Source organism: Embiotoca jacksoni, unplaced genomic scaffold, assembly GCF_022577435.1.
Source record: "Embiotoca jacksoni isolate LCO1_2020_lvr unplaced genomic scaffold, fEmbJac1.0.p SCAF_10, whole genome shotgun sequence".
NCBI classification, from domain to species: Eukaryota; Metazoa; Chordata; class Actinopteri; family Embiotocidae; genus Embiotoca; species Embiotoca jacksoni.
This window is the reverse complement of record NW_027185230.1, coordinates 5,856,220-5,917,167: the sequence shown is the minus strand read 5'-3', so window position 1 is coordinate 5,917,167 and position 60,948 is coordinate 5,856,220. Positions and strand designations below refer to the sequence as shown.

General features: G+C 41.7%; 3 protein-coding genes across 4 annotated transcripts in view; 2 read left to right on the top strand and 1 right to left on the bottom strand.

The window, feature by feature from the left end:
- Window positions 1-288: 288 nt before the first annotated feature.
- On the top strand, window positions 289-12,784 carry LOC138206128 (anthrax toxin receptor 2-like). 2 transcript variants are annotated; one of them, XM_069162651.1, is made up of 17 exons: window positions 289-578; window positions 1,025-1,096; window positions 2,197-2,268; window positions 2,388-2,469; window positions 2,731-2,835; window positions 3,978-4,046; window positions 5,227-5,307; window positions 5,597-5,657; window positions 6,447-6,542; window positions 7,311-7,380; window positions 8,624-8,702; window positions 9,082-9,177; window positions 9,285-9,338; window positions 10,024-10,119; window positions 11,068-11,241; window positions 11,476-11,556; window positions 12,627-12,784. In XM_069162651.1, the coding sequence occupies exons 3-17, from the start codon at window positions 2,204-2,206 to the stop codon at window positions 12,663-12,665; spliced, it is 1,248 nt and encodes a 415-aa protein (XP_069018752.1). In that variant the 5' UTR covers window positions 289-578; window positions 1,025-1,096; window positions 2,197-2,203; the 3' UTR covers window positions 12,666-12,784. The 2 variants fall into 2 exon arrangements, with proteins under 2 accessions (XP_069018752.1, XP_069018744.1); XM_069162643.1 differs by having other exon boundaries at window positions 289-652.
- A 110-nt stretch (window positions 12,785-12,894) lies between these two features.
- Window positions 12,895-28,570, bottom strand: LOC138206122 (ras-GEF domain-containing family member 1B-B-like). The gene is made up of 14 exons (XM_069162630.1): window positions 28,345-28,570; window positions 20,274-20,801; window positions 20,035-20,157; window positions 19,540-19,677; window positions 19,201-19,416; window positions 18,614-18,688; window positions 16,880-16,972; window positions 16,497-16,599; window positions 15,681-15,760; window positions 15,482-15,577; window positions 15,299-15,394; window positions 14,857-14,980; window positions 14,655-14,727; window positions 12,895-14,569 (listed from the first exon to the last, which is right to left on the bottom strand). Exons 2-14 carry the CDS (start codon window positions 20,793-20,795, stop codon window positions 14,536-14,538), a joined length of 1,773 nt encoding a protein of 590 aa, XP_069018731.1. The 5' UTR covers window positions 20,796-20,801; window positions 28,345-28,570; the 3' UTR covers window positions 12,895-14,535.
- An 18,015-nt stretch (window positions 28,571-46,585) lies between these two features.
- The window catches only part of LOC138204312 (chondroitin sulfate proteoglycan 4-like), a 17,216-nt gene continuing 2,853 nt past the window's right edge, over window positions 46,586-60,948 (top strand). The window contains exons 1-19 of the mRNA XM_069159465.1: window positions 46,586-46,649; window positions 49,443-49,606; window positions 50,311-51,411; window positions 51,556-51,966; window positions 52,056-52,177; window positions 53,696-53,804; window positions 54,060-55,388; window positions 55,865-55,957; window positions 56,375-56,872; window positions 57,134-57,268; window positions 57,489-57,674; window positions 57,814-57,996; window positions 58,109-58,285; window positions 58,883-59,081; window positions 59,167-59,298; window positions 59,740-59,915; window positions 60,069-60,264; window positions 60,361-60,532; window positions 60,892-60,948. The exon at window positions 60,892-60,948 is cut by the window's right edge and continues 337 nt beyond it. Of these exons, the coding sequence (XP_069015566.1) occupies window positions 46,586-46,649; window positions 49,443-49,606; window positions 50,311-51,411; window positions 51,556-51,966; window positions 52,056-52,177; window positions 53,696-53,804; window positions 54,060-55,388; window positions 55,865-55,957; window positions 56,375-56,872; window positions 57,134-57,268; window positions 57,489-57,674; window positions 57,814-57,996; window positions 58,109-58,285; window positions 58,883-59,081; window positions 59,167-59,298; window positions 59,740-59,915; window positions 60,069-60,264; window positions 60,361-60,532; window positions 60,892-60,948 (5,504 nt within the window). The remainder of the gene's footprint in view (window positions 46,650-49,442; window positions 49,607-50,310; window positions 51,412-51,555; window positions 51,967-52,055; window positions 52,178-53,695; window positions 53,805-54,059; window positions 55,389-55,864; window positions 55,958-56,374; window positions 56,873-57,133; window positions 57,269-57,488; window positions 57,675-57,813; window positions 57,997-58,108; window positions 58,286-58,882; window positions 59,082-59,166; window positions 59,299-59,739; window positions 59,916-60,068; window positions 60,265-60,360; window positions 60,533-60,891) is intronic.

The window sequence follows — 60,948 nt, the reverse complement described above, 5'->3', positions numbered from 1 at the left end:
TCCATATGAAGTGACCTTAAAAAAAGACTTAAAGATCACTCTAATCCCATCCAGTGTGAATCCAACAAATTGGTGTATGAATAAAAAAAACATTAATATCATTACACTCGTATACACTTGAGAATTTAAAAACGCGTAAAACAACATGGTGGGTTTTTTTTTTTTCTTTTTCTTCTTCTTCTTTTAATTCTGTGTTTATTAATTTGCGATGAGGAGCGATGTAGTTGTTTAATTTGAAGAATCCGAGGAGAGGAAGTTGAATTGTGTTTCTCCTGCCGGTGGTGTGACCGTGGTGTCGGCAGCTGTGTGCCCTGCCCCGTTTATTTCATTACCAGCCTGCTGTTTTAATCTGAACATCCCACATGGACTGCATTTATTCTCCCACAGCTATTCAACATGTGAACAGCAGCGCCGTTGAAGCTGTGAAGATGAAGGACTCTCCATAACCGCACTGGCTGACTTCATGCTTTTACATTTTTATTTTTTTTACATAAACAAACTCCCAGCTGATATGCAACGCATGGACTATGGATCGGATATGGATATGTTTAAAAATCCTGCTGCTTCTAAGTGTTTGTGTGAGTTCATCGCTGCATGATGCCGACGACGCGTCTTGCGATGGGGCGTTTGATATTTATTTTGTTTTAGACAGGTGAGTTATGAGGGCGGGATGCGTCTGTTTATCCCTGCAATAATTAATGAATGTAATTCTTGTTACCTCAGAGCAGAGACGCTCTCCGACTCAGTCCTGTCCATGTATGGCTGTGTTTAGTTATCTTCGGCTGGACTGCAGTTTATTTTAATCTCTTTTGTCCTCATGTGTTTCGGGTGGACACTTGGGAGAAAATGCACTGTTGTTGCCCAGACCTTTGTTCGCAGTATATCATGTTGTTATTGTACAGAAATAAATCATTAACAGGCCTTCCAATAACACCAGACTTAACTTATCTGTTCTCTGTTTACCTTGTTTCTGTCCAGCATGCAGAAACAACAAACTGACCAACACCTCTTCTGTTTTCTGTAGGTCAGGCAGCGTGTGGGGACACTGGGGTGAGATCTATGAATTTGTGGAGCAGCTCACCAGCAGGTTTGTCAGGTAAGTAAAGTGTGAAGTAATCCCTGGCTTCTCACTGCTGCACTCTGCCCTCCTCCTTTACTCCTGCTAAAGTATCTTTATATAGCACATTTAAAAAGAGTTTAAAAGTTCTCTGCATATACACAGCAGAAATTAAATGGGAGAAAACAGACTATTTACACAGCAGAGAGTCCCTATAGTTCTTTAAATACAGTGCAAACAGTAGTTGTATGTAGAAAGTAGGGCATGTCTATTTTGGGGCAGCAGACATCATACAAGCCCACCAACTGCGCCAAAACCCCTCTGGGTAATAGTGTGGAGTGTGTGTGTGTGTGTGTGTGTGTGTGTGTGTGTGTGTGTGTGTGTGTGTGTGTGTGCGCGTGTGTGATAACTTTAGATTTAATAGTGTGGTACTAAATGTGAGAGCCAAATGTGCAGCCAGAAGTTGAAGGTGGTGCTGACCACAGCAGACAGTCCCCTTTCATCGTACATGAAGGCAGCAGCACCAACAACTAAACTAAACTAAATTCAACTGTCAAGATATATAATGACATTAAATGCTGCTGGATGTCTTGCAGTTTGAATGTTTGGTAATTGTGATGACTTGGTATTTTAATGAAACTTGGTATCTGCTTTGTCATGTTATGTAGTGATATCACTTTCGTGAAGTCAAATGTTTCACGTTATACATCATGTAACTTTGTGTTTGCTCACAGTGTTTTTAAGTTGTTTGTTCTCTATGCTTTTTCTCCTGCCATGTAATATAATGTAATGTAATGTAATGTGATATTCATTCTTGTTTTATTTCAGTGCATGTATGTCAGGACAATTCAAACTGCGGCTCGTGGGCCGGATACAGTCCATTTGAAAGTTTTTATGGGCCTCAAGGAGGATACAGTTTTACTGTTTTCACATTTAATCTGCTTGATAGTTTCATAAACAGACTCAAACTGTTTTACTATGTTCATCTTGTATTTTGTGTCTGATTAGTTCCACTTATTAATACATGTATTAACATTAAGAGTTATTTGCATAATCATTTTTGACCCTAAAAGAAACAAAACCTTGTCTCTTGTGTAAATTATGCACATTCGTATATTTTCTGTTTGTGTGTGTGTCAGTCCCAGGATGAGAGTTTCCTACGTCGTCTTTTCAGCTCAAGCAGAAGTAATACTTCCACTAACTGGAGACAGGTACACATTTCCTTTCGTCCTCCCTCTTTCTCCTCCAAACTAAGAATCAGTAACACAAAAATCAATCTATTTCTATTGAAATGCTGCTTGTTTGTGTTTCTGGCCTGTTTGCTGCACAGGTCTAAGATCGATGAGGGTCTGAAGAAGCTCAGCCAAATCACACCTGCTGGTGAAACATACATGCACGAAGGCTTGAAAGAAGTAGGTGCACTCATCTAATATTGCAATTGTGTTTTCCTTGTTATTTTCAAGCAAAGGTGTGAGTTGTAAGGGAAAATTTAACACTGAAGTTTTCAAATCTCCCCTATAACCAACGTGGGCGGTTTGCCTTTTGCTCCATTCTGCAGTACGCTGACATAATAGAATTAGTAAAGTACATGGACAGATGAGGGTTTGGCGTTGTTTTGACTTTTGCTGTGAACACGTCCTCGTTCTGAATTTGTGTCAAATTTCACTCATCAGGTTTCAGAGCAAATGAAGGCACAAACTTCACCGTCATCCAGTATCATCATCGTTCTGACTGACGGCAAGCTGGGTGTCTACCCCTATGAGCTGAGTGTAAAGGAGGTAACACACACACACAACTGAAGATAAGTCTAATGGTAGATGAAGTGGACGAGGAGCAGGATGAAGTTTGAGTGTGAGACCGTGTTAAAAGATTATTTGACCAAAAGAATACCACAAGACTCTTCGCATGCAGCCATTAGTTTCAGTTCAAGTACAAAAACTAGAATTGCTAACCAGTCGCAGTTTACTGTTCAGACTCATGTACAGTAATACATGTGATTAATATTTTGAGTCCTTATAGGTGCCCACATGTTTGGCCAATAAAGCTGATTGACAGTAAACAACGCTTGAAATAAAGTGGATGTTTCACACGCATCTTCAAAATCCATACAATTCTTTCAATCTCCAGAGTTTCAAGGTGGACACCTGAGATTAGTGTCACCAATTCAGTATCCAACCAAATGTAAAATATAGTCACAATCTGCCCTTCTGTTCCTCAGTTATGGCGTTAAATAATGGCTAGAACAATATGATGTCACAGTGAAGTTGACCTTTGACCTTTTGGACATGAAATATAATCGTCATCATTTGATCCTATTAGACATTTGTGCTTGTCATAGTTGTATGGATTCTTGAGTTATGACTGCAAACACGTTTCATGAGTTCTAGGTGACCTTTGACCTTTGACCACTAAAAACGAATTAGTTCAACCTGGAGTCTAGGTTTGGGCTAGATTTTTAGAAATTCCTTAAGATATTCCTGAGATATCATGTTCAGACGCATGGGAAAGGTTTGAGGTCACAGTGATCTTGATCTTGATCTTTGACCTTTAACCTTTATGCTTGGGACCAAGTGAACACTTGTGGCAAGTTTGAAGAAAGTCTCTCAAGGCGTTTGTCTTTTTGTTAGCGAATCACTGCAGTGACCACATCAGCAGTTTCAAGGGTCTGATGGTTGTTTCTGTACCGTGTTGCATGAACTGAGCCAGCGACTGCTGCTTTAATTGTTGTAAATCTTATTGCATGTCTCTGGAAATTGTATGCTGCAATATGAAATATACAGTATTTGATGTAAATGAGCCGTGACCATCAGAAACACACTCATTTGACCTTGAATCAGTTACACCTCTTCTGATTACATTAACATGGATTTACTTGAAGTGAGTCGAATCACGTCTTCACTCTTTGTGTTGTGATTCCCAGGCTGATGCAGCCAGAGGGTTTGGAGCCAGGGTTTACTGTGTCGGGGTCATGGACTTCGACCACAAACAGGTAGGATGACTTCATTCTGTGCCCTGTCTCCCGTATCATTCTTTTCTTTGCCTCTGACCGCGGCGCAGCTCTGAGAGAGGGACAGCCCACTCTCTCTCCCTGTTATTGATACCGCTGCTTGTTTAAACACCAGGTTTTATTTGTCTTTCTGTGCGCGTAAGGTACGTGTCAGTGTGCGTTTGGCTGTGATCGCAACTTCAACAGGCTGTTGTTTCTGGCCCTGGATTTATTAACGCACCATGACCTTGCTCAACTGAAACCTCATGGGGACTGAACAGCAAGCAGCTGGCAGGGTTAATTTGTAGTTTAAGGTTCATGTTGCATTTGGTTTATATAAAAACAGAGAATACATTTTATAGGACAACATATTTAAAGCTGTGATTGTCTTGGAGAGACTTCTTCCCGTGCATGTGTGAGGCTGTTGTGTTCTTAATGAAGACACTCAACACAGCACAAAGAACGATAAAACCTCACGTGTACTTAAAGTTGTTTGTCATGTAGCATCATAATAAACCGCGAAGTCCTCTGCTGACTGTGTGAACTGTAAGAAATAAAAAGGAAAAAAATAAAAACATCCCATAAAATACCAAAATAATTGATAGGCATCGATGTGCTGTGATGTGTGATCGTTTCGTCAGTCAACATTATTTCTAATAAGATTTACAGTGCAAAGACAAAAAACTGTAATTACATGTTGATCGTCACAACACTGCAATATTTAATTTAAAGTTGTAGAAGCCCAGCCCTGAATCTGTAGTTGGTTTTCTGCTGCGGCTTTAATCACTTTGTCATCTGTATAATAAGTACAAATAAACATATCTGAGTATAAGTTATGGACTGGCGAGCTTTCTGTAGTCAGTGGGTGTCAGCGAGCTTCTGCCGAGTAACTGACCGACATCGCCCTGTGCTCTAAGGAGGAAGTCTCTAATGAAATAATGCCAGAGAAACTTCCTGCTCTGCTATCATTAAACCAGGAGATGAAAGCATTAGTTAGATGCCCAAAGTTTTAATCTCCTGGAAACAAGACTTTCCCTCCCTGAATGCTCCTGAAGCACCAAACAACATCACACGCTTAAAGACCTCCTGGAGAGGCAGCCAGACATGAAAACAGACATTAAAAAGTCCTATGGTTAAAAGAACAATAACAAACTATGTTTCAAGATAACTATTTTGTTTACAGCTTGCTGAAATAGCAGATGGAACGGAGCAAGTCTTTCCAGTTTTGTCCGGGTTTCACGCTCTCAAAGACACCGTCAACTCGGTGAGGTCACGCTGTGTACGATGATATGCAGACCCAATCACGTGCACTGTATGAATGAGTAATATCTTCTAGCTTTAAAGGGGGGGGGGTTCTTGTCCACAACCAAAAGTAATGTTTACATTAATTATTTTTGAATCATGTGTTTATTATGTGTATAATCCTTGTGTGTGTACTTTTACCAAAGTAATTTTTGTAAAGATATTTGAAATCATACTTGAAAACAAAGACAGGATAAAGGCAGGATTATCATGTGAGCTGCATCCTGTTTATTCTTATCTCTGTATCACAGATCCTGAAGAAATCGTGCACTGAAGCGTTCACAATAGAGCCGTCGAGCGTTTGTGTAAACGGTAAGTTCATTGGGACGAGTGTAACGTTTTAATTTATAATATCAAAAAATGTGAGTGTAAAAAAATTTTTTTTTATTTTTTTTTTTACTCATGCCTGGTCATTCTGTCCAGAGATTAGGTCCCCTTTGGGTTAGACTACCTAAACAACTATTAAATAGATTATCATGTCATTTTGTACAGACATTTATGGTCTCCCGAGAATGAATCCTTATTACTTTGGTCATTCCTGAGTTGCGTCATCACCATGTATTTAACATTAGCTTTGTTGGAAGCTACGGGATGGATTGCAGTGGAATTTTGCTCCGGACATTCATGTCCCCCTCAGGATAATTTGTAATGACGATGATCATCTTCTGACTTTGTATCTGGCACCAACATCAGGCCAAAACCGTCCAATGTTGGTGCTAATTAACTAATGTTGGCATGCTGAACTTAAATGGTGACGATGTTGAACATCATACCTGATTTGTTGTCATTTGGTGATTAAAAAAAAAAAAAAAAAAAAATCGACTTTGCAAAAGTACACACACAAAAATACACATATTGTGTCTTGATCTTTTTTTTTTTCTTTTTTTTTTTTTATGTAAACATTACTTTTGTTTGTTTACAAGAAAATTCCACCTTTAAAGCTACAAGATATTACTCATTCATACAGTACAAGTGATTGTGTTTGCATATCATCATACACAGCGTGACCTCACCGAGTTGAGGCTGTATTGGCTCACAGAGCCACTTTAATTAACTCATTATGTTTTCTGTTTTCTGATTATTGGCTCTGATGTTTCCCAGAGTCTTTCAGCGTGGTCCTGAGGGGTGCCGGATTTAGCGGATCTAAGAGGACAGACAACATACTCTGTTCCCTCACTGTCAATCAAGTGACACACAGTCAGTACATGACACGCTCAACACACTCACGACTTACACAGATGTACTTCAGGGCTCTGCTGATATACAGTTGACGTTTGGGTGCTGGCGGTTCATATATTGCAATGCCAGAGCAATGAAGCGACATTGTAGGTTCCCTTCACACTGATGCTAAATCACACAACCGCATGTTACTGTAATGTACTCTGGGAGGAAATCATCTGTGACACCAGACCTCTGTGCTGTTATGGAAAGTCAGAGTCATGACGTTGAGACGAAAACAGTGGCTGCTTTTTGTTGACGTCAGCCGGAGAACAGAGGAGATATTATATGACACTGCGCAGAGGGAGGGAGGAGATGGTCGGCCTCACTAGTCTATTAACAGATCAATGGGGAGGCGGGGAGGGGGAGGAAGGGGGGGTGCACTAGTGTCACTGTGAGGACACGAGGAGAAAACACACGACTGTATCAGAGCTTCCGCTGATTTTTTGGGGGGATTTTTTTCCATTCTTTCTTTTGCTCAGTTACTTTGATGTTTACAATATTTTGTAGTAAACAAAGTGCACACAGAAAACACAAGATGACGGCAGGAAGGTCCATAACATTTCTTCTTTGCTAGTTTACAGTGTATAATTAGATTATAGATCATTCCTCGGCCAGTCCAAGTGTATGTGAATGTTTTACATTCCTCTTATCTATTCACTAGTGAATTATATGGACTTTTTTTTTTTTTTTTTTCCTTCATAGTTAGTAGCATCTCTCACAGTCTTTATCTCTGTTTCCTCTCAGATCAGAAGCCAACAGTAGTCAAAGACGGCTATCTGCTGTGTCCAGCTCCTGTTCTGGACGAGGTCGGACAGTAAGTCAACTCACACACCAGCTCATACGCAAAATGTCTGTGTGAAACTGTAAATCGCGAAGCCCCCTCACATTATTTATTAAATTTTTTTATAGTCATATTACAGCATTCTTGTCATTGTTATTTAAAGACAATGATGTGTAGTTGGAGTTACCCGTAAAACAAGCAGCAGCCAAAAGAATGTCTTAATCTGTTGCTGAGAAACCACACTCGGGTTTGAGCACTGAAAATAGTGAAAGCAGCGATCATTGTGAGCGGTCACATGGTCTGTTTTCCTTTTTTCTTTGCTACACAGTAAAAATAATCTGCAGTTTGTTGAATACACTTGTAGATGTTAGAGTCAGGGACATGGCTGTGTTTGTATTTACCTTAAAAAGTCCAGTTATTCTTCATGTAATCTTCTGACATCATGACCTCTGCATTTCTATGACTACAACAGCTTGAACCAGGCTTTTGATTTTAGAAGTTATTGAAGTACAGTGGTGAGTAATGGTGTCACATCAGGAAAAGTCTGATAACTGAAATGTGTCTGTGTGTGTTACGCAGAGAGAAACAAGCACAATGTTTACAATAAAAACAGTTTCAAGGTGTTGGATGAACTGAAGCCACAATATCTCTGTGGTATTTAAAGAGTGAGCCACAGCTGATTTGACTTCACCCACTTCAAACAGCACCCTGTCTCTGTCTCTGTCTGTCCCCCAGTCACCTCTCACTGTCTGAACCACTCTGTCACCCCCACGGGCCTTCACATTAAACAATCTCAGCTGAGTTCAGCCTGAGCAGTTGGTTTTAAGTGCACACTAACATGGCAAATCAGGAAATCTGGTCAAAGTGTGATAAGAACATGCATGGCAGTGACTTCCTTTATTAGCAATTCACTGTTCTTGATGTTTGAAGGTCAACAAGGAAACCGACAAGGTCTTGAATTCTTAACCTTAAAATTAAAATACAGTGAACAAGTCTAGGACAGTTGCTCCTATTTAGGTTGTTTGACTTCATTAAGAGGCCGAACAAGCAATGAATTTTTAGTTACGTTTTCTGCCCTGTCAGGAATTTAATCTTTTGACATTTAAATACATGCACATACTTGCTTTACATGATGTTTGATACTACCACACATCCCCTCACCACAATCTTGTCTGCTTTCAACCACACTGAAGGCTCAGTAAATGCAGGTCTGGACATTGTACAGAGACTACATCTCCTTCGAATGCTGTTCAGTCATTGTGTTTGCTAATTACAGATCAATCCAAGTGCTGATTAGCCTGAACAATGGACAGTCCTACATATCCAGTCCCATCACCATACATGCAACAACATGTGTGAGTATCGGTCCAATCAATAAAAGCATCGAGTTGTAGGTTTGAAGGAGACTGGTGCATATCGGTTTATTTGCATATGTATAGTATACAGTATATTCATGGTGGTATAAGCAATTGCAAATAATTACAATAGTGTTACAATACAAGAAAACCTGCAGTTAGACTTTTTTTTTTAAAGTCATCTTAAGATACAAAATCGTATTTGTGTAACAAAATAGCAAACCTAATAAGACGCACGTGGCAGCAGTAGCTGTGATGGATTACAGTGGATCAGGATATATGAGCACATCTCCATTGAATGATGGTGCATTATGCTGATTGGTGTGTGCACATGTGTGTGTGTGTGTGTGTGTGTGTGTGTGTGTGTGTGTGTGCGCAGTCAGATGGGACCTGGGTGCTCTGGTTGCTCTTGGCTCTGTTGCTGTTATTGGGCCTGGCTTTACTCTGGTGGTTCTGGCCTCTCTGCTGCACTGTGGTGAGTTTACAGTCCATGTATGTGTATTCTTGTTCTCATTAATCTGCTTCTCTTTCTTATTATTGCTGTGTATGATTTTTTATTTTTCCGTGGGTTGTTTCTCACAGGTCATCAGAGACCCGCCCCCCTCTCGGCCCCCTCCTCCTCCACCTCCTGTCATTGTGAGTTTATTTCCCCCCCCATCTGTTCAAAAGGAGGAATTTAGGCCTCTGAAGGGACATTTTGAAACCTGCAATTTATATTTCACCACACGCTGCCATCTTGGCAGAGATGTGATGGTGAGAAAAATCCTAAATCCGAGTGGCTAAATACAGAGAGAGCGTAGGCGGAGCTGCGGACGACAGAAGCCTTTTGGTGATAGATTGTGTTTTGTGAGCTCAAGTCAGACAAAGTCCTGAATTTCTTCCATGTAAGAAGTCATGTATTTGTGAGTCCACCGTGTCTGTCGGGCACCTGCCAATCACGCAAACACACACCTCTATATAAGCCCTATTCTGTATTTGATAAGACACGCAATGACATTTTTCTTTTAAATAATGCAAATCATTTAAATGACATTTGTAGAGGTTGAGAATTTATATAATCAGCATCTAGTGACCATTAATGGTACTACATTTCTTGAGCATTTACCTGACATGGCATATGACATGGCTGTTTAGTGAAGACTCACAGTATTAAATATTCAGCTCAGGTAGGACTGAAAGATGTAAACTAAAATGTACATTGTCATTTAAGTCTCAAAAACAACAACATATAATTTTATGTTTTAAAATGTTAATAGAATACAATCTTAAAAGTACAAACATAGGATTTTAACAATTAAGTAATTAACTTCTATTATTTAAGGAGGAAGAGGAGGATCCTTTACCCAAACACAGGTGGCCGATGGTGGACGCTTCATACTACGGAGGCAGAGGTCCTGGAGGAATCAAACGCATGGAGGTGAATCAAACGTGTCAATTTTAGTAGTTTTCTGAAGGACGTCACAGTTTACAGGGAAAAGAACCCAAAAGCACAACAATGACACAAAAATGAGAACAAAAGAAATGTATTAATAAACAAAGAAAACAAAGCAAGTCCTGCAGCCTTCCCTTCATACAGCTTGGCGTCATAAAGCCCTTCTATCGGGATCTTTTTTAGGATGAGTCAGGAAAAAAAAAAAAATCTGAAATAAATGTTTTTCACTTTATTGTTGGTGCAACTAACTACACAGAAACCTTTTGGCAGATCGTTATTATCTAAAGTTCGGAAGTCTGGAGAAAAGTCTTAACTTTCACTGTTGCCGTCAATGATGTACGGAGGAATGTTTTCCCCCCAGAAAGGAGCATGGTGACGACAGCCTACTTACTGTATGACACAATGATCTAAATCAAATCAGTCACTATATGACGTTGAGTGGCTGACAAAAAAAAAATCCAGCAATGAGTGAGTTGAAGGGAGGAGTATAGATACTTGCTGAGGTAATGGGCAAGTAAATGCAGCTGGGGTTAACTGGGGAACAGGGAGCAGGAGAGGTGGGTATGACCGACATGGAGAAAAACTGACTGGGGACCTCTGGTGGGTAAAGTGAGAAACACAGGTAGTGGTAACGGGAATGACAAGGAGAGAGAAAGACACGCGCGCACACACACACACACACACACACACACACACACACACACACACACACACACACACACACACACACACACACACACAGGTGGGTCAGGGGAGTGACAACAGAAACTCCCCCTAAGACAGTGACAGCCAATTTCAACTTTTAATGACTGCGCTAGACTGATCTCGATGAAAAGACATTGTTAAAGTTGACATAAATTTAGTCTGTGTTGGTGCCTCGAATCATTCGGCACAGCCAGACGGGTCTGTGATGTGAGTGGTTTGTTCCGGTAGGTGCGATGGGGGCAGAAGGGATCCACAGAGGAGGGGTCGCGGCTAGAGAAAGCCAAAAATGCTGTGGTCACCATGCCGGACGAGGTGGAGGAGCCCATCATTCCTCGGCCCCCGCCAAGACCTCCTCCAGTCTACAACCCCCTGTCACAGTCCAAATGGTACACTCCCATCAAGGTGGGCTGAAGACCTCATTAATCCTCACTGTCAATGTTGAAGGAACTTTGCACGAGTGGCTTTGTGAGCAACTTTGAATATTAGTAGTGGGAGATTTTAGCTGCTCAAATGCCTGAGTATCTATCTAACACTGCTGTCCATTCACACAAACTTATAAATATGCAATTTGCCTGTTTTTATGTTGTTGTTTTTTTTATCACGTTTTTGACTGACTTGACTTGACTTTCCCTTCAGGGGCGTATTGACGCGCTGCTGGCTTTACTGCGAAGACAGTACGACAGAGTGGCTATAAAGAGGCCAACACATCAGGACAAGGCAAGAAACCGATGCAGCATTTCACCTCTAAAACAAATAAACTCCAAGTTTGATGCTGAAAAAACACATCTGCTTATCAATTCAAAATATTTTTTTATTATGAGCGAGAGTCTCATTACATCCAGCTGGACTGTCACCAAAGTGGGCTTGTATTTTCTGTGCGCCATAAATTGTCGCCAGTCAATTTGATTAGAGAAGCGATCCACCCTCTTGGCTCCACAGTGATTTGATTAGATAATAACACACAATAATACAGTGCCAGTTTTCCTGGTCTTATTATCTGCCCAGCAGATAAATAACAGCCTGCTGCATCATCGGCTCCGTTGTTATAAATAACAGTCGAAATGTCAACGCCTGCACAGTGTCATCACACGCAGCTCAAACAGGCTACAGGCTCTCTCGTGTTTTAGGATTGTTTTCAATCTGTTACCAGGCTTATTGATTGTTAAACTTTAAGTTTTTGACTTCAATGTAAAGTGTTTTGTCGAGTGAGGGATGTTGCATTTTCCCCACTGCTGACAACCGTTTATAAACTATTATTAAAGGCCTAAAAAGTTTAAGGACTGATGCTTTTGACAGCTTTTCAAAATACCAAAGTGGCCTGATGGATGTGCAACAGTTTCCTGCGTCACATGTAGGAGATGCTACGTTTAGCTCGTTTTGAAGGTGTTGTTGTTTCTGCAGCAGTGGTTAAAGAAGTATTCAGATGGCTTTACTGATGTAAAAGTACTAATATAGCAATGTAAAAGTACTCCATTAAAAAAAAAAAAATAACAAGTCCTCAAGTAAAAATACACAAGGATTATCAGTAATATGTAGTTAAAGCATCAAAGTAAAAGTACTGGTTTTAGTACTGGTCCCTCTGATGATTATATTATACATGACATAGCTACTTTGAACTCCTTTATAGCCTGTTTTATACACAGGGACACGCATCAAGTCTAATTTGCAAGTTTTTTTTTCAATCTCTCCATTTAAAGTCATAAACTTTATCTTCGTGCTATAAACTCTATTTTTGGTTGATGTTTTACTGCTGACTGTGATTGTTCTCTTTTGTTGTTTGTCTTCAGGGCTGCTGCATTAACTTCACCAGAGTTCAGAGTCACTGATGTTCAAACACGAGGATCAACTTTCTCTTTATTCCAGTTTTTTGACAAACTGATGTGTTCACCCAGAGACTAATGTTGGAAAATGTATGTGTATTGTAAATAAACTTCTTATATATATATATATATTATCACATTATATACATTATCATATATGGTGTTGATGCTGCATTCAGAAGTCTATGACCCGTTTCATGACTTGTGTTTGTGCCTCAGTTAAAAATAAACCAGATACATTTTATTCAGTTTATTTGAAAGAAAAAAAAATATATATTTCTCTTTTCACAAAGACCTTCAGTACAAGTACCCTGACTGGCGACACAAATGATACACAAGAAAATATTTTAAAAAGCATATATGACAAAACACTTATAAAAGGAAACGGAAACGGGAGCGTCTTCAGAAACATAAAAATGTAGCATCACTTTCACTCGTAGCTGGATTTTAAAGGATCACATCACGCTCACGTCATCACAGGTGAGATGAAGAGGAGGATGAGGTTCCCGTTTGTGTTTAAGCTGCACATACACGCATCAGTTGGTGCTTCAATCAGACCAAAAACAATATTTTTCTCATACATGAACTGGTGTTATATAGCTTACCGACACAGAGCTAGCCAACCAGCAACAAGCTCACAGTGAAACTTCAGAGAATGCACGTTAAAAAACAAAAATTTATAACCTTCTGATACAAAATACAAATTAATACTATAGTATAGAAAGGCGCCTACAAACTGGAGTCACCAAATCCTATAATTCATTACACAAGAACACACTGAAGTGCATTTTGATTTAGTTTGCATGATTAGCATAATGGTGCTGTCACACACGCGCACACACACACACACACACACACATACATACACACACACACGCAAATGACTTTGCATCACCAACAGAGTCAAAGTGCACACATGACAAAAAGTAGCGAACCAAATACCATGTGATGGATAATATCAGTGTCTTGATGTGTTTGTGAAGTAGTGGCGGATGTGCTGACTTGCATTTATGTGTTGAAGTCAGATATAAGGCTTGTATGACTGTACAAAGTGGGAGCACATGGGACTGGAAGTGGTGCGGGTTTCTGCTCGACGCGTTTGGGGTTAAACGTGAAGCACTCAACGAGGCAACAAGCAGCAGCACCACTTCTAAAAAGCCGTCGTTAGGCTGGAATTGAAGATACAAATCGATGCAAATCAGCTCTTCCCGTCAGGTCTCCCCTCTCCTTCCGTGGTTCCCAGTCAAGATATCCGCAGAGAAGCAGTGCTAACGCCGCAACCACAAACGGGTCCGTAACCGTCTCGTTCGGAGACGAAACGTCGCCTTCATGCCTCTAAAACTCGAGTCCTTAACCGCTGTGAGGCTAGTGTCGCCATGAAGGACGTCCACTGGCGATATAAAGCAATTCTGTCCACTTTAAGCCGACTCTGCGGGCGTCCGATGTGCCGTTAGTTCCCTTGACGGAGCCGAAATTGAAGAAGCAGCATAGCTGATGACTTAATCAGTAATCCGGCATCTTCTTGGGAATCCTCAGGTTCAAAAGTGATTTCTGTCCACGAAGACTTGCGAGGACAGGTGGGTGTAATAACTGCAGCACAGGGCTTCTTTGGCAGTGGATGAATTTCACCAACGATTGTTACAGCAGCAGATTTAGAAATCATTTCAGCTCCTCATGATCAAGAAATATTCTTGTGTTTATGTGTCACGATTTAGTTGCAGCTGCATTTTTTTTTTTTTTTTTGTCCCGTAGACCAGGATTCAAGCCCACGACCTGAGCTTTGGAAATATTAGAATGCCTCTATGAGATAATAGTGTGAATCTGTAGCTTTGAAGCACCTCGTTTCTTTACAGTTTGCGAAGCAGAGGAGATTGTTCTAGGACCGATTCTCTCGATGGAGAAGGGAAGATCTGGAAAACAAAACATGAGTAACCAGTTATTATACTGATGAATATTTGATGTGTCGGACTTTGTTTTGCACGTGTCTACACCCACCTCAGAGACCTCCGACTGTCTTTCTCCATGTTGTTCTCGGGTCCCTCACTCTCATACGAGGCCAGATGGAGCTCTGCAACAATAAGACAAATTGAGTTTCGCTTGTTTTTCCCCCCTTGGGTGATGAACTACCAGACTACACCAAACGGTTGGGAGATTTTTTTATACAATTAGATAAACGCAGAGAAGATTGAACGCTGACCGTCCTCGCTGAAAACAGGTGTGGTGACGAGATACTGAAGGATCCGGCGGTCTCTGTCGAACGGACAAACGACCTGACGCCACACCAGGAACTCGCTCACCTGCTTTGCGAGCTCCCACAGTTTCTGTTGAGACAGAGAGACAACGGACTACATTAAGACTGACACCAGCTAAACACAATGCATTTGGATGGCTCTTGAAAATCTTGGTAATACACCGTGAGGATCACCGATGACCAAGAAGAAAAACCACTTGAGGAAACATGTTTCATGTTATCTGAGGAGCGAAGCACTGAAAGGGAACATGTATTGCTCTTTTTAACCACAAGGGGGACACTACATAATGTGAAGTCTCTTCTAAGACCTTAAACTACTAGTGTTTACAGCACCGTTTAGCCGGGCACAGAGCTCAAACTAACATACTGGAACGAATTGTGGACTGACCTCAAAGTTGATGTGTCCATTGGGCAGCCTGCTGGCACAGCCTTCATTCAGGAAGTAAATGTCTTTAATGAGAAGACTGAAGAAAGGAATCACGATCTGAGGGAGAGAGCGCAGCTGATTTACATACACATTTTACATCCGGGCCGTCGGTCGTATTTATACGCATCTCGAGGGCTCTCTCACCTTCTCCTGGCTGCTGTGTGCCGTTTCAGACCTTTGGGTGGCGCCACGCAGCGCAGTGCGGTAGTTACTGAAGTTACTGGACGGGTCCATCTGGTGCTGAATGAGATCACACAAAGGAGACGTGTAAAGCGTATGCACAAAGTTTGCGTACACCAAGAGTTGGGAATCCCACATTTGTGCGTAAAACATTCATTCTCACCTCCAGGATTTCAAACTTGTCAGTGTTGACTTTATTCCAGGTCTTCCTCAGTCTGGCGACAGGACTCATGTTCATCCCAGCTGAAACACGGAGGACATCTCAGTATTTACAGTCAGACCCAGCAGCACGAGAAGGCTGGACTGCTTCAGACCTCCACTCGCTCAGTTTGTACTTCCTTCAGCTGATTAATGTCAGCCGAAACTGCTGCCGCTGCATTTGCTGACTTCACTCAATTTACTGGTTATTTGATGAAGAAATGATGGGAACTACAATTTAACTTTAGTGTGTTTTATGTTGACAACAAGCTGTGACAGAGAGGTTCATCAATTAAAATGTAAAAATCCTTTCGTGACTATCGACAACATTCAGCAGAAAGTGATCCGTGTGAGATGCTGCATGAACCCGACAGCAGGGGCAGCGTTGAGTCAGTATGGGGATATGACAAGGTCAGTAGGCACGACAGTTAATGGACAATTTGCACAATTAAATGCATCTGTATGACGAGTCCCTGCTGCAGCTCAGTGACAAAGTAGAAACCTGCTTGAGTGTCGCCATGTATATCGTTTAAATCATGCAAATTTGGAGGTTATTTTTATATCCTTTGTTCTCTGGTGCACCCTCTAATAGGAAACATCCCGTAATACACAAAGTACAAAAGGACAATATGTAAGCAGATATAAACACAGAATAATGGCTGGTTAAAAAAAAGCAAGATTGCCAGCCTTATTCACACAGTATGGAGTAGTGCTGTCTATCATTTAGATTTGGTTTTATGCGATTTGGTGATTTTCTACATGTTTTCTGACTGATACTCACTGATGATGGCCATGAGAGAGTTGAAGTTGCCGATGTTGAAACACTCCTGAGCCACGTCGATGAAGAACTCTATGATCCGGGCTCTGTGTTTCTTCTTCACTGGCTTTAATGAGAGAACATAAAGAAGTAAATAAGTGGTCATGTAATATCTGTGTAACATTATTTGTAAGTATGCACATATTGAGAACACACACACACACATTGTTGGTTGTAAAAGAGTAGTTTGACAGGTTTTGCTAGACATTGTAAAGTTGTTCTTTGGTCTAAAACTATCTAATATAAGCAGCGAATTTCAAAAGGAAGAATGGGTGAGATATGAATAACATGAACACTTGTATGAGTACAACACAGACAGATGAAGAGCGTTCTGAAGTACAACGCACCATACAGATCTCAGTGGCAACCAGATAACTCAGCCTGTTGAACCAGTTCACGTAGGCCTCGAGGTTGCTGGTTTTACGCTTCCGAAAGAAACCCTGGGAAGCAGAATAACGACACGATGAATACACAGAATGAAAAAGATGCATTTGTTTTATTAGTTTATTTCTGTCTGCATTTCACAGTCAAGTTCCTGTTTGTCAGAAGGGTAGAAAACAGATGCAATATCAAGGGATTACAGGCCAACACAAAGTTAATATTATAATATGTAATACATTGAAAAAAGAACATCAAAGAAACATCAAGTTTATGTTGTTTTACTTTGACAGAAAAATCTGAACTCAACATCCACTATCTGTCTTTTTCTGGAGCTTTCAATCACATGTCAGTCTTCCTCGGAAGATGGAGGGTTTTTTTGTGCTTTTTCTAGAATTTTTTGAGTTTCATCTTGAACAATTTTCAATAATAACGTGACAAAAAAAATTCTATGTAGTTCTCCAGACATTCTGAATCTGCATAATCTTTTATGTTATCCAGTGAAAAAAACACATATAAGGAACCAGGCTGCTGCCACTCTGTAATTTCCTTTGCTAATGGATCTTGACAGCCCTCGCACCCACACAAGCTCAGGACCTGCACACGGGAGTCTATGACGTGTCTGTTGTTATTTTCATCTCATTTACATGCTGCTTTTGGGCCTTCTGGTTTTCCTGTGTGACACTGTGTGGTGAACCTGTTTGCCAGAGGCCCTTTTATATAAATAAACATTATAAAAGCTCTGTATAAATAAACTTGACTTGGCTGTGATGATGTAATCCCAGAGATTCATAGCTCTATTAAATGCTTACACAACAGCGGCAGCCCACTCCACTCCTAACTTCCCCTCAACACTTCAGGACCCCTTTTGCTGACTCAACCGCTCTTTTACACAAAGTGGGTCTTATATAACCGGCGCAGCACCGTTGAGACCGTGGTTACAAACCCCGGGTGAAAGCTTGTTCTCAGCAGCACTGATTGAAAACGACCCTTCGGCTGACTTGCAGGACCACTTAGCGAGGAAAGAGCCCCTTGGATACACTTAAGACGTACGTAGAAAGTCTCTTTTATATACCGTGTTTGAGACCTTTTCAAAAGCTCAGGTAAAAATGTAGCTGCACAGATTTGTATCTGTCTCCCAGCACATTCTTTTTTTTGGTGGCTTTTCTAAAGCAAATTAACTTGAACTGAAGCAGACCACAAATTACACACAAAGCAGCCCCAGAGGACACATCAAATCAAAAATAATAAAGAATGACTTTAAAATAACTACAATCTGCGGTCTCTCTGTGTCGCTCCTTTGATGCTGATAATTATAAACGGGTCGTACTGCTGTATTTTTAAGCTGTCTTTACACAGTAAAACTATATGCAGCGAGTCGTAGCTGTTAGATCCATCTGTTAATTCTGCCTGGAGTGAGATTTATTTAAATGATGTTGTGGGATCACACTTTGGTCTTGTGCGGAGAAATGACAGCTTTCTCATTTAGAAATTCATAAAGTGCTTGAGGGAAAACGCAAACAAACAAATGAGAGGAAAAGTGAAATCCAAGCTACAAGTTTGTGGTTGAGAGGCCGTGATTATGTTTAATTTGTCAGCGACTCACAGCATTGTAATTAGGATCATAGCCAGACTGAAATATTGTGAGCTAAACTAGCGAGAGAGCTAATGCAAGCTGTTTGTTCATTCAAACTCAATTGTACCTTGTGGTTCTCCAGAGGATCCTTCATGGCGAACGTCTGGATGAACTCCTCAGGGCCGATGAAACTCAGTCGGTCCTGAGGGCAGAAAACAGGAAGTGAAAACAGTTAGGATAATAAGTGCAGTCACATACGATTCATTTAACTGGAAAATGTGTTCAAAAGTGATTTAATGATTCCCACTGCGAGTTAAACAGCAGCACAAGACTGAAAACAATTTCAATATGACGCACCACCACCATAAAACAGATCACACAAAAGGTTTATGGTGAAAACTATAAAATCAAGAAATAACAATCATAAAACAAAAATGTACTAAGTCAACACAAAGGCAGCACAAAGAAAGAAGAAGGTGTTTATGTGAACCTTTACATCTTGGCTATAAAATTGTGTTCTTGTGTACAACTAAAACAATGAATTTTCTAAGTTTAGTTCAGTGCAAAGTCCAATTAAGTAGTTACCACACATAAACGCTAAAATAATCTTTTAATTTCAGACGCACACAGCAACAGATCGGCCTCCAAGTCTCACAACAGATGGTTCCACAAGTGACTGACGATGCGTTAATCTCAGCACATCTGATTTCTTACCAGTTCAATGTGTGTGAGTTGCTGGGCAAGGATGAAGGGGTCATCGCACGCGCTCAGTACGTCGCTTCGCTGGGCCGAGGCCTGCTTGCTTTTCAGGGAGGCGGGACGCTCCGTTGCCACGGCGTTGAGCGCGGCCACGGCCTCCTCGTACTGGCCGAGGGCAGACAGGCGTTTGATCAGACGCTGGGTCATCTGCTGCATGGCTCGCCAGGAGTACTGGACACACAAATAATAACCCAAATCATAAAATAAATAAAAAAACAGGATTTGGAATCAGCTCTAGAAATCATTCCGGTGTTTGTTCCTCGAAATGTTTTAACTAGGAGCCGTGGCGCTGACCTCGTCCCCTCGGGCCACGTGGTGCGTCATGTCCTTGAGGCAGCGCATCATCCTCTCGTCCCGGAAGTCGTACGGAAACGTCTCCGTCCACTCGGTCAGCAGCTGCACCAGCTTCGGCGCCACCTCACGGAAACGGATCTGAAAAGCATCACGCGTGACGTCAAGTGACGCAATTTTATTTATCATAGAAATCGAAATGTCACGATTTTCATTTTTCTCAGACAATATGCTGCTTTTATGCGTTCACATCATTCTTCCCATTCAGTGCGTTTCATTCAATTAGTTTTTTTTTTTTTGTCCGTCTCGAACCTCTGCTTATAAAATAACTCATAAATACCAAATAGGAGGTGTGGGTGGGAGAGTTTGTGGCTTTTATAGTGGGTGTGAGGTTATGTAGGAGCTCAAGAGAGTGAAAAGGAGAGAAGTAATTATACCTGTATGTCTGTATGTGCGCGTGTGTGTGTGTGCGTGTGTGTGTGTGTAAAATCAGCCAACCTTATCCAGCAGGGCATCTCCAGACCGCTGCTGCTCCACACACAGGTGGCAAACTCTCGTCATGAGCTCGTAGGGGTGCAGGAAGAGGCGTGAACTCAGCAGGAACGTGAAGACGTACGACCTCTGATGACGAGGAAACAAAGCAGCTTTCAGAGAAACAAAAGGAAAGTCGACGTAGACGGACTGAACGAGCCGTTCACAAACCTCGACATTCTCGTCAAACGTTTAGCGGTGCTTACATCAGGGTAGTAGTCCACCGTGGGAACCAGGTGCTGGATCAGCGCCTCGAGAGACGCCGAAACCAAACTGTTGTCGTGGTAACACATCTCCCCGTAGCTGGCGGTGATGCCGTGTCCGTAAAGCCGAGCTTTCGCCGCGGCCGCGTTGTTACGACAGGACTGCTCGCTGCTGCTGCCGCCGCTGCTGCCGCTGGTGTGCCGGTAGGCGCGGCCCGGGCAGGAAGTGCTGTGCTGGCGGGGGCTCTGAGGCTGCGGCGAGTACGGGTTCTCCGAAACCGCACGGCCGTTGTTGTAATGATGCTCCTTCGAGGTCACGGAGGAGACGGAGGCGCTGCGGTACGCGCCGTGGGGCTGCGGTATGTCGTAGGGGTTCTCCGCGGCGGAGTAAGCGCCGTTGTAGACGTTCTCCCTCGCTGGTTTTGGGGCGGTGTTGCTGCGGTACGGACTCTGAGGCTGGTTGTTGTTGTTGCTGTAAGGAGCGCAAGAGCTGAACTTTCCTGCGTACGGGGTTGTGGGTGGCATGATGATCTTTAAAAAAAAAAAAAGACACAATGAATAGGGTTAGGGGTGGATAAGACTGATAGAATAACTTTACATGTAATTTCATCAAGGGTGTAATGCTAATTGTCGAAGTACCAGAGTTAATGTTAAAGGTAATGTGGTAAGTTTAACGGGGCAAACGGTAGCGGAGGCTTCAAGCTGACGTTGTGGGTCAATAAATACACCTTAAATGTCTTCATATGACGAGTTTGATCATTCCATTTGTTTTTACTGGCTTTCTTGCATGACATCCACTTTAGAGATTATTGCATCTTCAAGCGCTTAAAAAATGTAAATGAATTTCAACCAGATCAAGAGAACTGAGATCATTTTGTTTCCTCCAGCAAGACTACACTTATGTAAGCATTCAAATTAAGAGTACTTTTTAAAAGCCTGAAAGAATAAAACTACTACCAGATGAAGACAGCATTGAGAATAGCGTAGAATACATACTTCTGTGTAGTAGAATACGTTTCTCTAGTGATTCTTATCCTATTATTCATCTCATGACAATTAAGATTCATCTCTTTTCAGCAGCTTTTTTTTCAAAGTTCCTGAACCCCAGGCTGCTTCAACCACATCAAGGAAGGTATACAGGATTGAAAGAAGTCCAATCAACAGTCAAAACTCAAATCAATACAATTTAAACTAATTCGACAGCAGTAAATACACAATGATCAATGTGGAAGCAACACAATCGCTTTGATGACCAGCTATCAATCAAACAATTATTTCACTACTATTTCCTACAACAATAAAAAAACAATTAGTACATTTTATTGTTGCAAATTAGACTTTCTCGTAACATGAGGCATTCAAACATCAGTATTTCTAGTGTTGAAAATACTGTGGTGAACAGACCTTCCTGCAGTCAATGGGAAGTCATGAAATAGCCACTACAAATGTCTCCTGTAGTGCTCCAGTTGTCCTGTTGTTATACTCAGTCAGCTCCCTGGGAACGTGGTTGATGTTTAAGCTGTTCAAATGTTGTGAAAATATCTGTTTGAGCAACTCGATCACACAAAGCAGAGACTTAGAAGTGTCTGAGAGAGTAATTACACTTAATCACATAATTTTACCCTTTCCTCTGTTTATTCTTTTTGGCTTTGAACACTTGGAAAGATATCTCCTTATTAAATTAAGTCTCTCTAAAAAGCCATATGTTGGTAAAACTTTTCCGTTGCCCTCTGCTTTAGCACATCTTTTGTCACATTTTTGAAGCATGTGGAATAAAAACAGCCCGGCAGATGGATGACACTGAAGACGGCAATGATTCTTTTCTTTTCTTTTTTTTTTCATCTTAATGGTTGAGATAATTGGATCTGAGGTTGGTAAGCTGATCCCAGATCACCACCAAGGCGTGCTTTAACTCTGGAGCCATCTTTATCCTGCTACTGTTGTCTGCCTCGGCACCACATGCCAACGTTAAATGAGCCTCACACACACAGACAGACAAGACAGAGAGACACACACAGACACACAGACACACACACACACACACACACACCTCACAGTTACATATACACATACACTGTGCCAGAAAACAAAACCCTGCAGGAATCCAGCCGACTTTTGTTTGTCCATCACAGCGCCGACAGAGGAGTGTCTGCCTGAGCCAACATCTTGCGCACACACACACACACACACACACACACACACACACACACCCTTGTCCACCATGGCGCCTAGCCCCATGCCGGTATAATCCAAGCACACACACACACACACACACACACACACACACATAAACAAATGATGGCTGGAGTGACACACGCACACACACTTGTATACCCCAGCGCCTGGCATCATGCCAGTGTAAGCCAGTCCAGTGCCAGCCCCGTCTTCTGAACTCTGTGATCTCAGCCTGCTGTTCTCCTTCTAACTCTTAAAAGATTACTGTGTCTTTACCTTCCTTAAATTACAAAATGCGATCTGGGAAAGTGCGGTTGCGGTGGTCAAGTTATGAGACTATTTACCCCAGTTTGGAGGACTTTTTTCTCCAAAGCTTCTGAATGCATTGAAAGGTGACCTGATCCAAGAGGAAAACACGTCTAAAAATTCTCAACCCATCTTGGTTTTTTCCAGACTGACTTCCTGAAAAGTTGACCCTTTGGATGGTTGTGGCTTTTCTATGCTGCAGCACTGAAACTGCGCTCCTTTTAAATCATAGGTTGGACTCTCTGCGGACGACTTAATGATGGCATTGGGAGCATAATTTCATATTAAAAGGGATTGTTTACATTCTCTTGTTTGTAAACTTTGAAGATTGCAGCCTTACGAAGCGGTCTGATGTGGTTATAAAAACACAGGAAGAGGCAGTAACGTATAGTTGTGCAAGAGCATTGCACGTATAAAACCACTCATTGCACTTGTACCAAAACCTTTGACAAAACTAAAGAAGCATTGCACGCTTTTTAGTGCATTTTTCCTTCAAACTGCTGTCAGATTAGTAAAGTGACACAACAGACAATGTCTCCCGTGTTGACAAATGAAACAGACTGTGTGTGTGTGTGGCCGAAAATGTCATAACCCGAGTTGATCAAGAGGCTAAACCTCACTGAATGTTTGCTGGTGCTGCAGGCAAATATCATCTGCTAATGGTTTCGAACCAGTGAAACATGTCCCAGCTGCTTTAAAAAGGAAAACACAATTCGGCGGTTTTACATGTGCCACTGTATAAGAAAAGACACTTTTGTCTGGCTTTTAGTGAAACGTTTGCGCGTCCGATGCACGTTTGCAGGCGTCTTTAGGAGATTTTCGCCAACTCGGACGGTCCTGCTATTTGTTTTCGGAATCACTTTATGTGGTTTTAAACAGGACACCTAGCTGAGCTGAGCTGAGCCGAACAGGAGGAGAGGGGGGTGGGGACGAGGGGGGAGGTCTTCAACAATAGCGGTATTATCTATCCTGTCATGGCATTAACAATCACACAAAGACCCCCAGGAAGAGATCAGAGCAGATCAGAGCAGATCAGAGCAGATCAGACACACACAGCAGCTTTCACACACTCTGCTCGCTTGCCGTCGGGCCGTATGACGCCCAGCCTCTGCATGAGGCGACGCCGGGACCCTTTTCTTTTTTTTTTCTTTTTTCTTTACATCAGTCAAAGCGCTAAAGCAGACTTTCTTCTTCTTCTGTGGAGGTGTGAACTCTTATTATAGCTCAGCTACTGTGAGGTCATGTGGTACAATCTGCTCTTTTATGTACAAGTGCAAAGGAATTTAACTTTGGTGAGGAGTATATCGAAACTCGTATTATTGACACAAGTAGCCGTTATGCACGTGGCTCGAGGACGTATGGGATTGCAGCAGCTCAAATTAAGAGCAAAAAAAAAAACGGGACTTTAAAGCAATGAACGTGGACGTACACAGCACACAATGGATAATGACAAAGACAGTGCAGTCTTAAATTAGTCATTCTAATTGTCAAGCCATTTGAACCCAGTGAGCTTCTACGTACTCGTTGACCTAACAGCTACAAGTGCTGAAAGCCCCTGATGGTTAAATACAGCAGGGGCTATAAGGAACCACAGAGGATTTGTTTGACTGCTGCTTTTTGTGACATCTAATCAAATTTGGGGCCTTTAAGCACAGTCAGCAGCTAGAAAATAACAATCAGGCTGCAGTGAAATGATCCTAAGTAGCTGTGAAGCCGTTTAAATGACTGACCATCTCGTCGTGATCGAGACATTCTGCCCATTTTACCCAGTTTATGTGAAAGCACAGGACAATCTAATCAGTTCCAGTTCCATGTGCATGAAAGGGCTGCCAGGCCTCTTCAAATGCACTAACGTGTGTAAAGTTCAGCTTGTAAGTTGACACAATGTGGAGACGTGAAAACTAGTCATGAGAAGCAGTCTGCCAAGTTGTAAGGAACAGCCTGCACCTCATAAGAGGGGCCTGTAAAACGATTTGTCAGGGAGGTAAATTGCTAATGTAACGCAATACTATCTTTGTTCCACTTTGTACCTGATGTACTTTGGCACCAATAAGTTACATCAGGTAAGGAGTGTGAGCAAGACAAGCATGTTTGTCTGAGGGAAACCCTTCTCAGTCAGGCTTAGATATATCCATAAATGAGGTTAAAGTACAGCCTGTGCTCATATCACATATCGTGGTTTCGTCAAAACTGCATACTGGACAGTTTTACACGTACAAGAGTTAACCCTGTAAAAGCTAGAAGATTGACAACAGTGACATCTGTGGCCACAAAACGTAATTACAGGATTCCGATGCGTCAAATTCCCCTCGCGCGAGGGATAGATGAAATAACAACAGCGCCAAGAGCCATACATACACTCATAGAATCCAGGGTTACAATAGTAACCACCATTCATTTCTACTTCTGGTCGGAAATAAGACACTGAAAAATATCTGGACATGGAAAGACCCGCGCCGGCAAAGGCGGGGCGAAGGCCACGACCCGCTCCTCCCGTGCTGGGCTTCAGTTTGCTCGTTGGCCGTTTCCACAGGATGCCGAACTGAACTTTGCAGAGCGTGTCATCAGCGCCAGGGCTACAGCGGATGGCCCAGTGCCGGAGCATCTGACAACTGAGATCTTGGAGCCGCCAACAAGAAGAACCGGATCATCCCTGTCGCATGCAGCTGGTCATTCATGAAAACAACCAGCTCAACAAGGTGCTACCAGCAAAAAGTGCACTTTTAGCAGAAGACCCGACCTGCTAACAAAAGTTACATAACGCGAGAACAGGTGTTTGAGGGGTGGAGTGGGTATGAAAGAGGTGCCCCCTTTCCCTATTAGAAGTCATTGTATTATCAACATGATTTAAAAGGGTAAAAAAAAAAAAGTTACATATTGGAGCTTTAAATAAAACTCTGACAATAACATCATTAACTACACCAAAGAAAAACAATAAAAGTAGAGGGAAAAGATTGACCACACAACTCGCCTACTGATGTTAAAAAAAGATTTCACTCTCAAACTTTGATCTGGCTCTTTGTGAGGGAGGGCAAGTGACTACACCTGGCATTCAAATATCACAGAAAAAAATAAGACAAATCTATGATGATTCCGTTATTGGACTTGGAACAGTCTCATTGCGATGTAATAATGATGTTTAAATATCATCAGACCTGACAAATTTACCACCTTTTGTTTGTTGGCAGCAGACTTTAAATTACTTGGAAGTTAGCTGAGACTCATTGCACTACCAGCTGGCTCCAGCCTGCACTGATCCTGCCCGTAGCCTAAAATTACCATTGGCAATGGTGCAATAGTTATTACAGCCACCAAAGGAGTCAAGTGGAAACAAGCTGCTGACTTCAGTTGGGAAAATAAAGTCCAGATACATATGGCCGAAGAGCACCTTTACAGCCTGAAATGCAAACAAAAGCGGTCTTCTCAAACTCTTCAAATAATATATATATTTTTTTTAAATACAATCCCATAATGAGTAAAGGGAAATGAGGCAGTCCAATCAGTCAAACTTTCAAGTTTCATCATACAGTCCCTAGATGTGGCGCCATTGGACCAAGATGCCTTTCAAGTTCTATCAAACCCGGGGCATAAAGGATCTAAAGATGTCAGATGTCATAATCAATTGTGAGTATGTAGTTATGGTATAAGCTGGGTTATGCCTGTGGTTTTCCTTTATTTAGTCGTTTTTACATACATAATGTAAATACTGAATATGTTCCTTTAGAGTCTGTGAATTCCTTCAGCTACAAACAGTCTGAAATCTGGGGTATCGTTTTTTATTCTAACCACAGGTCGCTCTAACACAGGATGCTTTGAGTTTCGGGGTCTTACAGAGGCAGAAACAAGCCAGCTTATTGGAATTAGCTACATCTTTTTATGTTGTGTTCATACTAGTTAAAAACATATGGATGAACAGTTGAAAAGCAGCATCAGTCCAGATGTTATTTTGTTCTGCTCGGCTGTCTAAGCATTAGAAGCTGTGTCTTTCTTGTTCGACTCCTTTCCGTTTTAGAGTTGTTTTCCTGCACTTTGTCTAAATTAACCTTTTATAACTCTCACAGCCTGCATCACCAGTCTATTCATTACTGCCAGAATTCACACGTCATCAATGTACCAAGCAAAGTACATAATTAAAGTAGGAGTAGGAGGAAACGAAGACAAAAAAAAAAAAAAAACACTCTCGAAGAAGAAGTGCCTGGGTCAGTTCAGGTCTGCAGCCGCCGTCGAGCCACCAGAGACCGACGACCAGTTTTAAAAAGCTGCATCTAAATCTGATGGACGGGTGAACAGACAGCAGCCTGCGATGGACTGGAGAGATACGTGGAACACAGTTCACCTACTGACAGGCCTGCTTTCATCTCTTATTCCAACAAACACATTGCATTCAAGCGTGCATTTCCTTGTACATACCCCCACTATGCACACACACAGGTTTTTAAATGCGTAGAGGTACACACACACACACACACACACACACACACACACACACACACACGTCTCCTGTATCATCTGTTAGGCTAGTACAGTATTAACCTAGAGCCAGAAAGGATAAGGACACATTATCTCCTCTGCTACAAGGATATAATGAATCTAAGCTTGTGTAAGGGGTTTTCTCTGTGTCTGTCTGTCTGTCTGTCTTTCTCTATCACATACACATTTCTGCTGTCTAGCAAACTTCTACCTCACAGCACAATGGAAGCATTTCATACAATGACCTTAGGAGGTGAAAACAAATCTCTGTGTTAATTATTAAATGAGCTGAACCAGTTAATTTTGACGTTTATTTAAGCAGCCTGAAGCAAACGCTCACTAAGTACTGGAAATGGTGCTCCTCATTTCAGGATGTTCAGCGACTGAGGGTTTGTGAAGGGAATAAAGCTTTTCAAAGTCTGTTTGGTCAGACTTTAAAAGAGCCTCGCGCACACACACACACACACACACACGTGCACACGCACTCTGTTATTCTTTCTCATATATACACACACACACACACACACACACACACACATACACCAGGCCACCATGCCTGGTCTACATTACGGGGTTCAGACTGAGTCATAGCCCAGTAAAAGTAAAAGCTGACTGTGAAGAAGCCATGCTGTGTGCGCAACCACAGTCCCATCGCAGGTGCTGGTGAGTAATGTTTGTTTGTTTGTGTCTGACAGCCATACTAATTATAAACTCACATGGGTGGTAAACAACAACAACAACAACAACAACAAATGGGAGGACTGGACTACTGGAAAGAAAATGGAGCCAGGTTAAGGGAGATCATGTTTTTCAATAACGCAAAACTGAGCAAAATTCTTTCGAGTTCACATAATTTTCTGGCAATAGAGCTTAATTTTTTTTTTTAATTATTATTATTATTATTATGTTATTTTCTATGCAATTTAGTGCTGCCCAATACCCAAATGCATTGAAATTAGACCTTGCGAACAGTATTTAGTGCAATAAAATGTTAGTCCAAAAACGTTCCCAGGAGTTATGCAAGAGATTTCAAACGTTAATAATAGTTTTCTGACCTTGAAGGTTAACTAGAGTAGATTGTTTCTATAAATAAACCCCAATATCCACACCCTGAATAACTTACCTCTTATATGGTGCAGCTCAACTTCCGAATACAGTCTCTCTCTCTCTCTCAGGCAGAAACGGCTCGAAAAAAAAACGACACAAAACTATCCAAACTACTTTGTAATGTGTTTCTCAAATGAAGCTGCACGGTGCGTAACATGCAGATAAGTCTTTCAGCAGTGCGTCCGTGCCATACTTCTCCTCCATTGTGTGTCTCCGCTCCGGCTATTTGAGTCAATTATTTGAACCAGCAGCAGCAGAGCTGTAATGAGCCACAAAGCGAGGCGTATTCAAATGACTTCCACAGAGCCGGGAAAACTGGCCAATCAGCGCACGGGGGAGGGTGCCTCTAGGGAAGGCTGCGGCCAATCGCAGAGGAGGAGTCAAAAAATCGAAATCTCTCGAGATTCTGATTGGCTGCCTCGTCCTCCGTCGGCCTCTCTCTTTTTTGAGTGCCGACAAAACTGCCAGTGTTTTTGTTGGAGAGCTGAAATATGGAAGGTGTAAGGTTTCCTCCCGGAATGTGACTGTGTGTGGCTGCAAGCTCTCAGTGACTTAAAAATCAGGAGTCTGTAAGAGAAACAGCTTTGAAGGTGTTTTACGTTGTGCTTATAAAGCGTTATGTTGTAAATAATGTCATGAAGCACTGTTAGCGAGATACAAGATACCTCTATCCGAGAGAGAAAGAATTTTACTGAAGATGTAGATTTTTATAGATATGAGCTAAAAAGTGATTTTAAAAAATGTGCATTGAGGCATGCCATTATTGTATCACATTGTTTTTGAAACTTTCATTTGCTCCTAATTGCTTTGTTATTGTTTTTTTTCCTGCTCAGGTTGCAATTTTTTTCAGCTCTGTGTGGAAATCAGTGGGCCGGTGGCATGGATAAATTTGCTCCAGTTTAGGTAGCCTAATTCTTAACTGTGGATGTTTGATGGCTTTGATGCATTCATTTACTTAGGGCAGGTATTTCCTGCATCTACAATTACACAAATGTGCTTTAAATGCATACAGCAGTGTAAGCGACTCTTGTGTGGCTAAACTGGTTTGAAAAATGTCCCCTTCGATTGGGACAGCCTGTCCCACCTGAAAGAAACACAGTTCTCGGTCAAAACCTACTATACAGTATGGCTGCTGGACCCTGTGTAAAACTGGAAAGCTCTTCATTTGAAGAGTGTAATTAACAGAAAGAGGAATTGCCCCTGTTCTCTCGACTTCTTGAGATCTTGGCGAGTTCTCAGCTTGAAAACATAACGCCACATACTCAAATCCCACGAGCACATTTAGCCTTGCACATAGCATTGGTTTAGAAATGTTTGGTCACAAAATATACATTCGATCAGACCCCTTACATATTCCTTGTTTACACCTTTTGGATTGATGTTAAGATTTCCAGAGTGAACACAAAGCAGACCAGGAATAAAATGCAACGATGTATAATGTTGTGCTTTAGTCCAGACCAAAAGAATCAAACTACAAGTATAAACACACTGTGAGACAGCTCCATGGAGCTGAGGATGGTTGTGTTGGTCCTCTGTGGTAATCCAATTAAAAGTGGGATTAATTAGTTGTTGGTTGGTTCATGTTCTGGTGTTTTAACTCCAGTCAAGAGTTGATTGATAACCTTTATATAGCGCTTGATGCCACATTCAGTCACAAATGTGTCCAATCAACACACTTTCACTTTACTTTATTTGATAATTCTCCCAAAAGTTCACAAGCAAAGATATCTGTTCATTTGCAGCTCTAAACACAGTTGTTGACTGTGTATGGTACACAATCCTATACAATTGTGTTTCGAAAGGATTTCACAATCCCACAAGCACATTACTCAACCCAAAACAAAAAGTTATCCTTAAATTGAAGTGAAAACAAGAAAGTTGACACAATTACATTTTCATGTGCCAACAAAGCTGCGGTATACAGTGAATCCTGTTTCTGCTTACATGCAGTCTTTCTAATTGTGGGTCTCATGTTGGCACCAGCAGGTTTAAAACAAGCTTACTCAGACTGTGGACCTTTTAAAAAAGTTTTTACATTGTCAGAGTAAAAAATACACACCCCATCTCCTTCTCTAAATGTTTAGAGTTCACTCTAAATATATATATACTATGTTCCCTCCAACAGTCTAATTTCCTCTGAAATATGGTCATTAAAGCAAGGTGGGTGCACACCATTCCTACCCCCTCAACTACCACGGCACCGCTGTCATCCACCTCAGCCCGGTCCTGTCCTTTATTGCGTAAACGTCAAATTACATAAACAGTGCGTTACACTTGCAGTACAGTCGGGCCCTGAGGTTGTGGGCAGTGCTCATTTATGATCACTGACGCCTCTTCCATTCTGACACATCACCATTCAGGCGAGAATAGCTGATTTCTGAGTTCAGGCTGCAGGGTCTTCTCATTTCGATAACCCGACTCCTACACCAGGCACCCCCAAGCGCACAGCTTCCGGCTGCGCTTATTTGTGTGCCTCTCTGCACTGAGAAAAAAGGACGTCTGTGCCCGTGTACACATGCGAACACACACACGTCTTCTTCCGGAGATACTTGACCTTTGCGGTGCTCGATGAGGACCCTCGTGGGATTTGGCTTTTCGATTCACTACTTTAACTATTGTCGAGGAAGACGTTGTGTCAGAGTGGCAATTGAAATCGAGGACGTCCGTGTAAATAAGATTAACCTCAAATAGTAATCAGCAGGTGTTCAAGAACTCATTCCTCAGCCCAGTGGACAGCCACACATGACCACCTGTTAACCCTCCTCTACTGATCACAATGTCGGCAGTCTCTTTTTTAAAATAAGGGAGAGTATATAAATGGGCAAACAGGATGGTAACATACTACAGGACCAAACTTAGGCCTTCTGCTTTCATAGACTTCACCTATAAAGTTGGTTTAATTGAGTTTTAGGATGTTGCTGCTTCTCGTCTGCCTGTATTACCCAACTGGAAACTGACTGTCAATGAAGAAAACTCAAGTAGTGAAGAGATTGTCAAAAGCAACAACTAGAATTTCTACTTGTGGTTGTATGTATCCGCCAACCAGTTATGTTGCATTTTACATCCGTATTTGTCCAGGCTTGTGTAATATACAGTATATCGTGAGGACTTCGAAAGAATCCTTATATGTGTTCTCAAGCTTGGCCAATAAAGCTGATTGACAGTAAAGCTTCAAATATGGATGTTGCTGCAAAGAACCTACAAAGTTTAAAATGGGGATGTTTCAAACTCAGAAGATCTATACAATTGGCACAGTTTCAAGGTGGACACCCGAGATTAGTGTCACAAATTTGGTAGCCAACCAAATGTCAGATATGGTCCCTACTGTGAGGTCACTTTGACCGCTGACCACCAAAATCAGTTAAATTCAGTCTGGAGTACAAACGAACATTTGTGCCAAATTTGAAAGAAATCCCTCAAGATGTTCCTGAAATATCGCGCAAACAAACAAGGGACAAGACAACTCAATTTAAAATCACTAATCTGTGCGCTTGTTTAATGGAAATCTCAACACAATAATATTACCGACATGTCTCACACACACTCAGACAGATAATGCAACAGATGTTCCTCAGTATCACTATTTATCATCATGGAAAGTCGCTGTGATTAACATGAAATTACAACATAAATATGTAACAGATGTCAGTAAAATGAGAAATGTTTGTGACTTTATTGGAGAAAAATACATCTGTATCTTATCTTATGCTGAGGCCTGAATTCCAGATACTGGTTAAAGTGGTCGCTTTTTCTAGGGCACAGGTCTAAAACATGGTTTATGTCTCAGAATGACATGACAATATATTCAGTAGATCTTTACTGTCTACTGCACAGTGTAATCATGTTTGTTTTCAAAATAGAACTGTCGTGAAGCTATTATTTTAGTCTATTTTCAAATGTTATTGCATTTACAATGAGCAGATTGCTTAAGATTAAACCGAATTTCTTTCGACATTGTGTTCTGAAACCTCTGACTGGCAGTGTGTTTTGGATTTCAGGGAAACGGTGACACGGACACAACAAATGATGTCAGCCGCCACCAGCAGCAGCAGCAGACATGTATACTGCAGTGAGTGTGGGAGGGATTACACAGTGACAGCTGGGTGAGATCATCACAGTCCGGGAAAGAAGGGGGAGAGCCCGAGAATTGTGGGGAGAGAGTGGGGTAATAATGGGTCTTGGGGGGGTAAAGGGGCGGGGTGCTTTTATTGTGACATTCTTTTCTCTGAGGAATGTGTTAGTATATTAGAAACAAATTTAAAATGTAGGAATGTGATGAAGAAAAAAAAATTATCTGGTTGCATTAGAAGAAATCCCAGCATGCACGTTTCGCATTCATGTTTGAATGTACGGAGGCCCCGAAGAAAGAAACAAGCACGAGGACAATTCAATTCAGGTTGAAAAGAGTAGTTGATATGCAGATATATAGGAGGAGAGAGGGATGAGGGGAGAAGAGGGGATGGATGAGAGGGGGGGGAGGAAGACTGTGACTCACGGGCTTCCAGTAAGTGGTCTGACTCAGCCACTGGAAGCCCCCTGACCCTGTCTGGAGACAATATATGGCCCATAATCTATGTTTTTCCCTTTGCTGCTGAAAAAAAAAAAGACTCAAAAGAAATATGCAAAACAAAAAGATTGCAGCAAGGAAATGTGTGTGCTGACTTACAGGTTTCACTTGTTTATTTGTGAATATTATGAGTAATGCACACTACTTGTTGATGCTTATTGTGTTTTATTAAATTGGTTTGTCACCAGAAATATTAAAAAGAAAAAATATTTCAAAGATTTCACATTGATCAGGCAAATCAACAGGCCTCAGATGAGTTTTATTGCTGTTTTGACTTCTCAAAACCAGTCACAGTTTAGATGCCTTGATTCACCCTTCATCATCCCCCCTTCCCCTATAAAAAGAACAAAAATATAATCCGAACACATGCACACTATCTCCCATTCATTCGATCACTCTTACTGCTCCGTCCTTTCCTTGAATTGGTCCGCTCTTCTATTAAACTGTTGACCTTTGAATTGGGTTCCCATAGCGATGCTAAGATGAGAGAAAGGGGAGAATTTTCACCCACGGCAACAGAAGCAGTGATGACAGGGACCGCCAATCAGAGGCTCCATTATGAGTCAGGCTGGCACACAGCTGATCTGTGGACACATACCAACTCATACATCATATGAGATCTTACTTTTATCTGCTGCGTATTCTTTGCTGTGGCCTTTATTTAGTGGAACAACAGGGGAAATGCAGGTGTTTGGTTATGTAATTGATGACTAAGGTTCAAATTCAGTCGTCATCTGTGTGTGCTTTCTCCTGCTGTCAAGCAGTTACAAACGCATGGAGAGGCATCAGACCAAGAGAGAGGAGCTGTTGTTATATCACATGTGAACAGTTGTTCCCTTATTCCCCTAATCCTTTGTGTTTTGGTATTTTCTACACTTGGTTTGGATTGTGTTCTTACGCCGAGAGAATTGTACCACAATTCACCGGGAAAGGACCGTTGTTGTCACCTGATAATAAACTAGACTAGAGCCTTTTTTCTACCGCCGGTATCGGCTCTATTCCTCTCGACTCTACTCGCTTTTGGTATCAGGTACTTTCCTGGATTTCATTTGCCACTGCCTATAGTACCCCCTCAATGCTCAATGCGTTGTTGCTATAACATCGTCTTTTGTGCCACTAAGCAACAACCTACAATGACATCACTCACTGCCATTCCTAAATCTCGAGTTTCCTTGTTTTTGCCGTCACCATTTTGCTTTTTTCGAGCCAGAAGTGACCATATTTGTTCGCTTTTTGAGGCGTAATATTTAATCAATGATGAGATTATTTTCAGATGGATCGCCAGAAAACAAATTAGAAGTAGTGACTTTAGTGAATGACACCTTAATGACATGCTTGTGGGACTTTGTATTTCATGAGAGAAGTTGAAAGGGAGTCTATGGAACCAGATCGTTATCTGAGTCTACCTCTAGTGGCCCTCGGTGGTATTGCAGTTTAAGGCACTTTCACATCGGCCTCATTTTTCAAACCCGGAAGCTTCATCCACTTTTATATACAGTCTGTGAGCATGATGCACACACTTGCTGAAACCCTTTTGTCGGCAACCAGACACCTCCTCAGTTGACTACAGCATGGTTTTGCAGATTGCCATTCTTGGAGTAGTCCAGTAAATTTAAAAAGTTGAGGCTGCCATAGTAGCTTGGCTAATTAGAGTATACGATTTGTGCAGGATGTTCTCTGTCGTGATGATTCTCCCTGACCCATCAGTATCCCGCCTTTTAGTATCGGCTCGGCTTGCTTGGAATCTCAACGGAGGTAATACCAGAAATAGTACCAGGTACCATCCACAACTTTTGTCTGATGAAAACCAAAAAAAAAACTACTCAAGAGTAGAAGTGAGAAGAGAAAAAAAAAACTGACATCAATTTGTGCAATTGCACCCTAAAAAAAAAGAAATCAACTTTTGAAGTCGCACAATTTACTTGAGCATAAGATAATAAAAAAAAAAAAAATCCACCAAATCCCTGCTGCTCCTCATTTAATCTGTCTGACTCCTCATGTGGGACTCTTGTGATGGTTGCTGTTGCTGGTGATGGATGGTAGTAAGACAGAGGGCCTGTTTCCTGGATGTGCCCTTCACTTCCATGTCACACACACAGATATCCTCTGAGGATGGGAGGTACACACACACACACTGACATAAATGACCCATATTCATGTGCACACAGACACTCCTTACTTCCTCTTTGTATAGAAAAAACAACATTCCTCACACTGACCTACATCTGCTTTACATTATTGTATACCTCAGCCACTTTTCTTTTTATGTCTGAAGACAAAATGTCAATTAATGTGACTTTCATTTTGATGTTTTTTCTATTTTAGATACATTTTAAGTGTGTGACATGTATGTGCCTACACTGAAACTAAGTGAGCAAATAAATTACGATAAGTACAAGTGAAAAGACCCAGGATAAGCAGGTGAACATTTATGTGACCGTCCTCAGGCTGTAGTGTCTGCTAAAAACTACAAACTGGCTTTCAACAAATGAAAACTATGTGAACTGCTGCAAAGAGAAGACTTAACCTGTTATACTGCAGTGACCAATGCGGGCAATTTGCTCTTACAGTATGTTTAGTCAGTCTGCTCAGTTTTGATGAAAGACGAAATGTGACCACCTCCAGAATCAGGACCAGAACAGAATTTCCCCCTCATAAAATTGCGCAAGTTTCCAAAGAAGTGAAAGTCATGGCTGTGACAGCAAAATGTAATCATCCCCCTGGCAAAAAAAAAACTGGAACATAAATGCTTTGTGGACAATAAAATGTTGCCGTTACACCCATGAAAACCTGCGCCATCTAAAAAGTCCCTGTATGACCAGATTTTTTAAATAACTGAGGAACATAGTTTTGTTTTTTTTAATTTCCATGAACTTTTTGTGCACTTGCAATGCAAAGGTCTGGTCTTGATTCCAGAGGAGGTCACATACCTCCTGCCATTCTCTCTATTTACTGTATAATTAAAGCTCACGACCCAAGAAAAGTAAATATTTAGTAAATAAGGAGTCAGTGAAACACATATTCATGTCACTTTGTTTTTCTTTTTAAAGACACAGCGTAGGCACCCTCGCTTTCCTTTCAGCTCTATATCTGTATGAAGTGCCCACTCTACTGCCTCCCAGTCCTACCAATAAAGCGTTAACCCAATAGAGGTCTGAGGTGGGATGTGAGCTACCCACGCTCTTACTAAAAACAAAAGTAAAGATACATCTGGGACTCAGCGAAGTCTGCGAGTGTTTTGATTTACTTCTGTAATTTCACTGTAGCTCCGGTGGTTTTACAGTAAACCACTCCTACACTGTCTGCAGATGTGGCACTCGATTTAGTGGGAGGGAGTGTAGGCATACTGTGTGTGTATGTGTGTGCGTGTGTGTGTGTGTGTGTGTGTGTGTGTGTGTGTGTGTGTGTGTGTGTGTGTGTGTGTGTGTGTGTGTGTGTGTGTGTGTGAGAGAGAGTGTGATCTGCTACACAATCAAACCAAATTGGATTCTTTCTAAGGAATTTAGTGTGATTTTCATCTCAAACTGATTTTGCTACAATGATTAATCAATGGCCAAGTGATTGTCATTTGGTCAAACAGCTTCAGAAGCCTCCTCCCTCTGCACCTTTCTAACGTCGAATTAGAGGGGTCTGTGTTTGATCATTTTTCTCACTTTCTGAAACTGATGATCTGACATTCACACCTTCCCTGTCACCCTGCAGAGGTGAGAAAGTAGCCAAGAACTAAGCTCCTCTCTTAAGCTCTATTTTTGGTTTGTTACACAGCTATTTTTGACACATTTCACGTGTCCAATTGAGTGCAATACTATGAATGTCTTCCAGAAGAGAGTGTCTGAAAATCTTGACTGTCATTTGTTTAGTATCAGGTTTTTCACTGTGTCAAGCAGCATGTCTGTGAGCCAATTATGACAAACCGTATAATAGCCTAGACCTTCTTGTCTGACAATGGAAATGTGGGGGGTTTGCAATAAAGTATCTTACGAACCTGCTATAATTCACATTTTAAAAACAATCGATTAAATGACAGTGTGAGATGTGGTGAAGCCCAGATCATCATCACCAGGGTCCAGAGAGTTCCCCTCAGCTCCAAGCTCTGTGTCTTTCAGCTCATTTTTATGCCTCCAGGCTGGCGACAGCCGATAACATTATATGTTCTTGTTGTCTGTCTGTTCTTACATTTATCCCAAACTTGTGAACACCATATCTCAAAAAAGCTGTGAGGACATTTTCTTCAAACTTGGCACAAATGTTCACTTTGTCCCAAGGATGAATTGATTAGATTTTGGATTTTGGCCATCGGCATGTTACTATTTTGGAGCCAGAAGCAGCCATATATGGTCGAGCACGTACCCAAAAATGCCTAATATCTATTTAATGATGGGATCATTTTCAGAGGGACCACCAGAAAACTAATCAGAAGGAGTGACTTTAACAAATGACACTTTAATGACTTGCTGAGAAAAATTATTGACTTGGTATTTTATGAGACACGTTGAATGGGAGTCTATGGAGCCAGAACCTTTTTGGAGTCAACCTCTATTGGCCCTCGGTGGTATTGCAGTTCAAGACACTTATGCATTGACCTAATTTTTTAGGCCTATGAAGCTATGTCTACTTTTATATACAGGCTTTGTACAGTGGGGTTGAAAAATGCCACAGCAGCGGGGACCTAGGCTTAAACATGGCAATAACATATATGTTTTAAAACGGAAACATATTAGTGTGGATGTAGCTAACAATTTTGTTACTTCTTTTAAGGAGTTGGTGGAGACCAAAAACAGTGTTTAAAGGAGAGTTGATATTATGACATAAATTCATGTTAATGTTGCTCTATAGCCTACTTCCTGCATGCTAACAGATTTGCTGTATCAGTGGAGAAGCTGGTATATATATAAGTTAATACTATATATCAGCGTGTGTGCAGTGTGTTTGTTCCACTTTATATGCATTTTCAGGAATCTTGTCTAATCACCGCAGTGCACTTCTGTTGAACAACATCCGTCGCTATGACCCAGAATCCTTACATTGTAAAGAATAAAGCAGCTGTGCACATTCCTGTCATTCTTCTACATAATAAGATGGATATAACATCTATATTCATCCCAGTGACCAAATGTAAACTGTCAGCACCAGCCGAGAAGAATGGAAAGGAATCTGAAGGCGTCCTGGGCTTTCTATTGTCCACTGTCAAGGATCAGTGAAAAACAAACTTATTTTCACCCAGGAGCCGTATTGTTTCTCTGTGTGTTGTTGTGCTGATGATGAATTCAGCGCCCAGTCGAGCAGCTGAAAGTGTTTGTGCTGGCCTGAAGGTGCAGGTGCACAATCTAGCCCCAGGGAAGGAAATGGAGGGGCGGGGTTTGAATGTGACACAAACAGGAAACAAGCTTTGTGTTCTCCCTCTCGCTCAGCGGTGCTCACGAAAGCTTTATAACACACTGTGCCTTTGTGAAAGCTATTTTGTAGGCTTTTCCAAGAGCTTACATAACAGACACCGCTGAGAAATACCTACTAAAATTCACCTCTGTCATTCTGAAGTCTTTTCAGATCTATAATTGATCACATCTTCAACTTCTTCCAGACTTTTATGTGAGTCAGTAATTAATGGAAGCTCTGGGCAAAATGCCAGTGGAAGTGTTGGAGTTGGCTTTTGAATAATAAAAAAAAAGCATTGGCAAAGCAAATCCTGCTTTACCCTCCTCACTGTTTGTATCTCGCCAAATAACAGGACAACTGTCATCATTGGACCGCTGTGGATTTGTGACCACAGAAGTCTCTCTCGTGTTCTGGGTGAGGAAAATTGACACAGAGTTCTCTGGGAAACCGTTCCTGTAAAAAGCAGGAAGTACAACAAACCTCAGAGCCACAAAAGCTGCAAAAATAGCTTAGTTTAAAACTTCCCTTAACAAAAAAAAAGGCCAAAATACTCCACAAGATCATATTACTCAATACTAAGTAATGATTGTAATGATGATAGAAGTTGGCCGATAACATTTAAAAAAAAAAAATTCATCAAGCCTGTACATTAGTGGTATATGGTATGTAGGTCTGTGTATGCAGGGTGTGTTTTGCGTTTGAGTGCGTCTCAGGGATGTCCTACACCTTGTGGGAACAGATCCTTTCCTTGTACAGGAAAGACATTAAGGCCAACAAGAGTGTTGGGGGAGGAGAGGGCGGCAGAGCAAGTGTAGTGGGGGCTTTTCAGGGAAGGGAGGAAATGAAAGGAGAACACCCTGTCTTCTCTCCTCTTCCAACAAACCCCACCCACCCCCCTCCCTCCCAACAACTAGTGCAAAGAGTACCTCTTCAACAATAAGTGCACTGCAGCGTGGCACAACAACAAATAGTGCGTCACTAACGTCCCGCCACTCTGTCCTGGGCTTCAGACGTGTTGGAAGGCTGATGGTTTGTTGTGGAAGGGGTCCTCTCCGGGTGTTTGAAAAGTTGTCTGACCGACTGTTTTTGTTGTAATCCGGCCATTACAGGATCCCCTTCAAATTGTCTTTGCCTCTCTTTGACCTGGAAATGTCTCTTAAATCACTGCTCTGGACTGTTTGGAACTGCATGTGATTTATGTAACTCTCTGTGGTAACTGATACAACAAGAATATGAGACTGTTTGTGGGTTAAGCAATTGTCCAGTTGGACCGTAACAAATGTTTTAGATGTGGTTGTTTTATAATAGTTACATATCCTCCATGTCTGGTGGAATCATTACAGCTCTGAATTGTCAGGTTTTCAGGAATTCGTAAAAAAAAAAAAAGAAGAAAAATCAGTCTTGATTCCAGCCAGACTGCTCAGCGTCTCCGAGTTTATCCAACATGATTTGAAAGTGTTTCAGAAGATTGAAGACGGCGTCAGTTCTTAGATGAGCCTTTTGGTTGGGTTTAATAATTTCCACATGAATATCAGCACAAAGGACAACGATTTGTGACCCAAATCTTGGCTGCAAACAGCTCTTCTGTAAACAACAGCACCAAACTGAAGGGAAGGTTTGCTTGTTTTTAGTGTGTAGTGCCACTCCAGCTCCACTCATGGGAGTGATTCATTCCTGTAGCAAAAGGGGAGACAATAGGGACAGAAACAGAGAGCAGGCGAACCAAGACATAACTACTTATGTTGTATTTTACACAAAGCATTTCAGAGGTGAAGCAAACAGAGAGCAGTGCTTATTATGACTGGCTATATTAAAGCAAAATTAATGATGTGCATACAGTACTGTATACAAGTGTGAAATATATTTTTAAAAAATTGTGCCCACAGTGTCTTTAGATGATAACATCCTAATCCAAAAATGTTACCACAATCACCTATTAGTCTTCAATTTACACATACCGGTGGTTGTTCTTTCTATCCCATAAAGTTTATCATGAAAATTACCTTTTAAAATGCAAGAAATGAGATCTCTGTGGATAAAGATGAAGACAATTTCAGCCCACAGCATGAATGGACTATAAACAGGACGTTTGACAAGACACAGCAGTGATATTTTTTTTAATGAAAATACTGATTTAAATAGTCCCAGAGTTCCTGGTACTACACAGCCAACCGAGAATCAGCTGGACAATCCACAGCGCCGTTTAGATCATAGTTTTGGTCAGTCGCTCAACTGTCTAATTGAGTCGCAGCAGCTCTCACTAATTCCCCCATATAAAACTGAAAGCCACTGTGGCCAGTCCAATGCAAAAACACACTGCTCAGTGACAACACACAAAGAAAATGAGTGTATTAAAGCTGTCAGACTAAAAACACAACATTGAGACTACCCATATTTGTTTGACCACAGTAGAGCTGAATGAACTGGCCTCCTTAAACTGCTAAATACATTAAAACAATTGGCTTTCCTGTGGCAAACAAGTGACAATGTTGTCAATCATGTTTTTGCTCCATAAATCCTTTACATGGAAATAGTTCTTGTATGCAAAACAAATCTGAGTTTGCTTCACAAGATTTTGCTATATATTATTATTATTTATTCATTGTAGAGGAGAGGTGACGAGACAAACAACAATCACATCTAATCCATGTAGAGCTTCAGCATGTTTGAGAACAAGTTCCTATATTGTGAAGGATTTTTTTTCTATTGAAGCAAGAAACAATCATAAACGCCAACAATAGCTGATTCATATCTAACTCGCTCCACCAGCAGGTTTCAGTTCGACCTTCTGACCCCGTTCACTCTCAATCACGGCCTCCCAATTAGTTCAACTTTACAATCGGCTCTTTCACATGTCCCTCAGACCGTCCCTGTCTTCCCAGGCTCACTGTTGTTTAAAAAAAAAAAAAAAAAAAAAAAAAAAAGACAAGACACTATAGAGTTGTTGTACTAGCTGTGCTTTTTTGGCTGGAGATAAGGTTTGTGCATTTATTTATGTTGCAGTGTAAAAGTGAATGAAATATAACACATGATGACAGAACTGCTTACCTTTCAAAAGCAATTTGGTGCTTTTATTTTCCTAAATCATGTTCATTTGTCTAACCTATAGTGATACATGTTTAATCTGCTGTTAGTTCAGACAGTGCGAGTGTATCCCTTGATAAACTTCCCTTTATGTTTGTTTAGGCACCCACAATGTGTGTCAAATTCATTTTCAACCAGTGTAACATGTCAATCACACGTTTTGCAGCATGCTGTTTTTCTCAGTTTCTTGTTCCAGGAATACACACCCCTGCTACAAAAATAGCTTTTGGTGAGTGACTTGGACGCTGAGAAATTGTATCACCATAGATAATCCAGTTAGATCACAGGGAGGCTTCTTCCAAAGAGACCAGATATTTAGCTTTTGGTGCAGCACATGACATGCAACACATTTCCTTCATGATGCGAAACCTCACACACAAATCTCATCTGCCTTCTAGGCCTCCTGACGAGGACACAGAGATGTCTGAAAAGTAAACGACCACAAAGTTTTGACAGCGTGCCACAGTTGTTGTACTGTTAATGCATTGCAAGTCCAGCTTAGTGAGAAACATGATGAACTGTGTCTCTTATTTCTTGCTCTTGTTGTTGTGAGGAGGACAGAAGCAGTGACTCAGGCGATATTTTGCTTGGGAGTCTTTAACGAAGTTAAATGGTCTGATAAGCTGCAGGGTCAAATGGTTTGGCAGTGAGTCAAGCCACCAGCTGCTGGCAGCCATTGTGTTTGGGGTCGGACCTTCATCACAGTGATGGAGGGGGAAATGAGTTGAAGTGAGAGCAAAACAATCCTCAGCTGAAAGTGTGATATTGTGTTTTGGGGAGCAAGCAGCTCCTATATGTGTGTGTGTGTGTGTGTGTGGTGTATGTGTGTGTGTGTGTGTGTGTGTGTGTGTGTGTGTGTGTGTGTGTGTGTGTGTGTGCATGTGTGTGTGTGAGTCATTCGTGTGAATTCCAGCATGGATACGTGCACCTAAACGTGTGCATGTGTGCTTGTAAGCTTGTTCGAGAGTGTGGTTTTATTCCACTGAAAATTCCAGCAAAGAGCAAGACATCGTTCCCTTGTGCACTTTTTCTTTGGAAAACAATCCCCACTCTTGCGTGACTGTTGAGCTGAACATGCATGGAAAAAAAAAACAACAACACCAAACATGAGGACCTTTTCATGTGAGGCTTCTTCCACTTCTTCAACCGTCTTACCATTTTGGAAAAAATAGTCATTTCCTCCCCATCCCTTCCCATCCTTCCTCCTCTGCATTTTCCCTTCCCGTCACTCATCAATATGAGTGCTGATCCTGCTGATGTTGCCCATCTTTTGTTTTCTGAGTGGAGCGAGTGGGATTTGAGCCAATGGATGTAAATTTGCGCACGTTTTAAGCTTGCCAAGTTTTAATGTCACATCAATACTGTGCACCACCAAGAAACATATTCAAATTTGTTAAAGGCTGTTTCACGTTGGACATGTGGACGTATCACAGAAGGTAACGCAGGTGTAATTGATAACATTACCGATGGCTGTTTCAAGGTCCCTGCTTTGTGACCTCACCAGCATACTTCAAAGGAGTTAGGTTACTATTAATGCTTTCACGGCGCAAAGTGGCGCCGAGCGCAACGTAAGTTTCTTTGCTGGTTTTAGATTCGCACAGTAGTAGTTTTCCTGTGAACATCTGTGTGTTGGTATCTTCACATTCGCACGAGCTCAAGGCACTGTACAGCCTGCAGTCAAGGTAAGCAGGGCACTGTCCTCCTGTGGAAGTGTACTGGTAAGAGTTTGCTAAAGATACTGTAGATGTGGACAGCTACGACAATTACTTTAATTTGAACTAGTTCTTATCTTTAATTGTGTTATCTTATTTTGAATTGTCTTATCTTATTTTTAATTGTTATCTTATTTTTAATTGTGTTATCTTATTTTTCCTTCCTCAGTGATTATTATCACCTCTTCTGAACAGCTCCTGTTTCTTTTCTTCTCTTTCAACAAGTGAGCTAAGTAAAGAAGCTATGACTCAAAGTGACTCACACTTCCATCATTTTCCTGCAGCATGTGGGCACGTACACACACACATGTTCACACACACACACACACACACACACACACACACACACACACACACACACACACACACACACACACACACACACACACACATTCACACCAGTACACACACTCACACAGACACACAAACAAAAACTCCAAGGTCCTCAAGCAAAGGTAGCAGCTGGTCTCAGCATCAAGTTGCACGTTTTGGTGAAGAAATATCAAATATCTGAAAAAGTTCCCCTCAGTATTTGAAGAGGTGCGACATAGAAAACACACACAGAGAGACACACACACACACACACACACACACACACACACACACACACACACACACACACACACACACACACACACACACGCACACACAAACAACAAAGTGTGTGAATGGTTTGGTATAATTTACGGGCCAATGCAACTTTCAGATGCCAAAGATGGAGAGAGAACACTTACTGTAATGAATGGCTGATCAAGCTCTGGCCTAAACCACAAACATACACACACACACACACACACACACACACACACACACACACACACACACACACACACACACACACACACACACATGCTCAAACCTGTGTCCCCCCCCAGACCAGACTCATCTTTGTTGAGTTTTTATTCAAAATGTCATGATATTCAAGCTAAATGTTAATAATGAGCAAGAAAAAAAAAAAAGCTGATTGTTAATTAAACATGTCTTTTCTGACTGAATGGATCTTGTCCCTCTAAATCCCTGTCTGACCACTTCTTCTTCCTGTATTCCCACTCATGTTTGAAACTCTGACCTTTCTCTCTATAGCTCTTTTCAGCTGTTTTCATGGAGCCCACTCATGAATGGATGTGTTATTCAATTATTGTAGTTATTCTGGAAATGGACGGCTGCTCGGGCCAAAGTTTACACCAGAGCCCACACGGGGTTTTAAGCCTCCTTCCATTAACTTACACCATTACTAAAACACAGTGACTCATTTATCTCGGCTTCACACGCAGGTGAATAATGTGGCGGGCTTTGTGTTCTTTCCTTTTGTCATTTGTTTAGCAACTCACCAATCAGTAGCTCTGCACTAAAATCCTCGTGAAAATTTAAACCAATAACTTGTGCGAGCATTAATGTGCAAACACGTGTCGGACACAAAGGTGAGGAAGGAAGGATGGGGAGCGAGGAGAGGAAACGAAGGGTGATTGTCACCCGTTATTTTTCCAAGAGGGAAGCAGGTTTCTGTTTTCTTGACATATTCACTTGAACACACAGCAAAGTTGTGAACGGAGTAAGAAACAGGGACCTCTGAGGCTCGTCCATCCAGATGTGTGATGTGTTTTTGTTGTTTTAGCTGCTGAGTTAAATCAGTCCCGATCCTTTGCCTCTTCCTGCTCCGTGCTGTTACCCTTATCCTCGGCCAGGTGGTTCCTGTTCTCTACCTTGTGCTCAACCAGTTTCATAGCTGTGGGCACTGCTCTCAGAATGCCACCGACACGTTTCAGGGTCTTTGAACTGCTTTCTATTGAATATTTGTACCCCACACTGCCTGTTTCACTGCAAGCAGGAGCAGAAGTGTTCATTTTTTTTCAGGTGAATTTTTGTATAGAAGATCATTTTTTGCACACGGTTACTCAGCCTCAACCCAAACCTAATTGTCATTATTTCACCATTATCCTGTCAGTTATTCTTACACGTTTCTTACCACAGCAACAGAGTCAGGCTCAGTCTTTTAATTGATTCCAGCAGTGCAAGAAACACAGTTTACAGTGTGACAAATCCCCACTGCGTCCAATTATGTAAACCATTTGTACAAAAGTGAAAACTAAATACACATGACATGTTTTTTTCTATGTGAAACCACATGTAACTTAAATATGATGGCTTTTATTGCATCACAATTGAAAGTTTAATATGAACTTTGAATTGATTCCCAAACAAATAGCAAAACTTAATGAAAGACCATAAAATTATTCATAGAGTTGCTAAAATAGTGATTTACCTTCCTGTATCAAATAAAGTTATAATTTTTTTTTTTTTATTGGAATAAGGTACATCTGTAGTTTCATTCATGCTGCTGCTATGAAATAGTTAATTTGTTAAGCAACTGTAGATCCTTTTAGAATATATTTGTTTTGTTTAGGTAACGAGCATCATGAATCCCGCTTACAAATGTGAAAAAGTGATGAGTTTAGAAATTAGAATTTGCTTTGTTGTCTGCTCGTTGAGCTTTAAAGACTTTTCCAGCCTGAGCGACGAGGCGTTAATCCTCTCAGTGTGGGACCCGGGCTCATTAAAACACACCACCCCTCTCATCAGGAAACGGACCCCGTCACCAGCTGAACTGCGACCTATTTAGGGTGTGACCCTTTCGTTAAAGAAGTGGGCTGCGGAGTCTATTATTCGGCATCCTGGGAACTAAACACAGCACTCCTTTCGAGTGGGAGTCGGGCCGAATTTGAATGAGCACTGGTTTACAGACTTCCATCTATCTGCCCATTCATTATAGTTTATCCTTTTACCCACTTGTGCTTTTACAGGGTCATGGGGAGCAGGAAGCTGTCCTAGTTTACACTGGGACAGAGGGACCACATCCTGGATTATCACAGGAGCATGTCAGATTTTAAACTCAATCAGATTATTAATTTATTTGTTCTAGAGGGAGATTTTACAGAATATTTTTCTGGAAATATACAAAGAATTGCTGTGAATACTTAAGACTGTGAATAATAAAGTGACAGTGTGTTTATTTTAACTCAAGAAAATGAAATGGATGAATGTATGTTTCCTTATAAAGGATGATGTGTGTGAAGCCTTTCTGAAAATAATTAACAAACAGCCATCCTAATAAATCAAAGCAGATGAATAGCTACACAATGAACGCAGTCTCCCTCTAGTGGAGGTGCTCTTTTCCCACGTCCCTCTCTGTCTGTAGATGCTGCGACATCGCCCCCTTGTGTTCTTGTCTGGTACTGCACCATCACGCTGAAAGGCCTCCTGGATTTGAGGGGAGGATCTGAGGGTGGAGCTCCACCTCTCTGCGCTGCCCTGCTCACAGACACAGGTAAAAAAAAAAAAAAAAATGTAAGGCTGTAATCCCAAACCAGCTGAGCAAGTACAGGCTCTCTGGAAGTTGTCATTGGTGGTAATAACATGCAGAGCCAGTGCTGCACAGTGAAGATAATGGACCACACAGTCAAGCAGCCAGATGTTGCTCTCAACTGAATGCAAATTAGATAAGAAGAAGCAAACTAACGATGGGAAGTTTAGTGGCTGGTCTGTTTCTCCTCCTGCTGATCTCCACGGGGCACGTCTATGGAGGTAAGGTGCTGCAGATTGAAAATCACCTCTTAACTGTGACATGCAACACTTAAACTGTCACTCTAAACTGTTTCTTTGTGGTCAGGCGGTGAAAAAACATTTTCCATAATAGAAGCATGTGGAAATAGGTTTTTAGCTTGTATTTATTAACAAGCTGTGGTTGTTGTTCTGATGTTATCGCCATCAAGACAAAGATAATATAAATGTCATTACAATATCCTTTATTTTTATTTTTTTTGTGCAACCTTTGATTTACATAAAAATGTGTCCATGACAGTAAGCATCTTGTTATTTAATCCACCCTAATGTTGGAGACATGTGACATATGGCAATATGCTGGATTAAATTTTGGATGCTTACAGCAACATGATGACTTCATATGATGCCACACTGCTCATTAAATGCCCCGTCCGACAGCTCAGATTTGGTTTGTGAAATGTTATCCTTTGTTGATCCTCAGAAGTGTGACATAGATAAAATAGTATCATCATACACAGGCTACACCTTTGATTTCTATGCAAAACACGTCATCTATCTATCTATCTATCTATCTATCTATCTATCTATCTATCTATCTATCTATCTATCTATCTATCTATCTATCACATTCGAGGTGTCTGCGATTGCAGGGAGATTACTAATAATCCAATGTTCACTGGTATCGTAGAGGCAGATTAGAGATGCTTTGATAGACACACTGACATATACTGACAGCGAGCTTATAGGCTTTATGCAGAGCGGCATGCTGGACCTGCCTGCTGACTGAGTACTTCTCATTGGGACCAGGGTACTATCACATAATAATAGCTTTGATATGAAACATTGTTTGTTGCAGACAGTGCATTTCCCAGCAAGAGATGAGAAGGGGGTTTAAAGGCAAAAAAATAATAATAAGGCAATAGGATGAATGAAACCAGTGCAGGCACGAAAGAAGGACAGCACCTATTGATTCTGCTGCATGTATATTTCTGATGAGGTTTTGCTGATCAAGAACACAAACATATATTCCTTGACTATTACTTATTTTACAAATTAATCTACAATGTTCGCCAGCTTGTTAGATGCTTCAACCACAAGCAAAGAGACTGAATACTATTTGAAATCGATTTTCCTGTGGGTCTGGCTTGTGCTGGTGACTGACATTTTTCTGTGTGAAATGGGAACAGAAATGATAAGCTTTTATGTCATTAACTGCTGATTTGTACACAGTACTTTAATTGTAAAATAATTGAGTTCAGTTTTCTCCTCCTCTTGCCAATTATAGATCTCTTTTACTGAGAAAATGGGACATAGCAAATAGTTTGTTGTATAAAATAGTTTGTGCTTTTCTAATCTGGTTTTTGATTTTGAGTTATTTAATTTCTCTGTTTGTTGTAAGAGAGCACACACGGACCCATTTCACTGACCTGTATTTGCTGCATGTCATGACTTCCACAAATGGACCATCGTTTTGACAGAGCACTCCAATACTGCTGCTTTGTAGGTCAAATCAATTAAAATAAAGACAGCCATACCTTTTGTTTTTATCATTTGGAGTAAGTGGTAGTTATATTGATCTAACTGCTAAATTACATGCAGATATGTTGATCTGTTCAATGTCTTTTTTACAGGCCTTTTAAGGGCCAAATGTGTGTTTGATGAACTGTAAATGCAGTGTGAGTGTGTCCTGCCCTTCTGTCGATGGTCCTGCCTTTTTTTTTTTAGCAACACTGAATGAACACGTAAAGATTGCAGTGTGTTTGTTTTTTTCCACTACCGTGATTCTGACCAAAATATCTCCCTAGTATCAGACTGATTGTTATAAAATGTTGATTCCCAGATAATGTGATGATTTTGGAGCCCCTTGACTTTTCCCCTATTGGATGAATCATCATGATATTTAGTACAGACAATTATATTATTCTCAGAAACAATAGATTCCACTGTACCAACCCTTAACTTTTTTATCCACCATCACGGTCAGGTCCAAATTTCATTCAGACCAATTTTAGTCTGTTGAAGTAAAATCATATTCACAGCTTCAGCTCTTTGCTAATTTTGTATTTAGTGCTCACTAGCAAATATTAGCATGCTAACATGCAAAACTAAGATTATAACTGTGGCAAACACACCTGCTGAACGTCAGCATGACATTGTGAGCATATTGGTGTAAGCATTTAGAGCTCTGCCTAGGTACAGCCATCCATCATGAGATAATCCATAGCAATGGTAACGACTGAAACACCTTTTTTATGTTATATTTGTACCGTGGGTTCTGACTGAACCTCTATTCAGTCAGAGCTGCTGTTTTTGGCAGCAGGATGGAGAGACTTCATAGTTGTGGAACTGACCTCAGTTAAAAGGCACGAGCTGGTTAAAACAGTAACCAACTAATGATACGTGCAGTTGTGCATGTTTGTACGACTGAACGTTCAATTTGTGTCATCTGGGTCATCAGTGAAGACTAATTAGCATCAGAACATTTCAGGATGACCCGCTGCAGAGTGCATTAGTTGTCATTAATTGAATTCAGATAGCAGGTGCAAAGTGCAGAGCAGACGCCGCATTGACAAGTCGGTCAATACAGTTTAATGGAACAGTCTTTGATCACCACCAGGCCGGCATCTCAACTGTGAAGCCACAATGGCGCCCTGAATCAACAGTTTTCACACAGCCACTGCAACGCATTAGACTGCACAGTACAAAGCCAGAAATCCTGCCATTGGCACTGATTAATAACCCTATCAAACATTTATCAATCTGGACACATGTTTGGCCCTAACTGCTCATCTGCCTCCTTTTACACTGTTACAGTTTCGTTCTACGGTGATGGCTACATCCATCTGCGGACAGTGGAAACCTCCATTCAGACGTCGATCCACGTGCAATTTCGAACCTCTATTCAGTCAGGGCTGCTGTTTTTGGCAGCAGGACAGAGAGACTTCATGCTTCTGGAGTTGATCTCTGGGCGCCTGCAGGTAAGCTATCACATCTTACTACTACACATCTCGAAAGCAACTACTAGGAATGGATGGAAGCAGGAAAAATGTTGATAATTGTTTTTTTCAGAGGACACATATTATGAGAGGAAGTGTATTTATTTGTGTTTGGTAAGATAAAGACCATTTCAATTTCAGTAATGTGGCTACAGATCAGTGAAACCTGTTTCAGGGCTCTCGTAAAAATGCCTTCCACCTTCAAAACAAGTGGGAAAATTGTCCCTCCGGCCATTTTAGCTCATGTTTGGCGTTCTATCCAGAGAAGGTCCACAAAGAAAAATGAACGCACACAACTTGGTGTCGGGTTGCTCACAGAGAGGAAAAAAAGCAAACCCCCTGGCATTGGCTTCATTTCAGAACAAGTTCCTTCATGACTGAGGTTTAGAGAGAAGACCACAATAGTTTAATGGAAACACCAAGTAAAAGGCAAAGGAAATGCTATTAAATAGCCTGGTTGCATTTGTGTTTGTGGAATAATCTTTTAATCTAAGTAACATTTCCCTTGACCTTTGTAATATGCACTTTCAAGAACTCCATCCTCTTTAAATTAATGCATTGCTCTTCTTGCCTCCTTTTGTCTTACAAATATCTGCTGGTGTTTCAGCAGAAATTAAAAAGACTTTAATTCAATGTGTCAACTTTTTCTCACTCTTTCCCTTCTCATCTCCACCTTCACCCCTCAGGTGCGTCTTGATCTAGGCTCAGGTGAGCGTTCATTACGCTCAGAGAAGGGCATCCATCTTAGTGATCTGGGGTGGCACACTATAGAGCTGACCCACACCCGCCATAATATCACTATGACCATTGACCGAAACTCTCACACCAGCCTCCGAATGCCAGGACCAGATCTGGAGCTCAGTGTGGAGGATGGACTCCTTGTTGGCGGGACAGCAGGGCTGAATCATCCCTATCTTCTCAACATCTCCACTGGGTTTAGGGGCTGTATAGACGAAGTTGTCTTCAATGAACATAATCTACTGTCCAGCCTTAGGCCATATTCTGGGTACAAGAGCGTCCACGAGGTATCTCTTGGTTGCAGTCCGCAGTTTTCTGCAACGGAAGAAGATCCTGTCAGTTTTTTCAGCTCTAAAGCGTTCATTTCTCTCCCGACGTGGGAGGTGCTTCAAGAGGGCGTGTTTGAATGTGAACTGCACCCTTCCGCCAAAGAAGAAGATGGCGTGGTCCTGTATAGCTCTGGCGACGAAGGAGGGTTTGTTGCCATTGAGATCAGAGATGGCCACCTGGTGGCATCGGTTGGAAATGAAGAGGGGATTAAAACTGAGCTGCATTCTATAACACATGTCTACAGCAACCACACCTGGTACTCCCTCCAGCTGCACTTGCTGCCTTACAATGTCCAGCTGAAGGTAGGCAAGGAGTTGGTGAGGGCCAGCCTTAGTCAGGAGCTTCAGGTCATCCAGCTCAAAGGGCCTCTCTTCCTCGGAGGGCTGGACAAAGACGCCCGGGGAGAAGGAAGACAAGCTGGATTGCCTTCTGTTCCATCTGGAGGAGCCTCCTTTAAAGGTTGCCTCCGAGAAATAAGGGTAAACACTCAAAAAACAGGCCTACCTCATGCAACAGTCACCAAGGACATCACTGTGGGCTGTAAGACAGGGCAAGCTCTACAGACAGAAACCACCATCAGTCCAACAGATCTTCCAGAGTTTGAAGTTACAACCACAGAGTCAACTACCAACAATAAGAAGAACTCTAACTTCTTGTTCCTGAAAAAGCTAGAGATTGCTGAAGGAGGCCGGGCACCACTAGAACCCAAACACATGAAGGTAGAGCTTGTCTTCTGCTGATCTGTCTATTAAGTTTTCATTTTAGTTATTTGACATGTTTCTTTCAAAAAAAAAATTAGCTGGAGTAGTTTTCACACTGCAGCACCAATACAGTACGCTGTTTCTATTTGCACTCTCTGCCAGGTGAATTTGGATTTCCGTAAATTGGGCATCCATCCATCCCAGCTGATGTTCCGCATTGAAGAGCAGCCTGTTCACGGCCAGCTCCGCTTGGACCTCAGTCCTGACCCTGATGGGATACTGGACAAGGGGCAGGAGAGGACTATCACAATAGGAACAGAGGAGCATGACCGGACGTTCAGTATGCTAGACCTGTGGCAGGGCCGGGTGATGTACGTTCACAGTGGTTCAGAGGACGAGAATGACTTTTTCATATTTTCAGTCTTCTCCAGCAATAAGAAGGAGCTTCCTGTGTTTCTGAAGGACAACCGTCTGCACCGGTTTGACATTAGCATCAGTCCTGTCAATGATGCACCTGTGCTTAGCCTGCCGGAAGGAAACCTTTTTAGTCTGCTGGAGAAGTCCAAAAGACAGGTAGGCACAACAGAATCCAAGGCTGGTGTGAATATTTGTGTTAATTAAGCATAAGAAAGTCAAAATTAATGCATCCACAATGCCCCCAGCTGACAACAGATGTGCTGAGAGTGTCAGACCCTGACAGCAGTCCAGAGGAGCTGGTTTTCAGCTCCCTGGGAAACCTCAACAGCGAGGCTGGATACCTTGAGCACCAGGATTACCCCGGCAGGTTGGTGCTATGGCTTTACAGAGCCTCGCTAATCTTATAACCAGCCAGAGGTCTGTTGGTGAAGTGACTGTTTGTATGTAAATAAAAGCCAAGCTTGAAAAAGAAAATGTTACTGGTTTCTCGATGAAGGCAGCCTCTCCTATTGCTGTTCAGGAGCTCAATTGTAACATCACTGTAGTCAGCAACTGATTAGTGTGACCACTGTACTTATCTAAGTGTTATCTGAAGGCAATTAGGACATGGTTGAGGTTCTTGAAGACATTTCACCTCTCATCCAAAATGTTTCTCCTGTTGGGTGGGAAATCCCAGAACCCTCTTGTGTGGTTGTTAACACCCTGTGAGTCGTTGACCCGCCCAGCTGTCCTGTAAACCGTTAAGGTCACGAATCATGGTTTCAATGAATGTCATTCTTCCTGGTGTGGGATTTTAGGACTGAGAAAGTCGGACCCAAATGAAAGGCAAACGGCTCGTAAAAAAATAAAGATTATTATAATTTCAAAAAGCAGAACTGTAAGAACACCATACAACAAAAAGCAAACCAAGCTAGAGCTCATAAAAAACATTTAACAAAAGTAGCAAAGGAAAGCCAAACAAAAAATGCAGATACAAAAGAACTTACTGAAAAACTAATTAAAATCCACAGAAGGGAAAAGGCAGGCAGCGGAAGCAAGGCGACTGGGGGGACACTGGGGGACACTGGGGGGGACACTGGGGGAACACAAACAAAACAGTCTGAACTCAAGGCAGACAAACTAACAAAAAAAGGGGATGAAAACCAGGGGAATATATACTGACACAGGTGATTGGAAAGTGAGTGCAGGTGGGGCTGATTGGGGAACTGAAACTAGGTGAGGTGGGTGTGGCAGGCAGGAAAAACACCAGGGAAAGAGAGAAGACAGAGGACCACAGGTGAACACAAGGAGAAACAGGGCAGACACTAAGACCTTAAAAGAAAAAACAGAAAACAAGCTCAAAACATGTCAAAAGCAACTTCCAAACTAAAATAGCACTCAAACTGAGATAAGGACATCAAATCATACAAGATCATGACAATAAGTGTTGTCATTCAAATTGGACATAGATAGCTTCTTTCATTCCTTATTCAAACGGTCAAAATGTGTACATTGCTGTCCTCAAAAAAAGATTCCTTCTCCGTCAGATGTAGGTTGACTGCTGAGAGGTTGGCTCTCCTGTGTTGTCCATGCGCTTGGGAAACCATTGTCTTACTTTTTTTTAATGCTGTTCAGAAGCGTGGGACTCCCCACCAGTTAGTTAGAACTGAAGAAGTGTTTTGGATAAGAGGTGAAATGTTTTCAAGAACCTCAAGCAAGTGCATATGCATTAAACACTGAAATATACAATAACCTCGATGACTGAGAGTCTTCTCTGATTGGACCACTGTACTGTTCTGTAGGTGATCCTAACCTCCAGTCTCAGTTTACAGCATCAGACAAACAACCAGTAAATCAGAAAACAGATTGAAACTTGGATAATAACAGGACTGCATCTATCTTCCAGGGCCATCAACTTGTTCTCCCTAAATGATCTGGAGGAGGGTAAAATCAGTTTTGTCCACTCAGGGGTCTCCACCTCCAGGCTGGCACTCAGGGTCAGCGATGGGCAGAAAGTGAGTAGTGTAGTCGCTTCACAAGATGCAATAAGCTCATAAATTGTAACCACAAACTGTGTACAAAGAATTTAAAGTTAACGCATTTTCCATATCACGTTCATTAGAGTTGATGTTGTAGAAGTGGATTTACAGTGGATTAATTGACCCTCTCTGTCACTCTATCCTCATTTCCTCTTGCCTCCTTTCAACTCCCATTTCTATTTTTTATCCTATCCTCTCCTGTGGTATTCTTCTTGCCTCCCCTTTCTGCAGCTGAGTAACACAGTGGTTTTGAGGATCATGACGGTATTGCTCGAACACAAGCTCGTGAATAATACCGGACTGCAAGTGAACCAAGGCGAGGCTTCTGTCATCACCACCTATCACCTCGCAGTACAAATTAATGTGGCTGATCCTACAGTAGACATCTGGTATGACGTTACAGAGTTGCCACAATATGGCGAGCTCCAGAGGTTTCACTCAAGTGGCGAGTGGAAACCGATAACCTCTTTCTCTCAGAAACTTCTTGAAATAGAACGGATCCGATACCTCAACACCTACTATGGCCTACAGACTCAGACCAACATCACAGATCACTTCAAATGTAAAATCAGCATTGAGTCCTTGGCCAAAGAAGAGGTTGTTTTCCCCATATTGGTACGTTGGATTCACTTCAAAATCACGCGAAGCAAGATGGAGGTCAATGGCCTTCTGATTACCGTTGTCACTCCTGAGGACCTCCATGTGATTTCTAAGGGTGTTAAACTCAATGAGAGCGACCTCTACTTCCGGCTCCTAACAGTACCAAAAAAAGGGCAGCTGTTGCTCAACAACAAAGTTCTACAAAGGAACTCAACCTTCAGCCAGAAGAACATCACAGATGGTTTGGTGAAGTATGAGCTTCTCAACAAGCTGAACGATGACACAAGAGACACGCTCAGCTTTCAGGTGTTTTCATCGCATGCCAACTCAAAGACGTACGAATTTAGAATCAACATCAAAGCCGAGTCGACCGCCGTCACAGTTGTAACCAAAGGCCTTTCGATTGTGGAAGGAGGGAGTAAAGTAATCACCAAAGATATTCTGTTTACTCACACAGCAAGTAACCGGAAGGTCCTCTACAATATTACGGTGAGCCCCAGGCACGGGCAGATAAGGAAGATAAACCTCTCCAACTCAACTTCAATTAATGACAACATTTTGATGTTCACAAATCAGGATATCGCTGAGGGGAGGATCATGTACGTTCATGATGACAGTGAGACCAAGCAGGACTACTTTGCATTTCAGGTTGTGGTTTACAAACCGCAAAAACACCCAAACAAGAAGGAGGAAAAAAACACAGCAGAGCACACCTTCAATATCTCCGTGCAGCTTGTCAATGATCAGAGACCTGTCAGGGTTGTCGATAAAGTTTTCCATGTGGCCCGCGATGGCCAGAGGTTGGTAACAGTGAATGACCTTCGTTTCCGGGACGATGACTCTGACTTTGAGGACAGCTGGTTGGTGTACACTCGGAGGGGGATACCCATGGGAGAGCTGGTTCAGGCTAGCAATCCCAGTCACAAGGTGTACGAGTTCACGCAGCGCGACCTCGAACAAGTGAGCACAATTTTTCTTTTCAGATACTTGGTGAATCAACTGTTATCAAAGCTATACGGATTGACCAGGGCAAATTTAGGGCTAGGGATAGGGTTAGAGGTCGGTCATACAAAGGGTAAGACATGATCAGTTTTTTTTTAAAAATCGGGATAAGGGTGTGACTATTTGGATAATCTAAAGTCCTTCATACTGTCATGTTACTCACCTTTGCACACTTGGACAGTTTTTTGGAAACTTGCAAAATCAGCTTTGCAGTTTTCAGTGTTGGAGAGGTGTGGAGTGAGAGGGTTTCAGACACAGTTTCAAGATTCAACCATCACTTTAAAACAGCTGCCCTTAACCTGTGAATACTCTGTTTGACTTATGCTGAAACAGTAATAAATATGTTTTATTTTATCCTTTGCATTTTTATTATTAAGCCTGCTAATGTTTTTTCCTCTTTTGTCATCATTGTCTCCTCTTTTCTCTCCTCTCAGAAAAAGGTATTGTTTGTCCACGGTGGAGTGAGTTTTGGGCGTTTTGTGCTTTTCGTAACAGATGGGAAACATTATGTTTCAACACTGCTGCAGGTGATTACAATATGTTGTCTTTGGTCTGGTATCTATTTAGTTTGTGGCTGGTATTTATGCTTTTGTTAAAGAGTGACAGTGGAATGATGACATTGGGACATTGCCCATTCATCGACTTCACTGGAAAAGTACCAGTGGTGGCCAAGTGGCTAATTTTTCAACTACGGTTCCTTGTCAGTATGTTGAATTGTCCGAGAGAACAATGATAGAGATAACAGAGAGGCAGGCAAAAATATCAGTGGTTAAACAACCATTTAAAGGTTAAAAAGTAGTGAGCCAAGCAGTATTCAGCTAGTGTTTAGGTATTACCCAGCGCTTTTACTGTGAAGATAAGTAAATCTCCTGATGTCTGAATTGTGGTCAGATGAAACATTGTACGTAACTAATTTGTGTCTGTTTTGTACCTGGCTGGTGCAGGTGATGGCCCAGGATCCTTACGTGCAGGTGGAGAACAACACGGGTCTCATGGTCCAGAGAGGTGGGATCACAACCCTGACCTCTGCTAACCTGAGCGTCTTCAGCAACCTTGACATCCGAGACCCACAGGAAGTGACATTCGAGGTCTTCCTTCCACCTAAACACGGTTTACTCTGCTTTAAGAATGGAGATGGTGAAAGTCTACCGGAAGCAAATGCAATTTCAATATTCACCCAGCGAGACTTGGTGGCAGGGCGCCTGGCATATCGCCACGACAGTAGCCAAGAGTTGTTGGATGGCTTCAATGTGACGGCAAGAGTGAGAAACAGGAGCCCAGAGAGGCGACTGGAAAGAGGGAGGAGGGAGGCACATCTGGACATTGGAGTGCCAGTAAAAATATACCTGGAGAGTCATCAGAGGCCACCGACAGTCGTAAACAACCATCCAGTGGTGGTGGCAGAGGGACAGAATGCCTCTGTAAGCAAGGAACATTTAGAGGTAACCCGTTGCACTTCAACGCAAGTTTATTGTTTATTTTCTGTGATCTTTAAACGTGGTCATATTATGAGATGTTAATTTCTAGCTGCAGTCTACATTTTAAAATGTATTTTGTTCCATACCCATTATTGTCCACCATCATTTTTGTGATATTTTATAGCTCATTAATGTCATAGGTTAATGTTGTTGTCATTGCAGGGTGTGGGATTTCTTCTTCTCTATTATTTGCAAATATGAACTTAGGCTCTGTCTTTCCACCAGGTGGTTCATGAAGACAGCCAGCCGTCAGAGATAGTTTTTACTGTTCAAAGTCCTCCCACGCTGGGCGTCATTCAGATGTTATCCACCGACAACAAGCATCAAAAGACAAATAGAGAACAGCAGCACCTCTATAAGGTACAGCCATTGTTAACTCAGCTTTTTTTAGGTTTAAAATTGGCTTTCTGGAGCAAGATCTTCCACGATGTTTACGTACTACCTTGATGATCTTTGTCTATCTGCAGCTAATTTCCTAATCATCATATCATATTTCTGTGCACAATAATTGTTTAGCAACATTTGAATCACACACAGAAAGAGAACTTGAAGGGTTTGTCTTCTCCATTCCTCCATGTAGAGTGTCAGTGAGCAGCCAACAACCTCTTTCACCCAGGAGGATCTCAACCAGGGCCTGATCACCTATCATCAGCAGACTGCGGGAAGTGTCAACGACTCCGTTCTGTTGGAGGCAACCAACGGGGTGACAAAAGTGGGACATATCAGGCTAGAAATTGATATCATTCCAACCCTGCTTCCTCTACAGGTATAACGGGTTTGTGTATAACATAGTCAATTAATTTACCGTCATGAAATGATTACATTGAGGTCGACTTACAAAGCAATTTAGGGATCCACCAACAAACCATTCAGTCAGTACTTTCTTCTGTTCATTGATTCTCCAGGTGTCTGACTTGACCTTAGATGAGGGGTCGTCCCTGCCCCTGACCTCTGATATCATCAAGGTTGCCAATCATCACTTCTCAGGAATGAACTTCCTGTACCAGGTCATCATTCCCCCGCGATACGGACACTTGGAGCACAACCGGATCCCGGGGATGCCCATCACTGCTTTCACACACACTGAGGTTCGACAGAGCCCACATGAAAACCCCATTCGGTTAACGCTAATATATTATTAATACATCTAAAATGTTTTAATGTATACTTTAATTCCTTCCAACCAACATGCGTTTCCAGGTGGAACGTGAGTACATCTCCTATATCCATGATGGCACCGACACACTGACAGATAACTTCACCATTGTGGCCAATCAGACGGAAATCAGGAAACACAGTCTGCCCTGCACTGTTCACATCAACGTCACACCTGTTAATGATGAGAGTCCTGTTGTTACAACCAACCGTGGCCTGAAGGTGGGAAATTCCTAATGAGTAAGAGTAGACATGATAATTATTTTGGTCTAAGATTAGGTTGAAGAGGCTGAATGTGAACACTTTTATTTTGTAAAAAAGGACAACACTGAAACTGACAGAACAGATGAAACTTGATTATGCTTTTACAACACGACAAATAAATGGATAGATATCTTGTAAAACATAACTATTTGCGAGTTTGATGAGAGGATCACAGTAGCTATGACGTCTGTTTGCTAAATATGAAGAGCCAGCAGGTGAGCTTATCTTAGCGTAAAGACTCCTCATGAAACACCAACTTGTGGTTGTTGCTTTTCTGTTTGTGAATGATAATTAAAAAAAAAAAAGTGTTAATTTGGTAAATATGTAGTAGTGCTGGTAGGCCTTTGTGGAGAGCCAGGCTAGCCCCTGCTTTCAGTCTTTATGCTAAGCTAAGGTAAGCTAATTGTCTCCTGTTTTAAACTTTATACTGAGCCTACAGAAATAAGGTTGGCGCCAATGACCAATGACTCTCGACAAGAAAGTGAATATATGTATTGTTCAAGATGTTTATCGCCTTCCTGTCCTTTCCGTCCAACTATCTTTTTGGTTCTTCAGGTGTGGGTGGGTTCGGTGACAGAAATAACCGTCGATGATCTGAGCGCCAAGGACTCTGACTCGCCACCTGATGGGCTAGAGTTTGTTGTCACACCACCCAGCAATGGCCACCTGTCTCTGAAGAGTGCCCCCTCCAGACACATCCTGAACTTCACCCAAAATCACATACAAAGCCGACAACTGGTGTTTGTACACAGTGGTGAGCATTGCGTTGCTATTGCCGGTATCATTTTCTAAAAGACTTTTAGTGTAACGTGTGAGTCAACCCTTTGGTCCTTGTGTAGGTGCGTTGTCAGGTGGCTTTCATTTCCAGGTGAATGATGGCATGAACTTCGCCCCTCGCCAGATCTTCAGCACAACTGCCCACTCTTTGGTCCTCACCCTGCAGAGAAACCACCCCATGGAGGTCTACCCAGGTATAACTACTCACAGCCTCCAGAGTAATTGTAGTGTAATATAGTATACAACAATGCCACTGGGTGGCCTCGCTACTCTTAAGCCACAGTGCGTTATGTTTACACCTACACAAACAGGTTACAGTTCCTCTGTCCACACTCGGTGCCAGAGTGATTGTGTGTCTTTCCACGATTCTAACCAAACATATGTGTCGGTGGTCTTCACCATCAAGATGACATAAGTGTAGCTGTTATTCTGATGTACAGCCACAAGTAGAATATTTCATGTTGGTGTTTGTATCTTGGCCAAAATATGCTTAATGGTACCTATGTGGAAACACAAAATCTTTAAATGAAAGACCTAATGGATTTAATATGCAACTCATTTAATCATTCATTAAATTGTTGTTGTTGTTGTCATCTTTTCCTCTTTCTCTCACTGTGTCTTTGCTGCTCTTGAAGGCTCTGTGACACCGATCTCAGAGCAGGAGCTTCAGGTGGTAACCAACAACGTCAGTAACATCAGAAGAAACCAGTCCGTGGTCTTCGCGTTGACTGCTCCTCCTAAACTCGGCCGCCTGCTCCGACGAATGCCCGACAACTCCACAAGACACATTTCCACATTCACACAGAGCATGGTAGGGATGTCTGTGTGTGCATGTGTGTTGGTCTTATTATATTTTGGATGACAGAGCCTTATATATTTGTCAGTCTTTGTATCAGGAGCAAACTTGTGTTTATTTCTAAAGTAAAATGATTCTCTCTTCATTTCTTTTCTCATTTTCTCTCAGGTGAATGATGGAGTTATCTTGTACGATCAAAACAATCCAGAGTCAGTGGGATGGTCGGCTGCAGACGCTTTTTCTTTCACAGTGTCTTCTCCTCCTGCTTTTCTTCCGCCGCACACCTTCACCATCCTGATCTCCTACCAAGCCAATGAACATCATGACAGCCTTCAACACAAGACCAGGCTTCTGAACAATGCAGGTAGTCCATAGCTCTCTCTCAGATGGATAAGCATCTTGTACCAGGAAGAACATAAGTTCAAGTAGGCCAGGTTTACTGTCTGTATCTGTCACTCAGGTGCCGTGGTGGCCGAGGGAGGCCGGGTGACGATTGACAGGTCGAAGCTCGATGCCTCTAATCTCCTGGGAAAAGTTCCAGAGTCCCACCGGAAAGACCACCACATCATGTATCGTGTTATTTCTCTGCCCCGCCACGGAGTTCTGTCTATACGAGGACATAATCTCACCAGGTGCTTGGCTCTTTTCTTCATGTCTCACTTAATTACCTGGACAGTAAAATCAACCGTATTAATGTAATAGCAAACACAGAGCAAAAGTAAATAAGATTCACAGTTCTATACACCAACACAGACACTGCAGTACGACCTAACAGTGAGATGTGATTTGTCAAAATAAAGGAGATTTTATACAGTTCTATTTTATTTTATAGGATACATCATCCAAATGCAATAAACAAGTATTACATGACAGCGAGTGACGGACTTTTGCGCAAGTTAAAAAGTACAGAATGATTCTTTTGAGATCAAATGTTTACTTCTACCACTGATTCAATAGTAAGTATGACTTTTGGGTTCTCATCTTTTCCCAGAAACCAACCAGATTTCTCCCAGGTTACCCTGAACAAGTTTGGCATCACATATATCCA

What these genes read in the sequence shown, in the direction of transcription:
- LOC138206128 (XM_069162643.1), top strand. Translation starts at nt 528, where the DNA reads ATGGATCGGATATGGATATGTTTAAAAATCCTGCTGCTTCTAAGTGTT. An exon ending in GTCGAGCGTTTGTGTAAACG is followed by an intron (nt 5,658 to 6,446) that starts GTAAGTTCATTG and finishes GATGTTTCCCAG; the next exon opens with AGTCTTTCAGCGTGGTCCTG. An exon ending in CTCCTCCACCTCCTGTCATT is followed by an intron (nt 9,339 to 10,023) that starts GTGAGTTTATTT and finishes CTATTATTTAAG; the next exon opens with GAGGAAGAGGAGGATCCTTT.
- LOC138206122 (XM_069162630.1), bottom strand. Translation starts at nt 20,795, where the DNA reads ATGCCACCCACAACCCCGTACGCAGGAAAGTTCAGCTCTTGCGCTCCT. An exon ending in CGGTGGACTACTACCCTGAT is followed by an intron (nt 20,158 to 20,273) that starts GTAAGCACCGCT and finishes CCTCGTCATCAG; the next exon opens with AGGTCGTACGTCTTCACGTT. An exon ending in ACAAGTTTGAAATCCTGGAG is followed by an intron (nt 15,578 to 15,680) that starts GTGAGAATGAAT and finishes GATCTCATTCAG; the next exon opens with CACCAGATGGACCCGTCCAG.